Below are 72,089 nucleotides of genomic sequence, written 5' to 3' on the forward strand. Positions count from 1 at the left end.
AGTAAAAATGAATAAAATTAAAACTAAAGTAGCAAAAAAAGAAAAAATAAATAAAAGGATAGGTGATACAAGGTAATAGATTATACCTTCAGTGAGGCAACTAAAGCCAGTAAACACCTAGATGCTGACTGGGTGCAGTTTGAGTACCAAGCCCAAGGGCTCGTTTTCACCGTACTGTAGTGGTTATCTACCTACTAATTACAAGAAATTAGGCAGAAAGAAGCTACTTAATCTTCTAGCCCCATGCAGTGGTTGGTCAGGTCAAGTGTACAAGATCTATAAATTATTCTAAACCTATCCTTTCTCTAAGATACTCTAATCCTAAACTATGAACACAATTATATTACTCTCTATTGATCTCTAATTCCTAGTTTAAGCTCTTAACAACAAAATAGCCACCAAGAAGTACAAAATGGGAAAGAAGAATAGTAACAGGTTTTCACAACATCTATGATCCCCAGCTATTTTATAATGTACATACAGCTTTGTAGATGAAAATTCTAACCATTTTATCAGCATGCTTGTTACATACTTAATGAAGCTAAAATCTGGCAAACTATCTGGCATTTTAATCAGAGTGTGGGTTATTATGATGATTTTTAACAGTAGATCTGCAGTTCAGGAATGACTATATGAATGTAATGAAATAAGAGCATTTTCAACAAACATGCCAGAATTTCCATATTCAGTTGAAAGATATTCTCTTTAAAGTAGTCAGTCACCTAGAGAAATTGTGTATTTCTAATAAAGCTGCTGCCGCTGCTTAAAACATTTCGGTAACATCTTTAAGCCTAACTTAGAGATCATTTATTAAAATTATCATTACTTTATCTTAAACAGAATTCTTATTCTAGGGTAGATTTGATTCTTACCTCCATTAAGTTTTGATGCAAAAGTCAGTTTATAAATAACAGTGGTCAGTAAATTAATTACCACTATTTCTAAGATACTATTGTATATGATTTTCAAGTATCACAAAATGGTAGGTATGGAGCTAAACTTAAATCCAAAAATGTGTTGTTTTAGTAACATTTCAAAATGAGGAAACTTCATACAAGAAACCTGGAGTCTTGGGTTCTCTTGGGATATAAAACTATGACTTAGTAGCACTAGGCAAGTGTTTCCTCATAGTAACTCTTATGGAAGCCAAACAGAGGCTGATCCCTTTAGAAGAGGAAATGTATTTTCACTTTAAGTCCCTGCTTACACAACATATAAAAATACAGTGACATCAGAGGGACTTGACTCACTGTGTTGAAGCCAGTTATCATACTTGGTAAAACTAAGTTGGCATTTTGGGTGGCCAAATACTTCAACTTACCTCATTGTTAGAAGATTACCTATCCTTGCCTTGTTGAACTCTGGAGTAGCCTTAGGGTTTGTTTGGACCAATAAAATGTAGATGGAAATGAAATATATCACTTTAGGGCAGAAGCTTATGAACTAGCATGCAGTTCACACAGCTGGACATTTAGCTACGAGGCAATATTCCAAGCAGAGGTTTCTCCATTAGCCTTGACCCTGAAGAAAAGACAACGAAGAGCAAAATCACAGTCCATAACAAATGGGCAGCATGAGTGAGAAATAAATCTTTGTTGTAACCCACTGTGATTTGGGGACCATCTGTTACTGCTATATGACTTAGCCTATCCTGACAGACACCACATATTTACATTACCTCCTTGGCCTCTATAAGCAACTAAATTTGAGACCCATGCTTTTCCTGTAAGTTGCCCTCTAATTTTAGAATGTGAAAAATTGAAGCTCAACAGGGTTAAATAATTTGTTCAGAGCTATTAAGTCAATCTCTGTATCCAGGTCTGTCTGACTCCAAAGTCTACACACTTACTTTAATTCCTTACTCTCCTGCACCTTAATATATGATTGGAAGGTTATGCCATTACTTCTATCTTTCACAATACTGTAAATAAAAAAAATGGCTTTGAAATTCACCATTTCCTAAAATATCTAGTCAAAGTAGGTATCTTAACAAGTTGCTAAATACAATAACCTTTTTTTGAAAAATTTTTCTAGAAACCATATAAAATACTTTTGTTAATATATAATTCTATACTCTTTGGATTTATTTTGTAAACATATTCTGTCTGTACCACTTTAAAAGTCATTTTTAAATCATATTTATTTTTTTTGCATACAACTCATTTATTAATATCTAAAAAAACCAAATGCAAAGTAATAAACTTGGCTTCTTTTTCCCACAAAAATGGGGAATACATCTCTGTAAAGAAATCTTAAATTATTTTTACACACCAGTTTGTTGCTGGGATTATAGTTTCAGCAAAAAACAATTAATGGGGAAAAAGAAAAACAACTAATGGACAACCCCCCCCAAAAAAAAAAAAAAAAAAAAAGAACCCAAAACAAAACAACAGTAACTGATTAATATATAAAATTGTTTACAATATGGTAAGCAAGAAACAGTAACTGATCAGAGAACACCCTGCTCTAAAGTAATTAATTTTCACACAGATTTCTATTATAGTGCAGTTCACTCCCAACAACTCTGAGCCCATAAGAGCACTTCTATACATACAAAGACATAACAAAATGATACAGTATTACTGCAACAACAAATTAAAGTTTGTCATAATATATGTAACTTAAATACCCCCCCGCCCCCAGTGATAAAGTGGCTTCTTATTCCTTAAACATAGAAATTCTGCTCTTCATTGTAGAAAGATGAAATCCTCTCATCAAAGGCACATTCTTATCTGCAAAAAAAAAAAAAATAAATAAATAAAACAAAACTTGAAATACTCATCCTGGAACAAATTTAAACATTTTAAAATATTCCCAAAGGTCTGGAGTGGCAGGAAGGTAATGAAAGTATTTGAGGGAATTATAATGAATGGCACTGATAAAACACATGATTATTTTGCCTATATTAATTACATCAGATTCTATCTTTCAAAATATGATTCTAACATTTTCAAAGAGATTTGCGTGGGTAATTAAAAATTATTTCAGTCATACTAAAGTGATACCCTCATATAATATTCTTAATCGACTTAAGTAAACCATATAGTTATTTGTTTCTATAGTTTCTGTAAATACAATTCTTAACTGATCCTATTTCTAAACCCTCAGAAATGAGGATTCAATGGAAGCTGCGGGCCTGGAAGTATACTCTGAAACAAACAAACAAACAAAATGTGTTTGTTTTTTTAATTTATTTATTTGAGAGAGAGAGCAAGCACACATGCACCTACACACACCAGTGGGAGGGGCAGAGGGAGAGGGAGAAAGAATCCCAAGCAGACTCTGAACTGAGAGCAGGGGCTCCATCTCACAACCCGGAGATCATGACTTCAGCCGAAACCAAGAGTCTGACGCTTAACTGACTAAGCCACCCTGGTGCCCCCCAACAAAAATATTTTTAATATTTATAATACAGTTTCAAAATGTATCCATAAAGAGGTTTTCCAGAGGTTTGCCTATTTTCTTACTTTACTTACTAGTTTATGGTAATATGAGGTTATATTTTTATCACATACATCTTTATTGACCTTAATTCTAATTATACATCAGGCTGTACTGTTAATCTAAACCATAGCTTCCAAGAAACTTCTGCTAGTAAGAACCATTACAACAAAAAGTAGAGTAAAAGAACAGCCAAAGTTGTGCAGATCTTACTAACTAAATAAATCTTTCTTTATAATCACCATTAACATTTAGAACTTCATTGGAGATATGAATAATACTCTCTTCTAATTTTTTGTTTTATCTGAATCTTTAGTAAACAGTCTAAAGCTAATGAAAGTCTAATATATTTTAATTTGAGGATAAATTTAAGTTTTTTAACAAAAATATTGGAAGGTTATTAAAAAACAATGTAACCTAGTCCTCATTTTTACACAACTCTTGTCCTTTGCATGACTGAAACTCTTGATCGTTTCGATAATGAATTTGTGGAGTATGAAAAAAATTAGATTAATAAAACTTGCAGTTCCATTTAGCAGAGTAAGAACATAAAATGATAGGTACCTAATTCTCAACTGTAGCATTAAATAGACTTTTGAACTCAGACCACTTTTGAGAACCTAGGCAACATTTAACAATGTTTATAAGATGTTTTGGAATCAAGAAGTACCTAGTACATGAAGAATCTCTTAATGTACAGTTTCAGGAATGCATTTTAAGATTCATAATCAACCCCAAAACAGGTGAACATGTATACCTGTCTATTATTTTTCATATACCAAACATTTTATTGAACCTCTTTTTATTTTCCAGACTGTACAACCTGCTTTCCTACTTAGAATATTGCATTCCTTGAGTTGGGATTTCCTCAGAATGCCATCCCAGATGTTTCATCCTGCCTAACACTTATAATGTGCTATGCAGAACCACCATTCCCTAATTTCTTTGGCATGACTAAAGTACAGATTACCAACACTGAAGATGTTCTTTCTCTACATGCCCCATACGAAACAATTTTAACCTATCAAGAATCAAACCCATCATCTTCTAGCCTTAAACCTGGTCTTCCTCTGAACCCTCTTAACTCAAACAATGGTAATGCAACCTATCTAGTCACCATTCCACTGGGGGAGGGGTGGGTACCGAGGTCCTCTCTGCATTCTATTGAGTACTACTATCTTGTCAGAGTTTTTCATTTTCTTCCCCTCCTAAACTAGCTTTTCCTTCTGCTTTGATGCCTCTCAAGTGAACAACTGAAACAGCTTCAAAATATTAGACCTTAATTTCTTCCCAACTCTAATTTTTTCATAAGGTCACCAGGTTCCTTTTACTAGAACATATATCTCATGGAATCACTCCACTCCAAAGCAGTTGATGATTTACGACCATTTTCACAAATGGTAAAATTCATATCCTTAATATATATATTTTTAACATGGCCTTCTAGATCTGGCCCCAAATCTGACTGGTTTTCCATGACCCTAGGACATAGCCTGTGTTCTAAAGAGGCTCACAACATACCACATGCACACACTCTCATACGGGGCATCCCTTGATGCATGCTTTCACTTCAAATACAACTTTCCTTTATCATAAGGCTCTTATTTGAATGACTTACTAGTTTTAAAAGTAACTACAACTCAAATATCACCTCTTCAGTGAACTCTCCTATTTTCTACCCCAAACTCAGTTTCTCAGAGTTCTCACAGCAATTTGAAAAATGTGGAGCCTTAACATAGCATGAGGAAAATAACCAAGGGTTATCTGTACCAGGAGAGGCAAAATTGTATAAGGCAGACTGGAGACTCAAAGAAGCTGGGGTACAGAGCCAGGGGTACATAGCATAATCCATGTGGACTTGTTAACAAGAGCCTCTTTTGGCAGAAGTGGCAGGACCAGAGGCTCAAGCCCCAAAACCAAGCAACAGAGTAAGGCTACCTTCTCGTACGGATAGACTACATTTCATAGTTTCTAAAACACACTTTTCATATATTAACATCTCTGACCTTGAGATGCATCTTCCAGTTGATGGCAGGCATCTTAGAATTGCCATCAGACAGGTGGTAGTTACTACATAGTAGCCACTGCCTATATGTGCACAAAGTTGATCAAGCTCTTGGTACTGTTATCACTTCAACAGAATTATATGCGTGTTGGTATTACAAGGAATGAGTTTAATGTTTGCAATGCCTTTAAAAAGATAATATCATGAAGCATCCCTGAAGCAAAAGTTACTGTATATGTATAAAGAAAAGAAAGTAGTAGGCTATAGTTTATTATCGGTGAAGCAAATGTTTATTACTGGAACAATGGTGTGAATTCCATATTTTTCCAAGAAACAACCATGTCTTTAAAAATGAGAAGAGGTCCCAATGTCCCAGGTAGACAAAACTCTGCTAATTTCTGTTCTGAGAAACTATTACAAACCAAGAAATGCATGTGAAGGCAGAAGCAACTGCCAAATTCTTTAGAAGCAATGAAGAATGTAAAGGTATTGAGAAGCTGATATGCACAGTTCCTGCATTACATCAAAATATCATATTATTTCATAATAAAATTGACTATTTTTTCTTTCTTAGTATAACAGCTTAAAATTAATAATGTCTTAGATTAAATGGCACAAATCTCCACAGAACTTATATCACCTTAGAGTGAAGGGAGTAGGGGAAAGGTGTATTATGTTTAAATTTTGAATTGACAATTTTCAAGCTGGAAATACCTACTGAAATTAAGAAGTTCAAGTTTTTCACCATTTAGAATTTAAGATCTAAAAAACTCTAAGAATATCACATCCTTGCTCAACCACATTCTATGGTAGTGACATGCAGAACAAGTACACACAAATCTATTTCAAATATAGTCTCATGTAAAGACAGGCATAGGTAACCACAATACTTAATGTCTTGATTTATTTAAAATAGGGTATGCAACATATTGGGCTGTGCGTGCTACTAAGTTTAACACCTAAGTACATTTTTTTTTTAAAAAAATGACATTCATTCAATCACCAAACATATACTGAGCTATGATTTGCCAGGAAAACTGCTTGATACTGGGGAAGATGGTGATGACAAAAAAGAAAAACGAAGAAAAACAATAAACATAATTCCCTGCTCTTATTATAGAGCCACAAATACAGCATGGAAATCACTTAGAGGACAAAAAACCTTGGCCTAGAAAGGAAGTCTGAATTCTAGTACCATCCTGATCAATTATTTACTGGATAAGTCCTTCTTCGTAAGAATGGGATAAAACAGTTTCTAAGAGATTAAGCATGTCTTTTTATGGAAGTCTTCAGGAACGAAAACAGAAACCATTAGAGCCCAAGCTGAAAAAGCATTTAGAGACACAGTCCAGTCACACTATTTGTCAGGTGACTTGGTAAGGAAGAAGAGCCAAGATTCGGGAGACTGAAGTAAGGAGATTCAGTTATCAATGCCAGAATTCTGCTCAAGAAGCACTTGAGTCTATATAATCATATTCTGCTGCTCCTTATTTTACCACAATAGTTCTCAGTCATGACGATTTAGTCGCTGAAGTCTAAAGATTAGATCAGATGTCAAATGTTCTATTGTTCCACCATTTACAGAACTCCCACTGTACAAAAAAATAAATAAATAAAAGCTAATCTGTTTATGATGTTAAATTCCTATTCTCACTGCTCTGTAAAACTGCTACTCATGAACAATAATTCCTTAGAACTCATACCTTTATTCAGTGACCTCCAAACCCAAATATTTCTCTCTTACCAGCTGCCAAATTTAACCTTCAGAAAACATTCTGAATAGTCAGGGTGACATATGATAAGCTGTCTATTCAACACTTATTACCTCCTTTTTGTTTGCTAATAAAAATCTTTTTGTTTGGTTTTGTTTCTGCTAGCGAGGCGGGTAAAGACTGTTGGGAAGAAGAGGATAGTTCTGAGAAATTTTGATTTCCTGATAGAGACTGATGTGAGGTGGTTCTTGCCTCCCAGACTCTTGTTGCCTGAAACACAGATGCAATGGCTGAAATTACAGCAGCCATATAAGCAAGATAAGACAAGCATGAGGAAAGGTTGGAGAAAACTGCATAAATGTAGACCCTATGATCAAACAGCCATTGAATCAATACCAGGAGCCAACTACTACAGACTTCTTATGATATAAGAAAAACTCCTGAATTCAGAAAAAAACTTCTGTAATTCTATATTCTTTATTAAAATAGATAAAAGTAAAAACGTAGTAAAAAAATAGTCAATCTTAGAGAAGCAGAGAGTAGATTAGTGGTTGCTGAGGTTTGAGAGGAGAGTGAAATGGGGAGTTGCTATTCAATGGGCATAAAGTTTGAGTTATGCAAGATGAGTAAGTTCTAGAGATTTGTCCGACAGCATTGCACTTATGGTTAATAATATTGTATTGTGCATCTAAAAATTTAAGAAGATAGATCTGATGTTAAGTATTCTTAATACAATAAAAAAAAATCACCATGCTTTTCTGTGAGGTAAATTGAATGTGAAGTTTTTAATAAATTTTATGGAAACCTCAGTTTGAGTACTTTTCAAACCTCAAGAAAGTTCTGCCTCTTCATATTATACAACGATACACTGATTAAAAGAAAATACACTATTTTAAAGGATAACTTAAAAGCTTACTCAGAAGATCTTTATCAAAACAGCTACAAATCACATCAGGTTTGGAAACAAAACAAAACTGTACTAGTGGAGTCAAGAGTATTGCTACTCTTTATTCACTTAAATAAATTTGCAAATATTAGATTCCTAGAGTTATGGCTCTTTATTTTTTTCTCTCCCAAGTTCTTTTAAAGATACAGTATCTAAGGATTTTAAAGAATGGATACAGTACCTGTGGATTTTAAAGAATACTATATGAGAACACTGGGAAAGTTTAATGGCATAATTGTGTTTATAACTTTTCTGTCCATAAAGTTGAGATGTTTGTCCCTGTATTGTCTTTAACCCTATTCACACATATCAACCTCATGGGTAGTTATGCTTTGCCTCCCATATCCATCTATCTCACCTTAGAGAAACTGCAATCCAAACAATCACAGAATATAAATCCTGAACAAAAGCAGTAAACATTTCATTAAATGGATCAACTGCTATATAAACAGAAATTTGTGATTTAACTGTTTTATAAGTTTTCATTTAATAGAATTAATTTAAACCAGATCAGTCAAACACTTTTGCTCCAGGTCTTTTCTGTCCAATATAACAGCCACTAGCCACATCTGGCAATTTATAGTAAAATTCAATAAAATTAAAACTTCAGTTCCTCAGTCACACTGGTCACATTTCAAATGCCCAAGAGCCACATATGGCTAGTAGCTATCAAATTAGACAGGACAACTCTAGATCGTGCAGTGAGATGAGAAAATAGCATTTAGCAAATAAAATTTGAGGTTACACAACATTTGTTAAAATAATACACAAATGATTCATGTTCTTAACTAATCACACTGTGATGTCTAATTATTAATGGAGCAAGGCAAATTTTCTTCTAAGGCTCAATGTCCACATAAAAGTAAAACATACCAAAAAAAGAACAACATGAGGGTTCTTTTTTATTACCTTTTATTACTTATTACTTCTATCATTCCAGTAATGACAAATACAGGATAATACACTTTAAGCACAAAAAGTACAGATGATTCTACTAGTAACACACCAGTAGACATCCTAAAATACCAATTTTTATCTAACATAAACATTAGTAATTGACACATTCCTACATTTATTTACTTTGAATAACCTTAGTATTTATTCTGATATGTTAAGTTTCACATTGAAAGTAGTGTTTTAGAAATTGGAACTATTTTCAAATTGGAAACTGTTTGAATAAGATCTTTTTAATGAGTGTTTCTGGTTAAATATTTATATCAAATCTGCTTTCTAATTCTGACATGCTGATGTTAATAACCAGAAAATATTTTGTGGTCAAGTAACATTGAGCACAAATGTAATGAAGACATACAATATTAAATTTAATGAAGCAGAACAAAAGTAGCTAAAAAGCAAGTTTAGGGTTTTAAAAATTACATTCTTGACAAAAATTACTACAATAGCCTTGAAGTGATGCTGTAAGTGTCAGCTTTTAGAAGCTGCTACCAAGATTGTTAAAATGTCTTGTAGTGTACATCATCATAAAATACTAATAATTTTACGGTTCAGTAGAAATCAAACAGAATAGCAAAACAGTATTGTTCCCATTTGTGGTTTTGTGTCATAAAGCACTGTTTTAAACTGTTTTAGGGACTGGTTATGAGTATTTGTTTCTAATATTTTTCTTTGAGAAAATTAAGGTAATTTTTAGTCAGTATATGCTATCTAATTCCTCATCAGTTTTTCTATCCAAGAGGGCTGAAACACCCAACAAAACAGTTAAAGAGTTGACGTTTGTCTTTTAGTTTTATAAAATCTTTGTGCAAAATGTTTCAGTAACCAAACATAAGACATTACCCCTAAAATACAAAATTAGGATGTCAATAGCAAATTTAAGAGAAATTTTATTAACCAAGTTGCTCAAGTTATTTTTTTTTCACATCCGTACATTTTCCCAATTTGATTGCATTAATCTCAGTGCTTAATCTCGTGGTAATGGTGGTTAACTTCTCAGTATTTATTCAAACACAAATGATAATTCTGAGCTAATCATGGTACTTCCATTTTTTTTCCCCAGGGTTTAATTTAGAAATGGCCATATGACCAATGATATGGAAAGCAAAAACAAACAAACAAAAAAACCCAGCTCTGTTTAAAGTTTCTGGGGAAATTCTCCTCATTCCTAAGGAAGGTACACAAGAGAGCAAGTCCCTATCTTCTACTGAACGTTACCATTCTAGGTATGATTATAGGAACTGCTGGCACCATCCTATTATCAGCCGAAAAATGAAGCCAACACATGGTGTGCAGAACCAAGGGGATCACAAAGAAAAGGAGACAGAGCTTTGACGTACTGTTTGGAGTCGGCCCTATCTGTGACATACTATTATATGAAATAATAAATTTCCTTGAAATTTAGATTAAACCATATATTGGCAGTTTCATATGGTTCCATCTAATACAAAGAAACAGTGAAAATAATTACCCCAAATCCTAACTACCAACAACAATCATTAAAATTCTGATGTATTAAAAACCACAATAAAAACATTCCTCTCAGAAAGAGCTGACTACAAAAGGATGGTTTTATGCTGTGATAAAATTATAAGCAAGGAAATTCATTTGCCTCTCTGGAAATAACTTGCTTCCTGTTATTCTGTGGATAGAATCTGGAAAATAAAGAGGAACTAATTTTAGAAAGCACTTAAACAATGAAGGCAGCATCAGTAAGAGCTAATCCCACAAGAATTACCAGCAATTATACTATAAACTAATATGATTCTGCATTGCAGTTGGCAAGGTAGGTATATCATAATATTTACATTCCTCATTTTCAGGGTCCTCATTTGCAAAATAAAGAGTAATAGCAAGAGCTGATATAGAAGACAGAATGAAGAGAATTTACAATTATTCTCTTTATAAAGGTATAAATCAAATAAATATTTTAAAAAAATGGAATTAAATTACAGCAGGAAGAGAAGCCCAAATTACTTCAACTCTCTGAGCCTCAGATTTCTTATCTTTAAAATAAGACCAAAAGGAACTACTTTACATGACTGTCTTGATGATTCCATAACATATGTAAGGAGCCTAGCACAGCGCCTGTATATTCTGCACTCAAGTAGATACTTACTAACAAGTGTCTATTATAATTGCTCCAGTGTAGTTCTGTTACCCCACTATGTCCAGGCTCTCCCCTGGGCTCAGTGATAAGACCCCTGATCTTATCCCTCTAAAGACATCTACCAATATCATCATCCATTCCCTTGGTTTTTTCTACCATTTCTATGGTAGGACTGCTGGGAAATCTTAGGTGGAAGTCCTCTTTCAGGGCCTAAAAATACCTTATAATACACTCTCCATTTAAAGTATTGATTTTCCCCCTTTATTAATGGGAGAAACAAATGGCATTAACCCTGATAATGTTACGTAAAACAGTCACAATAAGATCTATATGTATCTTTCCCACAGGATAAATTTGAAATGTTGACTAAATTGATGGCATAATGCATGTTTAATCTCTAATACTAACATTAGAAGATCAGAGAGAGTCTTGCCCAATGAATCAGCTTCAAATGAAGTAGCAGAGTTCAGACTGTATATCTTATCACAGACAATAATCTCTAAGCTGCAGATGGTAAAAGAAATATAAACACACCTCTATGAAACTGTTGTCAGTAGCAGAAAATGACTGTTTTCTACAATGAGACTGTCACAGAAAAGAAATGTATATACCTTCCCCTAAGAAAGAGTCAGAAAAAAGGGTCTGCAAATGCAGACTATGAAAAAAATCAAAGCAGAAGTCTAGAATCAGTGGAGGTGTTATTTAAATGATGTTTAATACTGGGTGAAGAAGAATAAAAAGGAGAACACAGAAAAACTGTTTGCTTCTCAGTGTACTGAAATATCCATATTATTGTTCATTTTAAAAGAGACAAAAGTAGGTCTGCCCTAGAGAAGAACATTACCCCTGATTTTGGCAAGGTCAAAAACCAGTAAAGGGGAATCTCAACTCTTGCCAAAATATCTTTGTTTTGTATTTCTGGCCTGTGTATATATACTAGATTGTTAACTGAAATGGGGATGGGCATTTTGCCCAATTTTGTTCACCACCATATCCCCATAGCTTAGTAGAGTATTTGCGGACAAATGACAGGCAGTTTATCACTGTTTTTAATGAAAAAAATGAATCCATGCAATTTGCTATGTCCACTGGGATATCTCATAGTCACCTCTCAATTTCATGGTTGAAACTAATTTCACACCTTTTGACCTATAATCCCAGTTCTAGAAATTTACCCTGAAAATGCACCTGCAACAATACAAAAATACATATGCACAAGGTTATTCATTGAAATATAATTTGAAAACTACCTACATGTCAAAGCGTAGGCAATGGACTGAATAAACGAAGGTACCTACACACCATGGGATACTATGCAGCTGTTAAAAATGAAAAATATCTCTGAACTTATACAGCATGACTTACAGGAGATATTACAAAGTGCAACAAAAAATATAAAAGAACATATATTGTATGCTACCTCTTGTGTAAGAAAGAAAAGTATTAAGAAATACATATTTCTGCCAACTTTTATCCAAAGAACCACAGGGAAGATAAACCAGATAAATAATGAAAGTGATTACCTACAAAGGGTGAGGTGGTGAGAATGGAGAGGAAAGAATACAAGAGGGAATGATACTTCTTTGAGTGTATGTGTGTGTATAATATTAAAAAAAAATGTGTATACTTTTTAATTTTGGAAGCATGTTAGTATTTTTCATATGAAAAATGATAATGACAATGGGAAGGGGAGGAAAAAATCTAAAACAGAAAGCAAGTTCAAATGACTTCAATTACATTTCAAATAATTATGATAAACACACTGAAGAGGGAGGAGGAATCAAGGCCAAATCACTTACATATCTAATAATATAATCTCAGTCTTGGGCAAGATGGTGTTGTGAAGAGAAAACTAACAAATCCTAAACCTTCTTAGAAGGCTTGTTTATTTTAGTGCCATAGGCAAAGCGATTCTGAAACTGTATTAGTTTTATTACAGAATTGAGTAAATAAGTAAATGCTGATGTTGGGATCCAGAAGATTGTTGGAAGTCATTCTCATGACAGAACAAAGAGAATGCAACTATGGAAAAGGAAGAAGGCAAGAAAGAACACAGTGGCAATAGACCAGCAAGGTAGAATGGGAGGTATGAAGAAATACTATGTAAAGTATGCATACATATGTGAATATGCATGTACATGGGCATGCGTGTGTGTGTGCACGTACACATACATTTCATAGACCTGTCTGCTGAAGGGGCCAAGAAGTAAGGACACACCTTAGTAATAAAGAGCTCACTTAGTGCCCACTCAAAGAAACCAAGGCTCTTTGGAGAAATGGCTAATTCCATCACTAGGGCAGGGTAGGTAAAAATGAGCCTTGAACATCTTGCTAGGCCAGAATGTGAGGAATTGCTTTAAAAAAAAAAAAAAAAAAAAAAAAATGGAAGCAAGTAACAAGGGCACAGAAGCCAGCTTGAAGAGGCTCTCTCTGGCAAGGACAGCAATGAAAAAGGAGAAAAATCATGACTCCATACTGTCAATAGTTAGATAAATGAATACAGAAGGAATGAGGGGGAGCTCTTGCTTATACTACAATATCAATGCTGATTGGTAAATATGAAGGAAATGTTGAAGCTGGAAAATCATTATTTTGAAACTATCACAGTGAAGATTAGATCAGGCAAGAATCAAGACTAATGACTGCTAAACTTAGGGGAAAATTTTGATAAAAGCAGAATATTTTCATGATTTTAAAATGCCTTACTAGTTGCAATGGGGAAAAAAATAGTAACATACTAAAGAAACTGGGCAAAACTTTAAGCAGGTGAATCAAAATTACTACTGCTAAGAAAGAAGGGCACTGTGTGTCTCCAGATAGGATACCCTGAGAAAGACATATCATGATCTGTACAGTATTTCAGGGAAGAATGCATAACCTGAATCTAATTATAAGGAAACATGAGAACATTAGGTAAATATAAAATGAGGAATATGCATTCTTCTGTATCTATATTATAAGATAGGAAAAAAGCACACAAGAGAACAAATGAAGTAAAATGTCAGTAAATCTAGATTTAAGAATAATAGGATATTCTCTGTACTATTTTTATTCTTATAACTTTTCTGAAGCTCTGAAATTATTCCCAAACAAAAGGCAAATTTTTTCTAAAGTAATGCATAAATATGTGATCTTTGAGAAAAAAAAAATCAACATAGGAGGATATAGAAGGACAAGTGAAAATGAAAACTAACTGTCAACCTCCCAATCTCACCTTTCACAACTAGAAGTTAAGCTTCACAAAGTCAGGATGTTTTTCTTTTTCTTTTCTGTTTTGTGGCTGTAGTGTATCCCAAGTGGCCAGATCAATGCCAGACATTAAACAGTTGCTATATAAATAGCTGCTCCATCATTCATTTCTTGGATGAGTGAATGAATGAATGAATAATAGGTAAGCACTGTTTATTTGCTGTTCTTACTTTAACTAAACATGTCTATATTAAAGTTCTAAGTCTTTTTTTTTTTTTTTAAGTATATGGGGTCATACTACTAAAAATCTGAAGATGATGCCATTATCATTGATATCATTGATAATTATCATTACCCCGAAACATGCTCCTCCATTATTATAACCATTTCTCCCTCCTTTACCCTCCAAACAAAATTCCTAAATTTTGTTCATAATACCGTTCAAAGTCTCTTTAATAATTTACTCCTTTCTATTTCTCTTGCTATCACTCTGGTGTTGGCCACCCCATGTACTTGTACCATCTAACTGGTCTTCCTGGTTGCCTTACTCCTTATCTTGCTTTTCTCCAATCTATGTAATTTTCAAAACACAACTTTGATTACGTTTCCTCGTCTTAAAATTTTCCAAGTGGCTTTTCATAATCTGTTGAGTGACTTCTCACTGACTGCCATGGATCATGATCTGCCTTTTGATTCTTTGTCCTGCCTTACCCATCACTCTTATTTTTGCATTCAAAGCTCAAAAATTATTCATTCCCTCATTCATTTATTCTCACAGATATTAATATAGCATCTATTTAACTTCTTTTAGTTCCTTGAATACTCTACCCTCTCTTTTGCTTCTGGTACTTTGTGCCTGCTGTTCTCTCTCCAACCCCCACCCCTATATCCACTTTTAATTTTGTTAATTTCTACTCATTTTTTCAGGTCTCAATTAACATAGCATGTCCAAGAGGTGTTTCTGGACCATTAGTTTTTGGTTATTTGTTCTATGTCCCCACTACAAGTTCTCATATCACCCTATGCTTATTCTGTTTATTAAGTAACTCTGATTAATGTCTAGCTCCCTAATAGAACACATAATTCATGAAGAGTGGGGCATAAGAGAGGGATAAGTATTGGAGAAAGGTCTGTGATGAGGTGGGCTGCAAAATAAAAGATAACTACAGGTAATTTTATCTCATGGAAATCATTCCCTTCTTTATGTGCCTCCTACATTCCCTGGTCTGTCCCTCTCATCCTTCATCTCTTCTAGGCCAACTTTCCCACTAATACAAGAAGTATTATTCCACAACACAAATCTGATTATCTCATTAGATACACTCCACACAAACAACACCAATGGTTCTCCAATAACAGCAGGGTAATACCAAACTCTTTAGCAGATTGTAAAACTCTATGTATTTCCCTCAAAAACAAACCAACCAACCAACAAACAAAAAACCTTGCAGATCCCTATGTTCTGCCAGAGCTGATCCTCCCAACCTTGCATGTATAAAAAGCCAAGATTTCTGTACTCATGGTATTTGTTGCAACTGATTGTGGACTCTAGTTTTCCTTTAGCCAAATAGTCTCCCCTCTATTTCAACATGTCTTTCCCTACTAAGTGGAATCTTTATTACCTCCTTTCCTTATCCCATTTGCTTTGAAACTAAGTCTATAACCATGTAATTTTGCTTATACAAATCTCTTAGGAAGGGTCTTAACACTCAGCAAGAACAGATCTGAAAATAGGTATCATAGCTATACTAGCAGACCATCAGTCCCACAATTTTGAGTGAAAGCATGATTTACAAATAGAGGAGCACAGACTAAAATCAAAATATCTTCAGAATGCAAAAAGAAAATCAATTTTACTAATATTTCTCTCTCTCACACATAAAAACTTACTACGTATTACTTGTCAGTATGTAGCAGTTAAAAGGACAAAGCTCTGCAAGGATCTATAATACAGATTTCTTTTTGGAATGGTATTCTATTATTTATACCTATTTTAGCAAAGCGATATGCATGTGAGCTATTGGTTGGGTAGCACAAAGAACTTCATTAAATAGAACTGAATAAAATCTGTTAGGATAAAAACTGCTAAATGAAATACTGTATTTTTTCTATTTTATTTACTTATCAAGGACTTGCCTCCCTAATTCATGGAATGAAACTGCCCAACACTTAACTTACCTTCGAGGATGATTGGCATCAAACAAAGTGTTATCATCATCCTCATCATCTTGTTCTAAAGGTGTCAACTCCATGTTTTCTATGTTAGTGTCCAAAACTCCGTATCTCCTAGTCTTTCGGTTTCTTCTTCTCATCCTATTAAATAGAACATATTAATAAATAAAAATTATTTGAATATGGCATAGATGATCCTTACTTTATATTTTTTTTTTTTTTTTTAAAGATTTTATTTATTTATTTGACAGAGAGAGACACAGCAAGAGAGGGAACGCAAGCAGGGGGAGTGGGAGAGGGAGAAGCAGGCTTCCCGCCGAGCGGGGAGCCCGATGCGGGGCTCGATCCCAGGACCCTGGGATCATGACCTGAGCCGGAGGCAGACGCTTAACGACTGAGCCACCCAGGCGCCCCGATCCTTACTTTATATTTACTTAAACTAAAAATAAATTATCCCTCTGTTGCTGACATCAGAGGCACTCAATATCAGAATGACTACATTTCAGAAATGTAAACGATTTACTATGTAGGATTATTTATGAAACAAAATCTATCCTACTTGTTGTGTACCATTTCTTCCATCTGACCTACTCCCTTCTCTATCAGCTTATGGTATGGACAAATAAATCTTTAAGGAACCATACGTTCACTGAAGCCTTCTATTCCAGCCTTTTCCCTACCTTACCCATGCCTTCTTACCACTGTGCAGGATTAGGTACTTTCTGTCCCACTAAGAAACTATTATGTTTATACATGTTCAAATTCTGCACTAAGTAGCTCACAAACTTGGCTACATGTCAGAATCACCCTCGGTATATTAGTCCTTATCTCCACATAATTAAATCAGAGTTTCCAAGGAGAAGGAACTAAGCAGAATCACAATCATCTAGGAATTTATTAGAAATGCAAATCCTCATGCCCACTCAGACCTAGTAAATGACAAACGCTGAACTTGGGGCCCAGAAACCCGTGTTTTAACAAACACTTCTTGTCAGTATGATGCATTGCTAAAGTTTCAGAACCACTGCTCTAGAGAAATGAAAATATTTTAGGGTGCTAAACATTAATCATTATTTGAATACATAACAAAGTCTCTCTGACTTAGAATTATACTCTATGCTTTTCTCTCAAATAACTTTTTTTCTTCAAATTATTTACCTCAATTTGCATTTATATTTCCTTATGTATATGGTTATTTGAGTGTTTATTTGCCTCTCTCCCCCTAAGTTCCATGAGGGCAGCTATGCATGTCTTGTTCACCACTGTATTACTACTTCGTAGCAGTGTCTGATTAAGATGCTCTTAAAATATTTATTCAGGCTCTGAGTGAAATCATATTCTAGCTCAGTGCTCCAAATCTGACCCTACAATTAATGCCTAAGTTACCTCCAATGAAATAACCTCAAATCCACACACAAGAAAATGTATTTTACACAAATGTCTATGGGAGATTAAGAACAAAATAGAAGATATTTCAGTAAGTAACAACATAAAAGTTTACTTAAATGTTTCTGTGTCACTTTATTCGATGTAACAAGTGTGATAATAAATATCACGACTACAGGGCCAACTGTAAAGAGCTAAAGTTTCTACATATGTGACTGTGGGGATCCCCCTGGGAGATAAACTGTCCTACACATATATACATATAATACACAGATACATATAAACACATGCTCAAGAGATATTTGAGTTTTAGTAAGCATCAGGCATTGTGCTAGCTTCTGAGTGTAAAGTACCTGGTCTCAGTGGTGAAAATTTAGAAAATTATACTAAGCATAGATAAAAACCAAGTAAGCTTCCACTAGTCACTGCCTATAGATCTATCTATATACCTACCCAAAGGCGCTGAACAGGAAACAAGAGGTTAAAGTATAGTATTTAAAACTACAAATGTAACCAATGTAAGAGTTAATACTAATGTTAAGACTTAAAAAAAAAAAAAATGGCACTAAGAAGTATAAGCTAGTCTTTATGTAGTGAGAACTTAAATGTTTAGGTTGTTACATTAACAAGTACATATATGTGTGCATGTTTGTGCACATTCACACATACACCCTATGCAGATCAGAAATCTAAACTTTTTCTGCAAAGGATCAAATAGTAAATATTACAGACTCTAAAGATCACATATGGTCTCTTGCCACATATTCACCTTAATTTTTTGTTTTTAGTTTGATTTTTTACAACCCTTCAAAAATGTAAAAAAAAAAAAAAAAAATCTTGGTTCATAGGTCTTAAAAAAATAGGTCAGTGAACAAGATCTGGCTGATGGGCCATAGTGTACCAACCTGTGATTTAGACTTCTGAAAGTAATTCACAGAAAAACTAAGAACATAAAAATACTGACCCTGGAAGTAGGAATAAAAAAGTCCAGGGGGATTATAGTTCACCATTAGTCCTTTTGAACCACATAACTGAATAACATCTTCAAGCATTCCTTTGGTTTAAAAAAGTGAATACACAAGAGTGAGTGAAGCCACTTGGCAGTCTAAGTTAAGGATATTCAGAGTTAGAATTTCTCCTCTTCCCTTTTGCCAGGCTTTCACTCAAGTTTTTACACCATATATGGCTTTCCAAACATTCTTGCATTTTCAGTGAACAAAGAAGAAATTAATGTCATGTGAATCATTTTTGGAAAAAATAAGATCCTTCCGGGTCATATACTATATATCAAGTAGTCAATATGCCAATAACCTAGTCATTGCCAGTCACAAGGTACCCTGGCAAGTCTTAAAAAAGAGAAGGATACAAACATAGACCTTAAGGACTTTTGCAATTTTATCTCAGCTGACATTCTTCTCCACTCCCAAGGTCTTCATCCTCTCTTGAATGAATTCCCAAACTTTCAGTGAGTGGCTAATCTGGCTAGCAATGCTATTTTCTCTATCTTTGTATAGTGTAAATGTTTGCATCAGTGTGAGCACTTTGTTATTTATTCTAGCTTGTACTCTCCTTTAATCATTTATATAAATGCTATCTTCCAAACGTGAATCCAAGCTCTTTAAAAACAAGAACCTACTTCATATATATAGAAGGTACATGGTTGGGCACCAAATAAGTGGGGGAATGCAGTTCAATTTAAATGAAGTTAGCATTTTAGTAAATGTTACTAATTCATAACTGTGTGTTGTTAAATAGAATTTAAAGTTGAAATGCAATTTCTAAAAAAAATAAAAAAGTATTCTCTAAGTCCAAAGATCTAGGCACTGATGGCTACATGATTGTGACAGCAACATGGGTATAAAAATATCAAATATATCCATATGCAGTGATTTTTCTCAGGAAAGGTCAAAAACATCAGTAAATCTTCAAAATTACTGAGCTGATTCAATGAACCATCTACTTAAAGTAATAAATATTAAACATAAAATACAATATGCATAATAAAAGTCTACTGAAATTTTAAGTAAAAAGGCTACTTTTATTTTTTAATATGCAATGTGCCTTATTTTTTAATAAGCAAAAGTGTAAGGGGGTTTTAAAATCACACAATTTTAACAGTTATAGTTCTCTTCTCACAAATGAATGTTTTAATTAAGTTCATGACACACAATCTTGTCTATGTGTGGTGACAATTACACATATAATTATAGATACGACACTTTTCTATTAGACATAGTAAATGCATATTGCAGTACGAAAACAAATTTTGTTGGCTCTTAAAAAAAAAAATAGCGACTTTATAAATGTGCAGAGGAAAATATGGAAGATTAAAAGGACAAAAGAAAATAGCTATATGATTGATTATATTGAATGATATTGACTCATCACATGGCATGCACAGGTAAATGATCTTGATCAGATCCATTCTAGATAATCAAGTTATCATTCAAATAGCTGTCTAAGGGCGCCTGGGTGGCTCAGTCGTTAAGCGTCTGCCTTCGGCTCAGGTCATGATCCCAGGGTCCTGGGATCGAGCTCCGCATCGGGCTCCCTGCTCTGCGGGAAGCCTGCTTCTTCCTCTACCAGTCCCCTTGCTTGTGTTTCCTCTCTGGCTATGTCTCTCTCTGTCAAATAAATAAATAAAATCTTAAAAAAAAAAAAAAAATTCAAATAGCTGTCTAATATAGTTGCAGATTCCTCGATGTTCCATTATACGCATGTTGGTAAGAATTATTTCTGTTTAAAAAGCATGTAAAAGCTACAGTACAAAAATAAAACTGAACTGCTAAAGTAAGCTTGATAAAATTTTATGTAAAAATGTATGAGGCCACATAAAATAAACACAACAGAATAAGACTCCATTTTGGGGCGCCTGGGTGGCTCAGTCGTTAGGCGTCTGCCTTCGGCTCGGGTCGCGATCCTGGGGTCCTGGGATCGAGCCCTGTATGGGGCTCCCTGTTCCGCGGGAAGCCTGCTTCTCCCTCTCCCACTCCCCCTGCTTGTGTTCCCTCTCTCGCCGTGTCTCTCTCTGTCAAATAAATAAATCTTTAAAAAAAAAAAAAGAATAAAACTCCATTTCATTCTACTACTCTATGAAAGAGAGAAAACCGATCAATGTAACTTGCTGTACCCATCTGGCTTTACTCTTTTTGTTTTCTTTTAAATGAAAGCCTGTAGGGTATTATTAAGTATGGAAAGATGTAAGTAATATTTCTTAATTTCCTTAATTCCTGAATTTCTTTTTTAGCACATTCAAAACTAAACTGAGGGATATATTATTTACTGGGTATTTTATATACATACACTCTCCTATCTGAAGACATAATGATAAAGCAGAGTAATTCTTAATAACAAAATGTACAACTATTGATAAAACATTTTTTAGTCTTGGCTATTTTTGGCAAAAAAGTAAAATAGTGACCAAGAATGACTTTGAAACTAATTACTTTACTTACAACATAATACAAATAAAAATTAGTGAGCCACAATTTTAGTTGTCTATGATTTATCAAGAAATCCAACTCAATGAATACATATATATAAAAATACTTTTATCTGACATCTCTCTCATCTTCATCCCCCATTGCCAAAACCCAATCCATCAGTTGTCATTTCAAGTTCTTCAAGAAGCAGACACCGGTAAGAGATAAGATTATGTCATGGGTTGAACTATGTCTCCCCCAAATTCATATGTTGAAATCCTAACTCCTAGCTCCATTTGAAGATAGAGTCTTAACACAGTCAACCAAGTTAATATAAAGTCATCAGAATGGGTTCTAATCCAGTATGATGTCGGAAAAAAAAAAAAAGAAAAAGAAAATAAAATTTTCAGACAGACACACATATAGAAAGAATACCAAGTGGAGAAGAAGATCATCATCTTCAAGCCAAGGAGAGAAATCTGGAACAGAACTTTCCGTGTAGTAGTCTGCTCAGGCTGCCATAACAAAATGTCATAAAATTGATTGCTTAAACAACAGAAATTTATTTGTCACTATTTTGGAAGCTATAAAGTCCAAGATCAAAGTACCAGGTTTCATTCTGAGGCTTCTCTTGGCTTGTAGGCAGCTGCCATTTCACTGTGTGCTCATATGACCTCTTCTTTGTGTGTGCAGGGAGAGAGTTGTGGTATCTCTTCCTTTTCTTATAAGAGGAATCAGCCCTATTGGATGAGGGCACTGCCCTTATGACCTCATTTGACTTTTACCATTTCTTACAAGTCCTATCTTCAAATACATTCACATATGAATGGGGGGGGGGACATAAACATTCAATCCAGAACATTCCCTCATAGCCTTCAGAAGGAACCAAGTCTGCTAGTATCTTGATTTCAGTTGTCTAGCCTCTAAAACTGTGAAGTGAAAAATTTTTGTTGTTTAAGTCACCCAGTTTGTAGTACTTTGTTACGGCAGGAAACCCTGGCAAACTAATAGATCATAGGGGATTTATTAGGGGGAAGGTCTCCAAAGGATTGAGGGAGGGAAAAGGAGAAGAGGAGATCCTACAAAGGTTAATGCAGGCTTAAGACCTGTGAAAGAGAGTGGAAAGAAAGGATGGTTGGGTAGGAAGAGCAGTAGACTACAAGGCAGTCCTAAGAAAGTTTTGACTAGGCCAATGGGATGTCTTCACGCAAAGAACGGTTGCCCATTAGAGGAGGGGGTCCTCTGTTAATCAGGATGGCCAGGTTTGGCCACACTCAGTCACTGGCTGGAAAAGGCTTAAGAATTATGGCCCTGGCATGGATGCAATGATGGATCCAAATCTGTGACAGCTGGAGGCTGTCAACTATGTTTCCTACAGCAGGGTCTCTTAAAGGGAAGTCTAATCAATGTACCTCCATGGCCGTCACAATCACAAAGTCCTATGGATTTTACTTCCTGAGAATCACTGAAATTCATTTAAAGTGTTCACCACTGCTATCATCAATCGCCTTGACTACTGATATAGCTTAATACCCGTGTTCCTCTATCTGCTCTGGTCACCCATTAACCTCCCCACCATCCTCTAAAATCTCCAGTGGTTTCCTATTGCTCAGCAGTAACAATTGTATACTATGGCTTATAAAATTCAACATAGGATGGCATACTTACCTTGTTAGCCTCACCTTGCTGTTTACTCTACATTCTGCTTTACCTTCTGCACTCCAGCCACAAAACCTTCTAACTCGTATTCCCTTAGAATGGCCATGTGTTCTCTGTCACTGGCCTCATACTTCCCCCCCCACACCACACTATTGCTGTGTTAATGCCTATTCTTCTTTCAGCTCCAGTTTCCTTAGAGAAGCTTTCCCTAATCAACCAGGCTAGGTTATAAGTAAACACCTAGTACTGGCTTCCATAGCACCCCTGTACATCTCCTTTAAAGTACTTATTAATGATATACTTGTATACTTTTTGTGTAAACTGTCTTCCCTACTAGACTTAGTTTCATGGGAGCAGGTGTTTTTGCTCACCACTATACCCCCAGTACACAGGGAATGGCATAAAGCAGATGCCTACTATCTGTAAATGAACTAACTAAAATATATGGATTGACAATATATATTGCATTTTCTACGTATAACAAAACCTACAATTTTTATGTTAATCATCACTCCTGGGAAAAGAGAAGCCTGAAAAGAACATCATCTCCAAAAATATACCACAGCAAAACCTACAGGAGCTAGCCAATCTTTACTTTTTTAAATTTTTTAAAATTTAAATTCAATTAGCCAACACATAGTACATCACTAGTTTCAGATGCAGTGTTCAACAATTCATCACAATTTTTAAATCATAATATGGGTAACATCCTTCTGGCTCAGGACAGAAAAAAAAAAAAAAAAGGACTAGAATAATTAAACATATTAAACATGCACTCACTCCAGGACTTCTTAGATACTCATTTAGTATGTTTTAGGTCAAGCCCAGGTGATTCTCATACACTACCCAAATCCCCAAATTAGAACCACCAATACTCAGCTTGCATCCTGTACTGAGTAGTTTCATTTTTATCTTTTGGGTATACAATTATCACGTTTTAACATGTAGTTATACTTCATCTACACTCTAAATAATTGAAGTTTATCCGTTCAAAAGCCAAAGTGACTTTATTTATTTATTTATTTATTTTTTGGTCTTCTTTTAAATTCTCAGCATTTGTGGAACTATATCCAATGCTAAAGATATCCCTGTCTTACTATACAGAATAAATGAGTTAATTCTACTCTTTTTGATGTCTCAAGATTATTATGGTTATTCCACTTTGATGTAAAACAGTACAGGAGCTGTTGACCCCATGTTGAAGTTCTGTGACTACTGTGCTTTTTTAAAATTCCTTTGGCTTGTTTTTAATTATTCTTGGGTCTTCTCTATTGGCCTATCAGCTACCAAGCTCTGTCATTATATGACGTTGACCAAGTGCAGCACTAAACAGAAGACTCCCCCAACAAGGTACCCTGCCACTCTTCACCTCCAGTAAAATGTTCACTGCTAACACCCAAAAGTTAAAAAAAAAAAAAAAAAAAAAAAAGAAATGCATGTTCATCTATGTTTAGGATACTGCAATGTTGTTTACTCTGATAGATCCTTTTTTCTCATCCAGTTCCCTACAATTCAGTACCTACCATCAGTTCCTGTGATAGTTATGTACCAAATTGTACTTGTCTCCTATTTGATGGTATACTGGTAGACAGCCATAGGTGAAGTAAATCCTAAATAAGTATTATATAGCTTAGCTAGGAAGTGTCCTGTAGGAAAGTGCAAAGCACACAGCTCCCTTGTTCACCTCTCACCTTGGTCTTTTCATGGATTTCCTAGTGTTCTTTTTCAGGCACTAAAGCTTGGGATATGAGGCTTGATAATTCTTCTGACCTACACTTCTAAGAATTCAGCATGGAATTATCTCCCAACCAACTTTATTTTTTTTTTATTTTTTATTTTTTAGGTTTTATTTATTTATTAGAGAGAGAGAGAGGGAGAGAGCACAAGCAGGGGGAGAGGTAAGCAGAGGGAGAGGGAAGAGCAGGCTCCCAGCTGAGCAGGGAACCCAATGCGGGGCTCGATCCCAGGACGTTGGGATCATGACCTGACCCGAAGTCAGAAGCTTAACCGACTGAGCTACCCAGAGGAGCCCCTCCCAACCAACTTTAAAGTCCTATTTAAAAATCAGCATTTCCAAAGTTCATTCTACCTCACCTCTTACTCTATGATCAACCATCCCCCTCCCCAGCAGATTTCTCTTACAATCTCCCCAGCTCCTACCCTATCTCTAAACTTGTCAGACCTACCCTCTCACCGATAACAGCTATTTTCAGAAGTCAAATGCTATATACACAGAATATGGTGTGAAGAGGTGTCAAAAAAATACAGTAAAAACTCCAAAATATATTACAAATGCAACTCTAGACATACGAAATTACTAATAATGTTAATAGTTACCTAGTGTGCACATATGTCAGGCACTGAGCCAAGCAGCTTACAAGCATTACCTGATATAATCCTCACAACAATCCTGTAAGTACCTTCATTTTATATATAGAAAGACAGGGCTTAGAAAAAATTAAACTTAAGATAGTACATGGTAGAGCTAGGATTCAACACAGGCACTAGACTCCTAAGTCTGGGATCTTAAACATTAAGCAAGACTGTCTTCCTAATGAATCAAAGTAATTTTAACCGAGGTCACAAAATCAGCTACCAAAACAGTCTTCTGATCCCCAATACAATGATCTTACATTACACCAAAATGAATATATTATTTTAGTGAACTGCATTTTCTAGTTCATCCTTTCATAATAAAAAGTAATAACCTGGTAGCTACTTGCATTAACAAGTACATTTATATTCTGGTTAAGCCATCTCTTAGTTTTGATCACAGCAGCAGAATTTGCTTTTTGCTTATCCAAAAGGAAATCTTATTCTGCTTTAACAGTATCATGATTTTGTTTAGAGAGCAACTGGGGCCAGCCCTAAGAGATACATAATGATTGTAATAATTGGTGTAAACCAATCATGAAAATATAATTTTCCTTTTGCCAGTCATTGTCTAGGGCTGAGCAGATAAAGCAGTTCAGACAAATAAGAGAATGGGATGACTCTAGCAGTGTGGTTTCTGGGAAAGAGTTTTCTCGCTGATCAAAAAAAAAAAAACATAGGAAGAGAAGGCCTCTTTTCAGGCCCCCTCTCTTTCCTCTTTGAGACACTACTGTGTGGGAACAGAAAAGCTGAGGTTAAAGCGATCTTATGGAGGGACAAGGATGGAAAAAAAACAGAATTCTTGATAATCTTACAAAATCACTGAATCAACTCTGAGTCTGCCCATATTCATAAGTAAATAACAACAACAAAATATGCCCTTATGTTAAAGTCACTTTTAATAGGATATTGTATTACATGTAGGTAAAAACTTCTTAACTGATCAGGGCACTTAGCATCTTAACTTCTCTGAGTTAGGTTGCCAATCTTCCATCACTCAAATGTGTATTTGCTTCTAACTTTCTTCTTTTTAAGAATTTTTTAGGCAGGTTCTATTAACAATCCCTCCATTCTGAACAATCACCTCTTTTTTTTTCTTTGCAGTTTTCAATAAAAAATACAGTGCCACAAAAAAGTCAACTAAAACTTTTCAGTTTCATTCAACACTTGTTTTTTTCAGTAACCCAGTAGTCTCATCTCCATCTAGATCATAACCTTTTCATTTTTTTCTCTCCTCAGATATTCAGCTGTCCAAATTCATGAACACAACTGTTTTTAAACTGGACTCCTCAGAGTCCTAGGTTTTTCAGTGGAAGTGTAGCTGGTTTCTACCATTAAAAAAGATGGGACTCTAACATTAAAATAATGCACAAGGCCTGCTATCACGGGACCTGTCAGGCGGCCCTACCCTCTCTAAGAAAAATTACTTTGCCTACAAGCTCTTTTGAGTGGGTAGCAGCAGTTAATGGTGTATTCTACTGTGCAAAATCCCCTACTCTCAACCACAACTAATATGACCCTTTGATGGGCACTTTTTCTAAGGGTTGTCAATCTCTAGACTGGATTGTGACTGATGATGTGGCCTAGTCGATAAAGATAACCCAATCAGAATATCTACCATAGGAAATCAATGTAGAAGAAAACACATGCACATAGGTGCAAACAAGAACATGAGACAATTTGAAGCTGTGATGGAGATTAATAAACTCATGGAGAGACTGCAAGGCATACATAGTAAGGGGAATAATGGGTCACAGTAGCCCTAAATTACTAAATTACTTAATTTTTATTAAGTAAAAACTAGAAGCCAGAAGCTATTAAGTAGAAAAAGATAGACACAGTGAATGAGTAAGCCAGTCAAAAGCAAGATGAAAAAAGAGAAGGCAATTAAAGTTAAATTTTGTTAACTTTATATAGCTGCATTACTTTTTCAAGAGTTAGGATAGTTTCCCAATGGGTATCAATGTACATTCATTATAATGTGTACAATTTGTAAGAAATAGTACAGACTAAGGTAACTGCAAAAGCATTATTTAATTGCTTATTATTTTCAGTATCATTAAGAATTTGTTTTCTTATTCTGTAAAATGCAAATTCATCCAAATGAAAAAGTGAAAATATGATCAATTAATCACTTTAAGAACTCACTGAACAATATAGAAGGAATGCCAAATTTGAATCAAATTCAAACTGGATTCTTCAGCAGTTTGGACACTTTCCAGCTATATGACCTTTGATGTGCTGTTACCACTTCACAAGGCAGACGTTACTAGTGCTCACCTAATCTGGAACATACACATACTCTCTCTCTCTTACTTCCCAGCTCTTCATACAATTAGGCTCCTTTCTAGGCTGAAGCAGTCAAAAGCCCCTGTACATTCTTTAGTCTCTCTTACCAAGCTCTGACAACTGTAGATGGCTTAGGCTGAAATGGCAAAATCCTAAAATCAAAGTCAGCCAAACTGCTGAGTTGCCACAACGGGTGCAACCATCCTGGAGGACAACCCACGCCTACAGCTGAATTCTCATAAAGAAGAAATAAACTTTTACTGCATTAAGCCTCTGAGACTGAGATTGTTTATTACCTCAGCATAACCTATATTGCCCTGATTAAAATATTCAGAATCTCATATCCATTCCAGTAACTATAAAATCATCTACCTCAGAGGTGAGAATAAGGTAACATAATGTTTTTAAAAAAACTTTATAAAAGTTCTGTATAAATCTATATAAATTGAAGGTGTGTGTCTAATATGCCTAATGAAAAGAAAAAGTGTATAAATGATAACATAAAGTTATAAATATTCAAAATGTAGTATGTTGCTAACATGAATTGACATTTACAGACTTGGGTTATAAAAGAAAGTTAAAACTAAAACTATCACATTAACTGGAGGAATAGAAGCCTATGTGGATAGTACACATGTACACATCTGTATGTAAATTAACTAGTACAGAAAGTTTATTTTTTATCTTTTCAATCTTTTGTCACATTACTGAGAAAATCAGTGAATAAATAAAATTGCAATATAAACTGGAGACAAGCCACAGTAGATTTTACTATTTTTACTTTAGAAAAATGTAACAGTTTGGCTACACAGAAGGAATAACATTATGTGCCAACCAAAATTACCTAAGAAGACTGTATCTTCATGTTATTCTGAGAATTGCCAAGTCTCTGCCTATTTCTTATTATAGGGAAAAAAATAGTATTAAAGAAAATAACAGTAAAGATCTCTGAAAAATAACTAGGAAAAACCTAAATGATTTCTTAAGAAAATAACTTTAAGATTCCAAATTTATGATTGAAGTATTTTTCATGCTGTTTTATATCATACTGAGCAATGCAACTTATCAATATGTACCTTCCAACCCAATTTTAAATTTTTATTTTACTTCTCATATTTGAGAAAAGACAGAGCGTAATTTGAAAAATATAGATTTCAGAATTTCTTTACCAAAAATAAAATTAAAGGCAAATGTTGTAACATAAAAGATATATACCAACATGGGCAATGGTGATCATGACAAAACAACTCAAACTTTGAAGAGTAGGAGACGCAGAGGTCACATTCAAGGTATTCAGCTGTTTAACAACTGCAAGACATAAGAATCAACTAATCAGGATAGACACTGGCTCTAACAAATGGCCCAAGTATACTGGTGAAGTGTATTGGTATATACCATCTGAATATTAGTACTAAAGTTTCATAATTCACATTTGTTGATTATTTTATTGTCAGGAAAACTCTGTAATAACTAACCAGATGCATCTCAATCCAGTTTCTCCTGTTTGTCCCAAATCCAATCTTTTTAGTTACCAGCAAATGCATCTCCCAGTGATACTTTTTACAATTCATCCTGATGACTGCAGTTATCCTAGAAAACTGTAATGCATATCATCTTGGGTAAAAATGTGCAAATAATTTATGTATTTTAAACAGTCCCAGCTGACTTTTCTGCACAGCCACAGATCATGAGTCCACAGCTCTTCAAATATAGAAAGTAGGTGAAGTTAAAATGAGTGGATTATTACAGAGTTGATGTTAATACCCGTTGCACACCTACCTCACATTTCTAATCTTCATTTCCATGCTTTGCTTTAGTTTTTCCATACATTCTTCCTATTTCCTTCTGCTATTTATTTAGGAAAATTTGAATATCTATTTTAGAAAAAAGTCTAAGGAATAAATAGTGTACAGAGGGCAGACAAGTGAACCAACTATTACCACAGAGGATTTTTGATACAGCTGACGTTTTATTTTCATCTTCAAAGACAACTAGGAGTTTGGTAAAAGCATGCAAGCCCTCTGCTTGAAAAACGCACTGCCATAAAAATATGGCACACTTGAGACTGGAACAAAATAAACATGGAAAATGATGAAAAAAAAGTTAGATCAAGGAGGACCTTAAATGTTAAAGCTAAGGAATATGAACTTTATCCTATCAAATGCCAAAGAATAACACTGCCCAATAGAACTTCTGCAATGATGGAAATATTCTATACTGTGTAGTCCAATATGGCAGCCAGCCAGTAGACTCGTGATTACCAAGCTCTTAAAATGTGGCTAGTGCACCTAACAAGTTGAATTTAATTTTAATTTACTGGAGTTTTTAAAAAGTCACATGTAGCTAGTTGGCTACCATATTATACAGCCATAAACCACATGTGTAAGCATAGAGAATGATCAGATTTACATTTCAGAAGGAAGACTAGCTGTTTAGTCAGGAAGGTAAGTTGAAAGAGAGAAACACTTAGAAGTGAAGAAACAACTTAGAATGCTAACACAGTAGCCAAATGATGTGAGCCTAAAGGAATGTTATATCAATGGAGCCGGCCAAGTGGTAATGTAGTCAAGAGCTATTTAGAAAATGAAACTGTATGAGTGGATGCAGAGGGTAAACAAAAGGGAGACTTGGGGTGGCTCAGGTTTCCAGTTCAAGACACTGTGTATATGGTGATACCATTTACCTTTACAGAAGAGTGCAGGGAAAGTTTGGGGACAAAAATGATGGTTTCAAGTTTGAACTTTATGAGTTTGAATCATATACCCAGTAAAAGTTGGCTGGCCATACACGATGAAAACTCAGAAGGCAATCAATAGTTCAGAGGTGGTAATTAAAGAAGTGAATTTTGGGTGAATCACTCAGAACACATGGGCAGTCAAACTGCAGAGTTAAGGAAAGGACCCAGAGAATACCCAAATATAGAAGAGGTGAAAGTCATTCTCCTCCACAAACATTTAATAAATGTTTTGTCTTTCTAAAAGTGGGGCAGGGGCTTTTAGGAACCAAAGATGAATAAGATGCAGACTCTTTTCTCCAGTAAGTCAGAGGTATAAAAGAACTCTAATAGTAGGAAGAAGAGTCCATGGAGAAAGAAGTTCATGGATAACATGGAGAATAAATACTGAAAGTTAAGAAAATCAGAAGCTGAAGGAAGAGACAAAATATTGATTGATATAGGAAAGATAAGAAAGTGTCCATGAAACTGATGTGATAAGGTTACTAATTATCTCCTGCAAGGGCACTTTTAGAATGGTAGAAGTAGAGGGGAGCCTGGGTGGCTCAGTCAGTTAAGCATCTACCTTCAGCTCAGGTCATGATCCCGGGGTCCTGGGATTAAGCCCAGCATTGTTTCTCTTTCTCCCTCTGCCCATACCCCCACCACTCATGCTCTCTCTCTCTCTCTCTCATTCTCTTTCTCTCTCAAATAAAAATAAATAAATAAAAATTTTTAAAAAAAGACTAAGAATGGTAGAAGTAGAAACCAGACTTCAACAACCCAGAGGAGCAAATGAAAGGTGTGGAAATAAGAGCATTTCAGTGGAGAATACCTCTTCCCTCTCACCCATGCTATTCCCACTACATGGGCTTTATTTAGATTCTTTCTTTCCATGTCTTCTCAAGGGCCTTCCTTACCTTTCATTTCAATATTTCTTTTTCTATTGGCTCTTTTCCTACTATTAATACCTGAATATACTTCAATATTATATTCTTAAATGAACATCACCACCCCCTCCTATTCAATACTTCTCCCTGACGGCATAGCCAAAATTGTTAAGAGTGACCAAAACATATCCAAAGAGAAAAGGCTGACTGAAAATTAGATTCAGCTACAGGGAAAGTTCTTAGAGATCACTCATGTTGATTAGGAATAAAGATTCCAGCCTTCTATACAAATTATAAAGTTTTTGCTGTATTAACTGACTGTCCAAATAGCCTTGTCTGTGGGAACGAGACTCCCAAGCAGCCTACCCCAACTAGCTTAATCTCTTGCCACCATATTCCTCAAAGTTCAATTTCTTATCACAAAAAGCAGTGATACTCTTCCACTAGATGTTAAGCTCCTTGAGGAAAAATAAGACATCTTATTTATCCTTTAAGTTCCCATACCCAGACTGTTAAGTCACTCAAACTTATCCAATACCCAGAACAGTTTATTAAGAGACATAATAGTCACTCAAACTTATCATGAAATGGTTTGACTGAATTTAAAGGTAGCCAACACAATAACTTCTCCAACCACTTCTTTGCATAGTCCACATTTGGCACCATTTTACAAACATTCCCCAACCACTGTGCCATAAATGCAAATGATTTACTGATGTGACAAAACAAAAATCCCCTCTGCCCTTGGGTTGCTAACAGGGCCCAAGGTAGACAGAGATCAGGGTAAATAGTCTCAAGCATTCACTCCACATGGATATCAATTTCTAAGTGTGGCATGACATGAAAAAGGTTAGGAAGGGTTACCCTGGGCCCAATACCCCCAACAAATTAACCATTTATCTCCCAAAACTCCACACCTGATGAACACTGCTTAAGTAGAGAAAATCCTATTATCACATGTAGAAAAACAAAGTGGAGAGATAGCTTTTAAAAGCACTCCCTGAAGCCAAGATTATTACAGAAGAGACAAGACCAGTGGAAGAGATCAGAAAATAGTAATGAAAGAAGAAAAATAATAGTCATTATCACTACTAAAATTCATTGAGTAGTTACTATGTGCCAGGAACTGTGTTAAGTACTTTGTATAGATTCTTGAAACAATCCTTTCTGGTAAATCCTATCATTTTCTCTATTTTACAAAACCTGGGCTGAATCTTAGGTCTGCCATTTAACTCACCCAAGGATATACAGCAAGTATACTCTCATGGAAAGCTACGATTAGAACTCAGGGAATCTGACTTCTCATCAGGCTACACTGAAATGGGATCAGGACAGCATAATGAAACAGAGGTCAAGGCAGCAAAAATAACTCAAGAATTAAGTGATAAGTAACAAATGCAGCCAAACTGTTCAGAATAATGACTCCTCTGGTAGAACAAAGAACACTTGATAGTTTGAAGGTGATTAGTGACTACGGACAGATGGTCAAATTGCAGTATGCTTTTTTAGCCAGTCATAGGAACTTGTACTTTAAACTGCTGGATTAAAAAATATCTAGCAAGATGGGTATGAATAATTTATATTCCTCCTTGAAACCCAGAGCAAAGATGGATCAGGGAGGTAAACATCTCTTGTTTTTGGTAACTGTATTCTTTTCCTGTTTGCACTCATATTCCTTTATTGGTAGTATCTCTATCACAATTAACACAGTCTGGTAAGGTAATAATTAGGATTGCAACCATCTCTGCCAAGAAGTAGGCCAAATTTATTTCTCCTTCCATGGAATTCAATTCCTGAACTGAGGGACAAAGAGACTGAAAACCACTGCATTATCTATATAGTTGAAATAAACTTCTGTTTTGGTTTCTTACCTCCTAAACTGCTTTAGTTCCTACTTATTACAAAAACCTAATTCTTCAGTTACTCTTTGACTTTTTGAGATTAAAAAAATACCCTTTAGTTTAAGTTAGCAGGACTGTTTTCATGTATTTAACCGAAATAGCAAGTGATACAAACGGTAACCTAATCCTTTAATATTAGAAGGAAGCAGAAAGGAAAAGTATACATGAGATGGACAGGGATGTTATTTCTTTTTGAAAAACCTAATAACTATTTTCCCTACCTAAACATTTATTTTCCCTGTATGGTAAACCTACTTCATTTACCAGATATCTGGGTACAAACACTGCACTTAGTCCTGGGTATAAAATAAGTAAATAGCCTCTGTTCTCATAGAGTTTCTATGAGTCTCCCAGCAACTTTGTTTCACAATGATCTGGATGTACCACTGAAACATAATCACCTTGACAATTTGGCATTTGACCACAAAGCTAAATTAGAATTTATAATATTTTAAGAGTATGACTAAACGTTTGGGGAAGGTAAGTTTCATCTGTGCAAAGAATATCAATTCTTTAAGAACGTATACTTGTTAAATGTATTTCCAAGCTCTGAGTCTCTATATAAAACATTCAATATATCCTACCTAGCTGAACAAATGGCAAACCAGGACAATTTATACTTGTTGAGAAAAATCCACTTTCCAATGATGTATCAACACATAGACTCTAAGTTCCAAGAAGGCAGGGACTTTTCTCATCTTGAGCACTGCTGATTCTCACCACAGGGCCTACCACTAGCAAACTGTAATTGCTCAAGCATATTTACTGAATAAATGGCAGTGAGTAAATACATAAATGTTACATAGTCAAAGTATTCCCTATCTTTGCCTAAAGTGAGTGATTTTCTATTGATGTCTTATGATTTTATAAGTAGTGCCGAAACCATATGTCCTCTGGGAGTATAAAAAAATAAATTCTGTAACTGAGATTCTTGTTAAGTAACCAGATGGGAAAGATATCATTACCAATCCCACATTCATAATTCAATAATGAATTGGCCCAGGAGGAACTGAGGTAGAAATATGTATGATCCAAAAAAAAAAAAAAAGAACTATGTATGATCAGATTAATAGAAGTTGCTGTAAAATATCACTACTCCCTGACTGTGTCTAGGAAATAAAGAAAACCTTTGGAGGAGGAAAGGGAAGTAGGGGGTTGAGGTAGAATGCTAAATTATTTCAGGTTAGCATAGATACACTATCAATAAATGTTAAGGTTAACTCACTTTTTAAAAATAAAATTTGAGATTTTTAATATTCACAAAAACCATTATGTTTTAAACAGAAAGGTACTGTACATATAATATTCACCTGATTTTTGTCCTAAAATAAGCTAGCCATCCTTATATGCAGTATCACTTTAAATTCGTGACTTTAATAACATGAAGCAGTATGGTAACTAGGCATGTTGAAAAAGTTCAGACAGGGCTGGGTTTCAATGCAGTCCCGCATGGCCTATTTATGTGCCCTTGGACAAATTATTTAACCTCAATTTCTTTACCTGTACAAGAATAGTGTTATTTATTTTCAAGGTTTTTGGAAGGTATTAAAATGGAAAATGCCCATGAAGTATGTGGCATTGCATCTGGTACATAAATAACTAACAAATGTTAGATATCTGATGATAAGTAAAATTTCAAAAATAATGTTTCAGTTACAAAGTAAGGTTCTTTTAAAGAAAACCAATTTAGTGTCTTAACTTATAGGTATAGGAACCATTAAATTAATATTGTGTATTTGCTAGAAACTAAGTTTTAATAGGACCTGGCTTTTATTATTTTTCCAGAGCATCCTGTACATTCTTTATTATCTACATGATTGTTTGATTAGTGTCTCTCTGCTCCTCTAGTCTGTAAGTGCCATGGAGGCAGAAACACCTATTTTGCTCACATTAGATCCCCAGTACCCAGTTCTGAGCAACTAAATAAATACTGACTGCCTGAATGAAGGCTATTATACTAAATTTCATGCTCATCTCCACTACACAAAATAGCTTTCTTTCCCCATTTTACATCAGGAGATATTAAACTAGAAAAGTTAAGTGACTTGCTAAAGATCAGAGAGGAAAAGTGTCAGGACTGGAATCTAAGCCTTAGTCTCCTAATACACCATATTGAATACAAAATGAAAAAACATCAGTGCCATGGCATGAAAAAAGAAATAATTCCTTGTTTTAAAGGCAAGGGCTATTCTTCACAAAGTTATACCAAAATTGCTTGCTAAAAAAATAATGACCCTGCAATTTTTTTTTCTTGCTTTCTTGATTTTACTGTGAGAAGAATGTCCTACAGAGAGAAAGGAAATCTAAGTATTAATTGAGATCCTCATTCCTCCTTGTTCTATCAATAAGAAGCAATTGCCATTAAATTTCCAAATCTTTACCACCTACTTATAACAATATATATATAAAAAAGAATGCTCATTTATTAGACAACTACTTATTCAGTGCCTATCATATGTTGTACATAATGTTCAGCACTTAGGATATAGTACAGAGTAAGACAGACAAGGAGCCTCTTCTCATAGAGACTATATATTTTAACCTTAGGAAGCCTACTCTTTTCCTTGTATATATTTTTCAATTTCTATGGAGACAATCTAATTGTTTTTTGGAATATTTTCAGCCTCAAAGTGAATTATTATTATTTCCAGTCACATACTCATTATAACTAAATTAGATTAAAACAAAACAACTTATAAGTTTCATGGAGTTCAAGTATTTTACAAATAAAATATTCTCAGTGTTACCACCTAAGAGTTAAGGAAATGATTTTTGCCCATTCTTTCCCCCCAGCACAAATAAACTATAATGTTGGTGTGCTGTTACATGTACTTTCAAAGTGGGGAGCCAAAATGGGCATTCACCAAAATAAATAGTTTTTATCCCATAATCTTTAAGCAAATATATGAGTTCTGAACACTGCCCAAACACTGTTAGCATCAATCAAGCCTGGGGCATCAGGTAGCCAACTAAATTTAGAATTTGAACTGAATGTTCATATATCAGATGATGGTTAAAAAATGAATAAATGAATATATTAGATGCTGGTTAACTGATTAGGTGCAGTTTTTCTTAGCTATAGTTCAGAATTTGGCTAACATAAAATATGTTAGTGAACCATCCAATGGAATCATACTGAAGACTGTACCCTTCCAAGATTTACAGAACTGAAGATAGAAAATCAATGGCAATAAACATTTATATATAAGATTATAAATTACATAGAAGAAAAATGAAAAGATAAGGATCATCCCAAAAAAGTTATCATCAGACCCATAATTTCCAAGCATAAGAAACATAATACTCAGGGTACTCTGGGTCTTTATAGGAACTATACAGATAGTATTAAATAACAGTGAGAAAAATAATTTCTGCTTCAATTTTCTTCTAATCTTTATATCAAGAAGAAAGTCTCATATGGTGGCTATATTTTTAACACCTCATGAACATGTTCTCACTTCTCCTTTAACAGAATGTAGATCTGGATTTGCCGGCTTTGTGAACCAATAGTATCTAGATCAGATAATGCTGTTTACACTAGTGGTTCTCAAATGTTTTGGTCTTGGGATTCCTTTACACTCTTAAAAATTATTCAGTACTCCAAAGAACTTATGTTTTCTGTGGATTATACATATCAATATTTAATATATGAAACCTAAGACACATTATAATATTTATCATTTAAAATAATAAGTCCATTACATGTTAACATAACTTTTTTATGAAAAACTATACTGTATGGCGACTAACATAACATAATAAAATAAAATTTAAAAAAAAGAAAAATACATTTGTCAAAAAGAAAACAAAAAAAGGTGAAAAATGGCACTGATAGAGACTTTTTCAAATCCCTTTAATGTCTGGCTTAAACAAATAGAACTAGATAGAAAAAGGAAAACAGCCAGGTGTTCATATTTTCTCCTGCATTCAATCATTTGCAATATATATAAAGAAAATCCAGGTTCCCATACATATGAACCTGGAAGAGGGAGGAGCATTTTAATAGTCTTCTCAAATACTAGTGTTAATTTTTTTTTAATACTACACCAAAACTCCACAAGAGGTAAAAACTACTTAGACAGTGCTCCCTCAGCTCTTTTCTTGGCTGAATCTTTCAAATAGTGACGTCTTGGCTCTATATGTCAGCTCTTCAGAAAGATAGTCACCATCTAACCCACTTAATAATCTTACTATAGATTTTCAACCTTATAATCTTATTATAGATTTCTTCCAAGTCAATCTTATTACATGGAATATTTAAATATCATAACTGATGCCATAAAACGATTTCACTTCAGTAATAAAAAAAAAAAATGTATCAAATGAAGGTGACAGATAACAATAATAAATGTCATTAAGTTGATTATATAATTCCTTTTCTACTTTATATGGCATTAAGTAGAATAATAAGTGATTGATTAATCATCTACTTGTATTCATAACCTGGTACTTAAACAACATAATGACCTGGTCTACTTAATCCAAAGGTTGAGTATATGTCAGACCTAGACCTCTTGTTAAGGGGGAAAAAGAGGGAAAAATATTCAAACAAACAGTGGAATTTATTTTTTTTTTTATTTTTTTTTATTTTTTTAAAGATTTTATTTATTCATTTGAGAGAGAATGAGATAGAGAGAGAGCATGAGAGGGGGGAGGGTCAGAGGGAGAAGCAGACTCCCTGCCGAGCAGGGAGCCCGATGCGGGACTCGATCCCGGGACTCCAGGATCATGACCTGAGCTGAAGGCAGTCGCTTAACCAACTGAGCCACCCAGGCGCCCCAAACAAACAGTGGAATTTATAATCATAGATATTAGACCCCATGGAACACAAGATAAATCACTTTATTCCTCTGAGTCATTTTCCTCACAGTTAAGGTGAAAGGTGTCATTTAAGTCACCATATATGTTCCAAATTTGAAATTTAAAGAATTCTATAATCTAGCATTCTATAGTAAGAATAGGCTCAAATGACTTATTTGGTAAATTTAAACTTTTGAATGACATAGAACTATTATTTATAGATGAATTTATTTTAGAAAGGCTTTTTTGGTAAGTGAAATATCAAATTTACCCATTTACAAATTCAAAATTTTGTAAATTTGAAGTCAGATATGTTTAGTTTCATTAGGTATTAAATATTTGCTCCAATATTAAAATTGAATATATTTGACATTTTTTCTTTTGCTGCATAGGTTTTCCATCTTATTATGCAATTGTTAACATTTTGCATTGAAATACTTTGTGCCATGCAAAATGAGTGCTAAATCTTTCCGATTAATGGGGTACATGGCATAGATTGAACCATACAAAACTGTTACTTTTCCAGGTCAAAAACAGTGGAATGTGGGAAACTTCATATATTATAATCTAATTATTTATGTGGCAGATTAAAGACCAATATGAGAAACTGCTCATAAGGAATAACTTTTCTTCTAAATTGTATAAATTTTAAAAAAATTTTTAATTTTATAAATTTTTAATTTTATAAAATATCCATAAGGTCTTTCTGCACTACTATTAATCCAAATAATACTAATTTCCTAGTAAGTGAGAGTATTTTACAAAGAACTCTAGGTCTCACAGATGCTACTAATAGGAATCCTGTCCTTAGGAGGCTTGCATTCTGATAGGCAAAATGACAAAGTACACAACAATATATAGAGTAGAAAGAGAGAAGTATTAGAAGATAGTGTGGTCAATACAAGATTGCTTCGTCTTCAAGGAAAGTGTGCCTTTTGCGCAAGGTAAAGAGATTTGGAGGTGAGGTATTAATTTATAATTTATAAATGAAAGAGAGTTACTACTTGGTGGTTTAACTTCTTCCAATGGTACCACAGGCTTTTAAAGACAAACATCACAATCGCACTCAGGCAGGCATCTCTGATAATGGGGACAAGCAGGTGCAACGCCAGGTCACAGAAATCTGCCTTGCTAGATCACCAGGCAGCCTCCCAGGCCTGCAGGGGAAGCTCATGGAGGCTTCGCCTCACCTGACTGTCCTGACGACGAAGTACACCAGCACCGCGCCGCTCACCACCATCAACACGGTCAGAGCCCGCTGGGTCATAGGCTTGTCGCCGGGGTTGGGGCTCACAGCAAGGCTCCCACCCACTGAGTCTTCTTCCCCCGCCTTCCCTCCGGAGTCTTCCGCTGAAAGCCCCGCCCGGGGGCTACTGCCATTGCCGCCCTCAGCGCCCCGCGGCCCTGCGGCTTCTGCCGGAGCGCCGCCCAGGAACTGGGCGACAGTGGGGCCGGGAGGCAGGGGCGGCCGGGTCCGCGGCCCGCGGTCCGGAGGCCCAGGGTCCGGTGCGGCCTCGGCCGCCTGCAGCAGCAAAGTCAAAGGCCCTCCCAAACCTGGCAGCAATAGCAGCAGCAGGAGGGCGGAGGCCAAGAGGTGGCTGAGACAGCAACTGCAGTGCGGGACCTTCATCGTCCCCGGACCGCCCTCTCACCACGCGGGAGCCGCCGGGCCCGCCGCCCTGGCTCCAGGAGGAACCATGGGCGCAGTGGAGAACGAAGAAGTGACCAAATCCTGAACTGAGGCCCAGCCCTAGCAGGTGGCAGGAGCAGCAGCAGCGGCAGCGGCAGCTGCCAGGACAACCGGAAGTTCGTACATCTCAGCAGCCGGTGATACTACGGACGCTTTAGGTTGCTAACAAGTAGGGGCAGGCGCGTTCAATGACGTCAGGCGCGCACGGTCTTCTGCGCACGCGCCCTGCCAGAAAGCACGGACAAGCTCTGCGCTTTGGTCAGAAGTAGGAAGTAAGAAAGTAAGCAAAGGAAGGTTGTGTAAAGTAACAGCAACTATGCTTAGGGAACCCTGAGAGATTGGAAGCTCATAATTGAGTTCCTTGGTGCAAAACTGCCGAAACACAGCTAATCATTGGTCAAGACGGGCTTGACTTTCCCTCAGCTCAGGTATAAATTATGGACCTCTTTCTGACTGCCTCTAAGACTACCTCCCTTTCCTTAGAGCATTTACTTTAGACACTTGTGATTGTAAATTCATTCTCTGTCCTTCTGAGATAGAAATACTTTTAAAAGTTCGTGCCAGTTTTACAGCCAAGGGCTGTCTTTTTAAAAGAACATCTATTTGAAATGTAATCAAAGAAGACAGCCACCCTTCTCTCTCCCAGTCTCTGTGGAAGGGTAGGAGAGCCTGACTCAGGCTCGCACCTTGTGCCAAATTGTAAAACTACCTTCTGTCACGAAACTAAGGTAAAAAGGAAGCATTTCCTTTGGGGAGGCCAGTTAGTAAACACAGGTGGTTTATGATGCACCCTACCCCAGCTTTTAAAATCTCCAGCAGTTTCCAAGGACGTAAGCTGGAATAGGGTTGTGGCCTATTGCCATAATTTTGAATAAAACCTTCCTTATCTATTTAATTTTGACATCAGTAACGTGGAATTTTGGGTTGAGCGGATTATTAACAAACAACGCCTGACCAGAACCTGAAGTTAACATTTGTTCTTTTTTTTTTTTCCCCCAAAGATTTTATTTATTTATTAAAGAGAGAGAGAGTGCGAGAGCATGAGCAGGGGGAGGGGCAGAGGGAGAAGCAGTTTCCCCGCTTAGGAGAGAACCCCATGGGGGGCTTGATCCCAGGACCCTGGAATCATGACCTGAGCCTAAGACAGACACTTAACCAACTGAGCCACCCAGGCGCCCATCATTTGTTCTTTTTTTTAAAAAAAACTTATTCATTCAACAAGTTGATTAGAATTTCTACTCCTTGCTTAGCAGTGTGCTAAAATATGAGTATCTGACAGTAGACAAATAAGATGTGATCCTTGCTCTTATAGCACTTAAGTTCAAATAGAGACAGCACAAAAAGTAATTGTACTCATTCTGAACTCTGAAGTGTGTGTTATAAATGACAAGTACAAGGTCTATAGTAAAACTTTGGTAAAGGGCTATTTTAGTTAGCATGGATGGGATAATATCTTTTAGCTACTTTATGCTTTAGCTTGAAGTAACAGAGTAATGCAATTGCTCCTGCCTGGTAAGATTGCAGGGACTAGGCATCTTAATGCTGGGTTGCAGTGCAAAGAGCATTAGTGACACACCGTAATTTTAGCTTCCAACCTGGCCTTCATCAGTAATAAAATGGCTGTTTGGATTTTCTATCTCCCTATTCACAACTTTCTTCAGAGCCATATATGGAAGAGGGTTGGTATTTAATGCTCCCTTCCACCTTTCAAAAAGTCCAATATACAACAAATTAAAAAACAAAACAAAACAAATGCATCATCCTTCCTTCCTTACAATATGTCATTTTACCAGTGTGTACTTCATCTTCATTGATGGCATTATTCTTCTCTCATATGCTTAAGCGTGAAATCTTGGAGTCATCCTTCACCATCGGTTTACCATCTGCATCAATCCTTGCCAGTAACTGGGACATACAAAGTGCTAAATAATTGAAGTAGCAAAGTCAAACTAATGCTTCCAAATGATTAGAGTATATTATGTTCTAATTTTTCTCCAAATGTGACTCTCAGCCACCTGAATCAGAATCAGAAATGGAATATGTTTAAACTGTAGGTTCTAGGTCACTATTCCAGAAATCCTGAGCTAGAATTCTTGGGAATGGGGACAAAGACTATCTACACATTTTTACTAAGGTCTCAGAGTGATTTTCATTTGCACTAAAGTTTAAAGATTTATTTCCTTTCCCTTGCCACCTGCCTCCAGATGCTGTCAAATTATCCACTTAGTCCTAACATCTTTTTCATTAATTAACGATTTTCTCCTGTGCTTCTGACAAAGAATCATTTTTTATCTTATAGGGTTGTCCTGTAGCCTGCTTGGGTCCCAGCCCTTTCTACCTTCAATTAAACTTTATATATTACTGTGAGGGTAAACTTTCTTTTTTTTTTCCTTTTTTTAAATTTTATTTTATTATGTTATGTTAATAACCATGCATTACATCATTAGTTTTTGAAGTAGTGTTCCATGATTCATTGTTTGCGTATAACACCCAGTGCTCCATTCAATACGTGCCCTTTTTAATACCCATCACCAGGTTAACCCATTCCCACACCCCCCTCCCCTCTAGAACCCTCAGTTTGTTTTCTCAGAGTCTATAGTCTCTCATGGTTCATCTCCCCCTCCGATTCCCCCACTTCATTTTTCCCTTCCAACTATCTTCTTTTTTTTTTTAACATATAATGTATTATTTGTTTTGGAGGTACAGGTCTGTGATTCAACAGTCTTGCACAATTCACAGCACTCACCATAGCACATACCCTCCCCAATGTCTATCACCCAGCCACCCCATCCCTCCCACCCCCCACCACTCCAGCAACACTCAGTTTCTTTCCTGAGATTAAGACTTCCTTATATCAGTGAGATCATATGATACATGTCTTTCTCTGATTGACTTATTTCGCTGAGCATAATACCCTCCAGTTCCATCCACATCGTTGCAAATGGCAAGATTTCATTCCTTTTGATGGCTGCATAATATTCCATTGTATATATATACCACATCTTCTTTATTCATTCATCTGTCAAAGGACATCTTGGCTCTTTCCATAGTTTGGCTATTGTGGACATTGCTGCTATAAACATTGGGGTGCACATATCCCTTTGGATCCCTACATTTGTATCTTTGGGGTAAATACCCAGTAGTGCAATTGCTGGGTCATAGGGTAGCTCTCTTTTCAACTTTTTGAAGAACCTCCATACTGTTTTCCAGAGTAACTGCACCAGCTTGCATTCCCACTAACAGTGTAGGAGGGTTCCCCTTTCTCTGCATCCCCGCCAACATCTGTCATTTCCTGACTTGTTAATTTTAGCCATTCTGACTGGTGTAGGTGGTATCTCATTGAAGTTTTGATTTGGATTTCCCTGATGCCGAGCGATGTTGAGCACATTTTCATGTGCTTGTTGGCCATCTGTATGTCTTCTTTGGAGAAATGTCTGTTCATGTCTTCTGCCCACTTCTTGATTGGATTATTTGTTCTTTGGGTGTTGAGTTTGATAAGTTCTTTATAGATTTTGGATACTAGCCCTTTATCTGATATGTCATTTGCAAATATCTTCTCCCCTTCTGTCGGTTGTCTTTTGGTTTTGTTGACTGTTTCTTTTGCTGTGCAAAAGCTTTTTATCTTGATGAAGTCCCAATAGTTCATTTTTGCCCTTGCTTCCCTTGCCTTTGGCGATGTTTCTAGGAAGAAGTTGCTGCAGCTGAGGTCGAAGAGGTTGCTTTCAAGCTCAGATTTCTCCTAAAAAAAAGAACAAAAAACAAAAACAAAAAAACAAACAAACAAAAAAAACTAACACCAAGTAGATTTTCCAGAGATTCTGAGTCCTCAGCAACAGTGATCTTAAGCATGCAAAGCATCTACAAATTATTGTGTTCTTGGAAGAACACTATTATTTGCAAAGTGTAATGGAAAAAAAATATTTTCAATTTCATCACAGGAACTAGGAGCAGGAATCCTGGGAGAAAATACTGTATTTTGCTTGTGTAATATAAAATGACAATTTGGGCCACACATGTCTATTTAAAAAAACATTATCATACTAGGTATAATTAGTGTTTCTGAATTGGTTCTGTTAATAATAATACCTCATGTTCATTTACTTGTTTTCATTTGGCTTGCAAACAAAATTGTGCCAACCAATAGAGATTTAAAAACACATAGGGAAGAAAAAATCTTATAACAAGGAATTTATATAAATTTACTTAAATTAATCTGCATACTGGGAAAAGGCCACCATTATTCTGATTTATTAAGGAACACCTCAGCTGACATACAACAGTCTTCTGTGAAAATATAGTTAAAAACCACTGGCCTGCCGGGAAAAATCTAAATCCTTCAGTTTGGTATAAATACTAATTAAGCATCTATTATGTACTAGATTTCATATTATCATATGTTAAACTATTATCTGTTTAATCCTCACACAAAAAAAAACACATTATTATGCCTGTTTTATAATTAAGGAAACTGAGACACAGGATAATCAGTCGTGAAAATCTGCTGAATGAAAATAGAGCTGGGCAGTGAATGCAGGCAGTCTAGCAGTAGAGGTGGACTTTTCCTCCTACATTTCTATCTTCTCCTAATTAGGAGTTTCCAATATTTGAGTCTAGCTTATTGTCTCAACCAGCTTTGCTGGAATCAGTGCTGCATAACCAATACCAAAAGATCTCAATGGCATATAGCAAATAAGCATTTATTTCTCACATCTTTGGTAAAGCTGAGATTGACTGACAGAAGCTGACTCTGTATAGGCTTGGTTCTAGGCCACAGATTTAGTTCATTTTTACTCCAGGCACCTCTCATTCTTCTGGGATCTCATAGCTTTCTGGGTCATGTTCTTCTCAAGTCTAAGATCAGAACTTCATGAAACAGAGTGGGTGAGTGGAAAGGCTATGGAAGCCATGTGTGTCTTTTTTTTTTTTTTTTTTTTTAGCAGCTCGTTACACAAAATTCTACCTGATGCCCTTGACGTGCATATCATTGGAGGGAAATGTTACATGGCCACTTCTGGTTTGCAGGAATCTGGGAATTTTAATATTTAGTTGGATGTATTCTAGTCTCTAGCTAAATTCTATTTGTTACAAAGAAAAAGAGGAAGTTTATATTGATAGGCATTTCATTTTTAGTTCACTCTAATAGCAAACAAGGTTTAGTAAGTGTTTCCTGGTGTCAAAATCCCCTTGCTTGTCCATTAAGGGTGAGGGAAGGTAGGAGGATGGTTCAACTATCATAGTCATTCATAGTCATATCTGGCAGAAAGAATGTCTTACATTTTAAGGGGCAGAAACTTCCATATCAGGGGACTGTCTATATCCTGAAATCCTAAAAGAAATAGAGTTAAATAGTCCAGAAAAAGAGAATATGAAGTGATTATGTAACCAGGAGGCCAAGAGAATTTACTGTAAGCTAGAATATGGAAGCAGAATTGGAATGTCAGATAGACAGCTAAAGGGCAACAGTTCAAGAATAAGAGGATGGTGCTATTGGGGTAGGCACTGCATAACAAGGAGGAACATGAACAAATGTCAGAATTAAATATCTAAAAGAAAATGGCCACACAAATGGGCTATGGTTCCTGAGAGGAAAGAAATAGGTGATTGCACAGTTGCTCGGAACCTCTGCTTAGGGAAAATTTCCCACCTCCAGTGCAGTGACCTGAAATTCAGTCAGCATATGGAAGTCTCTCTCTCTCATCTAAGGAGGCAGAGATGAGAGTTCTGGATGGTTGAAGTGGTTGGAATCTGTGGGGCAGGAGATTAAGGAAAGGAGTCTATAGAGGTCATGCAATTCATATGGGGGTTTCCTATAAGTCCTTGACTGAGAACTGGGCTAGACAACCATAGACATGGCTACTCAAGTCTTATAAGAGAGTGACTGCTACAGAGGTGAGAGCAGAATAGAGATATTAAGATATTAAGGAGTGCTGGGGACTTTGGAATTTTGACCCAGACATACTGAATAGACCTTAACACCTCCTAACAACATGGAAATCAGGCCAAACAACAGCTGTGTGAAAAAGGCCACACCCAGAGAAAGGCCCACTCTAGACCCACTTTAAAAAGCTTAAAGCCAATCCCTAATAAGATTCTTAGAGGAGACAGAGTTTGGAGATTGAACCTCTCCAGTTTGGAGGGACTTGGAACACAGAAATTATAGTCTCTGGAACAGAGATATAAAGATTGAAGAAAAATGAACAGAACCTCATGACCTCATGGGACAATATTACGCAGTTTAATATATATACATTGGAGCTCCAAAAGTAAAATCAGAATATAGCGAGGCAATAAAATATTTTTAAAAAATGACAACTGAAAAACATTCACTCATAGTGCCAGGAAGATCAGAGAGCAGTAAGCAAGGTAAATAAGAAAACCACATTTAGGCATATCAGAGTCATATAGACAGTCACAAATATCAGCATCCAAAATAGAAAATCTTGAAAAGAGATCTAGAAAAAAAAAATGCATTACATACCAAAAGAGAAAAAAAAGATAGAAATGGAGGCATGCATTTCGGTAGAAACAATGGAGACCAGAAGACAATGCAATGGCATCTTCAGGGTGCTAAAAGTAATTTTTAAAAAAGCTATTAATTTTGGGGCGCCTGGGTGGCTCAGTCGTTAAGCATCTGCCTTCGGCTCAGGTCATGATCTCAGGGTCCTGGGATCAAGCTGCATCAGGCTCCCTGCTCAGTGGGGAGACTGCTTCTCCCTCTCTGGCTTCTCCCTCTCCTGCTTCCCCTGCTTGTGTTCCCTCTCTTGCTCTCTCTCTCTCTGTCAAATAAATAAATAAAATCTTTTAAAAAAATTTAAAAAAAGCTATTAATTTTGAATTATATAGTGGTAAAATTACCTTCCAAAAACTATGATGAAATAAAGATATTTTCAAGCAAATGAAATACAAATGCTGTTGTATAACATTGGGTTAAAATTTTACAAATATTAAGTTAAATAATTACCCTTTAATAAGCAAAATGCATTTTTAAAATTTATTCATCCATAGGACTAAATAACACAAAACTTATTCCATGTAATAGAATCTACACTAGTTAACCTCAACTGCGTTACTGGTTTTTATTGGACACAAATTGGCATATCTAACTTCTCTGCCAGGCTTTGTAAAGAAAAAACAATAAAAACAATAAATGAGCTTATATATGGTAAGGGTAGAAAATCACCAATGTTATAAAAATAATAAGTTACTGCAAGAATTCATGATCTTAATTTTACTTGATTGTATCTGAATTCCATATGTCTAACGTAAATTTATCCTTAAACAATTCCCTCAAACAGGTAAAACAAGAGTGTCTAATTGTGCAGAACTCTTCTGTATTATGTATTGACAAATCAGGGTCTTTTTATATCATTTTACACAAAACTACTCTTACCAAAATGGGGCAGTGTTATATGAGTGAGATTTTAGTATTTCTAAAATTCTCTGCTCTTAAAGAGTTTTAAATTGAGAGATAAAATTGAAATAAGATTCATACAAGAATGCTTATGAGATTCAGTGCAGCTTCAAGTTAAGCTAGAGTTTCAAAATATTTGAATCTGAGAAAACTACTACGATTTTTGTTCTTTTTGTTGATTTTTGTTTTGTTTTGTTTTGTTTTTGTAGCACAGATTGGGTTGAAAGCTCTTTGTACAACCTAGTGATGAAAAGTCATTCTGAGGAATACTGTATTATTGAAGAGTGGTAATGAGGTCTGGGAAATTTAATCTCATTCTGGAAAATAATTTTGCAGATTTATACTTTGAAGTGACAAAGAGGTAAGTGTCTGCAAACTGCAGATTCTTAGCCTGTTCAAATTAAAGCAGGTATTAGACATTCTTCTCTGGTCACTAGAGAGTAGTGTTTTGTTAAAAGTAAAGGTGGTATGTCTAGTAGATACATTAGGAGAATTTCAGAATTAGATTTTAGACCACTCTGTTGAAATCAGAATGCCTATGAAGAAAATTGCTTATCACAAAAGGATATAAGAAATGGTGAAAAAGTATATTATTAACTGATTTGCATCTTTAAATATTCATTTAAAAGCTGAGTTATTAAGGGATAAGCAGATATATTAGTTTAAGAAATATACATAGTGTGCACACGTTTCCTGTTTCTCTGATAAGCTAAAAAATCCTTTTCATGCTAACGAGGAGAGAAATTCTAGAGCAGACATTGGGACATTAGTCTTCTTGGGTCTCAAAAGCTTGGGAAAAACCATTGAGCCCCAAGCAACCCCACTTCGTCTTTGCATTCATGAATCTGTCATACTCAAAGTACTCATTCTCCCAAACCTCCATCCTCCAACATGTTCAGGAAAAGGAAGAATTTGATTTTAGAAATAACACCACTGAAACCTGGGAGGAGACACCAGGGAGGGAAATGAATTGTTAATGGCCAACCTGAGAGAATAAGAGATTTTAGTCTAGACCTTCCTCTCACTTCAATATTTATTGTATCAATCCTGATGTACTCTTCCCCTTTGCATACTCTCCAAAGAGAATACACCATCTTTAATTTTTTTCCCTGGGCTTCTTCCTCCCTCGGAATCTAATTTAAAACATTTTTCCTCTAGTGTATTTTCCCTAATTAGCCTTTAGTCAACTTACATCTCTTGCTCAACTTTTATCATTTTAACTCTTCATATTGTAAATAGGAGCATACACTATCTGTGTCCTATGTTAATGTTCTGAGGTCATCCACACCTCTTCTGAAAGTTCATTATGTGGTGTTTAAAGTCAAACATACTATTAAGTTTCTACCATTGAGATGGCTCTACAGAAGAGCATAGATTTGGTGAAAGCATCTAATTAAGATAAAGTTCTTTTTTCCCCTATTTTTTTCTTTTTTACTTATAGGGTAGAGAATCTTGATAACTCTGTGATGGTGGTATGGGAGATTCAAACACCCTAATTATACAGTTCTGTAATGCTTCCAATCTAATAGATCTAAATAATATTTTATTTTGTATTTTTCTAAATAATATTTTAAACTGTGCAAGATGATCAACTCATATATTTAGGAGCAGCTGACTTTGAACTCCAAACAAGTGTATTTCAGAAAAATATTTAATTGAATCTAAAAGATAGATTTGCAGTAAGAAAGAAAGAAAGAATGAATGAAAGAAAGAATTGCATTGGAATTTCATGCTCTGAGATTGACATTCTTGGTTTTCCAAAACTGATATAACAGGGTGTTGAATAGGTCTTTCCTGTACCTGGAAATTGGTAAATAGGAACAAAAACTGGGGACAAGGAGGCTTAAATACTCTGTGTTCTAACAAAATCTGGGGACACATGGAGACCAAAATACTCCTTGCAGTTTATTTAAAGGACAATATCTCTTTTGTCCTACTAGGGACTCAAAGATGTTCTTAAGGAGAAAAGTGGGAGAAAAAGAGACTTGATAGAGGCTAGTTGAAGGCAAAGAACAGAAAAAAATAAAAACATTTCAAGTTTCTAGCCCACTAAGTTTAGATTCAGTAAAATGGTTGTGTTAGCTCTGTAGTCTTCATTATCATTTTTGGACAGCCTCCTTGAAAGACAGGATTGTCAGCAGCATAATGCCATGCATGTACTTACAAGCTAGGCTTCCATGTAAGGCTGACTTAAGTCAGAATTCCCTTTGGAAAGTGAAGTTTTATAGGTTGTAGCTTTGAAGCTTCTGTTTTACAAAGCTTAAAAAAAGTAAGTAAATCATTAGGTGAGGTCACAGTAGTCACATCTAGAATATTTAATATTCATTAGCATTTTTTTAGCTTTTAGCTCTGAAAAACAATATGCAGTGCTAAAGGACATCACACAAGTCTATATTATATGATCTGAACTTAACCAACTGCATAAGTCAATTTATGGCTTAACATTATTAGAGAGTTATGATGTAACAGGACAAATAACAATTATCCTACATCTTCAAGATCATTTAATAAACTCTCAGTATATGTTGTTTCATGCATACTCCTCACAAAACATTCTCCAAAGTGATTATTTTGTTTGATTTATTTAATCAGACAATAAATCAAAATCCAATAGCTTAATCTCTGCTATGATTATTATATCATGTTTAAAATTATCTTTCATTGTGGTTTATGAGGAAATGATGTGTCCATGTGTATATTTTCAAGTACTAAGAAAATTAAGAAAATATAGAAAAACTTTAAGATCACTACAAAGGTTAATAAATTAATTTTATTTATAGTTTCCAAATTTTCAGGTCAGAACAGTAAATTCCAATGTGAGTTTCTCAGCATTCTAGGATTTTTCTACTTAATTCCATAAGTGCCCTAAAGTTTCAAGCCATTTTCTTAAACAAAAAATTTAATTCAATAAACTTAAAATTATTTTTACTTAATGTTCATGCTGTATTTACTGTCTTAAATAATTTTATTTAGAAAGTGATAAAGTAATTATCAGCAACATATTAATTTATAAAATTTTTATAAGTTAGGGGTAAGTATAAATATTCAACGGTAGGACAGTTGTTCTCTTAAAGAGTGGAGTCCATAGCATCAGCATCACCTGGAGACTTGTTAGAAATGAAGGTTCTCAGGTGACAGTTTAAGCTATTGAATCAGGAACTTTGGGTTGATCCCAGCAATCTGTAATTTTACAAGCCCACTACATGATCTGGAAGCATGCTATAGTTTAAGAACCACTACAGTAGGCTACTAGGAAAAGATTAAAACAGATTGATAAGATGAGTTATTTTATGTAAATTGAATCTTCTGATTGTAAAATTAGTTTCAATCTTGTCTATACATTAGAATCATGTAGGGAACTTAAAAAAATTCTGATGTCAGGGCCAAAAAAACCAAGTAAATGAGATTCTCTGGGACTGGGACTAAAGCATATTTTGTAAAGCATCCAAGGTTATTATAAAGTACAGTCCATTTTAAGAACCACTGCATTTATATAGTGATCTCCTGGAAGAATAGTGCCCTGTAAGAGCTATAATGATATTTGCTAACCATTAGGGCACATTTTGATGGGATAGCAAACGGAGGGGCTTGAATGCAGAGATAGCGCAGGCACCCTCTGCCTTGGGCGTTCCATATCATTCAAAGGATCTAGACTGGCCCAAGTTAATTCATCCCTAGAATTTTCTCCAACTCTCACAGTTTACGGGAAAAAATTAACCAGAAATCTGAAGAACACATCTATAAAAGTTAACACTGCAGCCTAAACAAACCAGAATTAATAAAGAAACTATTTCAATAATTTAAGTGTAATAAATATCCTTAGGAAACAGATAATATTGGTAGCATAAAGGAGAAACAAAAAATTATTAGGAAGAATGAAGCAGAAATACTAAGTATAAAAAAAGTGGACTCTTGCCTCATTCTATTCTCTCTTCTTATCAATGCCTAATTCCCTTTTAATATTATGAAATGAGAGTTTTAGTTCTGCCTTGTTTTAGAGTTTTCCTTTCTTCCTTCCTTCTTTGCATTCCCAATTTTGATGCTTGCTTTGTAGACATTAATGGATTAAATTAGTTATTCACCCTTGCTTCTTAGGTATCTGTCCAAGGCAGAAAAAATAAGAAAATGAAAGACAGTATCTAAATAGGCAGCATCCCTGCCCTTTAATCCTAGGTGGCAGTAGCACCCCTTCCCCCTGCAGTGACAACCACTAGACATTGTCACATGTCCCCCTCGGGGACACAAACACTCCTAGTTGAGAACCACTGGTAAACACTGTTCTGGCTTCTCTTACCACTGATTAATTTTGCCTATTGTTGAATTTCACATAAATGAGATTAGATGGTATGCATTTTTTCTGTCTTTGTTTAATCTATCACTGTCCTGGAGTATAGATCTATATCTGCGCTGCTAGAGTAGATGTTGTTTTAACCATGGTTGTGAGATTGAGCTGTGTTGTTGCAGGTAGCTGTAATTTTTTTTATTGATGCACCATTTTATTGTTTATAATTTAATTCATTCTCTCGCTGATGAACATTTGAATGGTTTCTAAATTTGACTATTATGAATAAAACCAGTAGGACCGTTTTTGTACATGTCGCTCTGTGGATATGTGCTCATTTCTGTTGATGTTGGTGCTCATTACATCTAAGAACTTCTGTTATGAAAAGACACCACTGAGAGAGTGAAAAAGCAAGTTTTACTCTGAAAGAAAATATTTCAATACATTCATTAAGGAATTCCTATCTAAATATATATAGAGAGAGATCCTATAAATCTATAAGGAAAAGATAACCCAGAAAAATGAGCAAAACTTGAATAGGCTCTTGACAAAAGAAAGTATCCAATATGACCAATAGGCATATGAAAAAGACCTCACCCCCATAGTTATAAAGATATGCATGTTGAAATAATAATGGGGTAACCCTATATAGCCACCAAAATAGCTAAGCTTAAAGAGATTGACATTTACAAAGTTTTGGAAAGGATATGAAACAAGCTGATTTTTCACAAAACTTATGCTTTAAAACACTCTCACTATGATAAATATATGTAAATTCTCTGATGAACATGTGGAGGGTTTCTAATATGTTCTCATTAGAAGCACTGCAGTGTAAGCATTCTTGTACTTTCATCTTTGCACTTTGTGTGAAAATTGGTTCTAGATTTCTAAACAGCCTGTTCCACTATGACTTGTGGGATCTCTTTATGTATCATGGATATAAACTCTTTCATATATGTTGAAAATATTTGTTCCTTGTGTCACTTCTTTTAGTTTTGTTTATAGTTCTGGTAATATACAGAAGTTTACAATTTTAATGTCAAATCTATCTTCTACAGCATCTTGTTCATATCATGGTTAGAAAAGTCTTAGGCACATGGGGCGCCTGGGTGGCTCAGTTGGTTAAGTGACTGCCTTCGGCTCAGGTCATGATCCTGGAGTCCCGGGATCGAGACCCACATCGGGCTCCTTGCTCAGCGGGGAGTCTGCTTCTCCCTCTGACCCTACCCCCTCTCATGTTCTCTCTCTCATTCTCTCTCTCGCTTGCTCTCAAATAAATAAATAAAATTAAAAAAAAAAAAAAAGAAAAGTCTTAGGCACATTACAAAATATTTTTTTCTAATACTATCTGTTTTACATAATATTTTAAAATGCCCAGTCATTTATAGTTTAATTTTCATTATGGCATAAGACTAGAATTATCCCCCTATTATTTATTCCCTGTCGAAGTGAAATTTTTCTCCTTTTCATATACAAATTCCCCTTATATGTTTGTGTTTTTTTCTTAACTCCTCACTTGCTTCTTTTGACCTCTTTGTCCATTATTGTATCAATACCACATTTAAAAATTATTTCAGCTTTATTTTAATTTTCTTCTTTTTCAGAAATCTACTGGGTATTCTTGAACATTTACTCATTCAGATAAGCTGTCGAATAAATTTGTTGTTCCCTCCCCCAAAAATCCCTCTGAGAATTTTATTGAGTTTGGCATTTACTGTTGATTCATTTTGTTTTTATGATATGGAATCTTTTCATCTAAAAGTATAGTATATATTTCCCTTAACTTTTATATATTTAAGCAAAGATTTGCAGTTTATTTTATAGGTTTACACATTTCTTGTTTGGTTTATGCCTATGTGTTTTATAGTTTTCACTATTATTGTAAATTTGAATTATTTTTTCACTTTCAAAAAGATTTAGTATATGAAAGATATATCAGTATTTGCCTGGAACTTCACTAAACTCTCCTAGAACATCTAATAGTGTTTTTTTCTTAGTATAATTTTATTTTTCTCATTAAGTATTATATTCTTGGAAATAATGAAAAATTGCCTCATTATTTTTAAAGTTTAAACATTTATTTCAGTTGATATATTGCTCCAATTATGACCTCTAATACAATGTTAAATTCTGGAATTTTAGTGATGTTAGTGGACATCCTTATCCTCCCCCCCATCTCACTTAAATGGTATTGGTTCTTGTGTTTTCCTCGTAAATGCACAGAATGTGCATTTGTTTTCTGGATATAGTTGTTTTGTTTTGTTTTAAGATTTTATTTATTTATTTGACAGAGAGAGAGAGTGAGAGCACAAGCAGGGGAAGTGGTAGAGAGAGAAGCAGGCTCCCTGCTGAGCTGAGCTGGAAGCCTAACTTGGGGCTAGATATCAGGACCCTGGGATCACAACCTGAGCCAAAGGAGAAGGCAGAAGCCTAACCAACTGAGCCACCCAGGCACCCCTCTGGTTATAGTTTTATCATGATAAGTAAGTTTCCTTCAAATGCAAAATTGCTAGATAGTAAATCTTAACTAGTAGGGGCACTTCTTTCTGCCCTTTGACCCAATGCATACATCCTCTGAAATAGGATGATATAGGGAGACAGGAATCTCTCTATTCATATAAACTCCACTCCTGTTTGCCTCTCATTGTTGGAAGACTTCTAAGATGACTTTTTATTCTATGTTTAAATGTATGTATTTTTAAACTAATGGGGTTCCTAAATGCAAAGTGAATATTTAATCTGTTGTAATCTGGTGTATATACAGGGTAGTATTTGATGTGGGAAACAAAGGCAGAAGAAAAATTATTAAATTTCCTTACTCCCTACAGCCCACTGACAAGTCCTTGAAACAGGCAGAGTGACCTTCCTCTAGGGACTCACCTGCCTCAGTGTTAATACTTTGCTAACGGCAAAAGGCAATCCTAGCCTGAACTCCCCCTCCACCAGGATCCTGTAAGTCTACTTTAACATATAAGAATTCCTTTGGAAACTTCCTTTGTCTCTAAATCCTCTAAGATACATAAGATACGTGTTGGCAATCATCCCCCAAGCATATGGCCCACTGGTATACATCTGAAGGGTCTCATGACTAAGGTTTTATTAGATGGTAATAAATGACCTTTTCCCAACAATAGCTAGCCCGCTCAAGGTCCTGGAAACCTTGCTTCCAAAATTCCTTAGAGACTTATACGCTATCCCTAACCACCTCCCAACTTGAAAGTATATAATGGGCCACTCCTCATGACCCTGGTGCAGCTCTTTCTGCCCACAGGTCTGTCCTGGTGCTTTAATAAAACTACCTTTTTGCACCATTCTTTCTTGGCCTTCGGCTTCGAACCCTAATAACATCTTTCCTACATCAGTATTGACTTGTTTTACAAACACAGAACAACATATTATGTTATTATGAGTATTTTAAGGGACTTTTAGGGAGTACTTTAAAATATTAAACAGATTTTCACCTTAGGTTTCGGGACCTAATTCTCTTGTAAAGTACAAATCCATTGCACCTTTATAAATGAAATGAGTATGATTTTCTGTTCATCAGTGTTAGGTGTCAGGGTATAATTAGATTTCTAAAATAAATTGGAAAGCAAATTTTTTAAAAATCTGTGCTCTTAAATATTTTAAATAGCATAGAATAAGAAACAAGGTAGATCATTAACTTGCTTTTCCATTTATTTTATAGAATTTGGTTTATTAGGTTTCTTACATTTTTCCATCAGCTCTGATAGCTTCTGCTACCATATATTTCTTATAAAAATATTACTAAATTTAACAATATCCTTTTGTTCCATTATAATTTTTAATTTTATTTTTATCTGTCATATTTGTATTCTAACTGATAATGTTTATTTTTTATTTCTCTCTTTGACTTTTTTTATCAGGCTCTCTAGAAGTTTGTTCTGTTGGTCATTTCAAAATTCCGACTCTTAGTCTTACTAATCATGCTAACTTTTTTTTAATGTGATAAGAATACTTAGCATGATATAAGATGATAAATCTTAACAAATTTTAAGCGTACATAAATTATCATTGAATATACAGCAGACCTCTAGAGCTTATTCATCTTACTTAACTGAAACTTTATACCTTTTGACTAATTGTTCCATATTTCCTAATCCCCCCGAGCTCCTGGTAACCACCACTCTAGTATTTGATTTTATGCATCTGACTGTTTTAGATAGCTCATCTAAGTAGAATCATGCAGTATTTATCTTTCTGTGTCTGGCTTATTTCACTTAGCTTTATGTCCTCCAGGTTCATCTGTGTTGTCACAGATTACAGTAGTGTCTTTTTTTAAGGCCAAATAGTATTCCATTGCATGCAAATACCACATTTTTTTAAAGTTATTCACCCATCCATGAACATTTACGGTTTCCCCATCTTTGCTATTGTGAGTAGTGCTGCAACGTAGGAGTGCTAATATCTCTTTAAGATCCTGACTTCAATTTTTTGGATATGTATTCAGAAGTGATATTGCTAGATCATATGGTAGATCTATTTTTTTTTTAATTTTCAAAGAACCTCCTACTGTTTTCCATAGTAGCTGCACCATTTTGCATTCCTACCAACAGTGTATAAGGCTTCCAAGTTCTCCACATCCTCACCAACATTTGTCTTTTTTTTTTTTTTTTTTTGTAATAGCTATTTTAACAAGTGTAAGGTGATATCTCAGTGTGGTTTTGATTTGCATTTCTTTGATTATTAATGAAAATGAACCTTTTGGTCATTTGTATATCTTCTTTGAAAAAATGTCTCTTCAAATCTTTAGCCCATTTTCTATTCAGGTTACTGAATTGTAACTTTTTGGTTACTGAATTGTAGGAGTTTATATATTTTGGAGATTAACCCCTTATCAAATATATAATTTTAAAATATTTTCCCCAAAAAATATTTTTCAATCTTGATTATTTACTTTGCAGAAGTTTTTAAGTTCAATGTAATTAAAATCTCAAAGCAATTTTTTGCAGAATTAGAAAAAAAATAGTTCTACATTTCATATGGAACCACAAAAGATCTCAAATAGCTAAATTGATCTTGAAAAAGAACAAAGATAGAAGCATCATATTTCCTGATTTCAAAATATATTGTTACACTAATCAAAACAGTATAGTACTGACATAAAGACAGACATACAGACTAATACAACAGAATAAAGAACCTAGAAATAAATCCACACATATATTGTCACTTGACCTTTGACAGGAGTGTCAAAAATACACAAGGAAAGAAGGGTAGTCTCTTCAACAAATGGTGCTGGAAAAACTGAATATCCACATGTAAAAGGATGAAATTGGACGCTTTTTTACACAATACCACAAAAATCAACTCAAAATAGATTAAATACTTAAATATAAAACATGAAATTGTAAAAACTCCTAGAAGAAAACAGAAGGGAAAAGCTTCATGACATTGGTCTTGGCAGTGGTTTCATGGATATGACATCAAAAGGACAGGCAACAAAAATGAAAATAGACAACTGGGACTACATACTAACTTTTTTGAGGGTTTTACTTTGAAGAAGGGAAGGAAAAATAAAATAGGATAAAAATAGAGATGGAGACAAACCATTAAGAGACTCTTAACTATAGAGAACAAACTAAGGGTTGCTGGAGGGAGGTGGGTGGGGCAGATGAGATGATGGGGTGATGCGCAGTAAGGAGGGTACTTGATATAATGAGCACTTGGTATTATATGCAACTAATGAAGCTAAATTCTACCCCAAAATTAATAATATACTATATGTTAACTAACTTGAATTTACATAAAACCAAAACCAAAAGATGTTAATTGAAAAAAAAATCCACTTTAATTTCTATCTAAATTTATTTGATATATTTTACTACCTTTTATCTACCTTAAGTGCATAATTCGCTTTCCATATCTTCTTTCTAATAATAAAAGTTAAGATCCATATTTTTTACTGTGTACAGCTTTGGCTGAATCCTATAGGTATTCCATGTATGTAATGTTTTCATCAGTATTAATTTCAAACAGACTTTTTAAAATTTAGTTTCCCCTTTTAGGAAAAATGACTTAGAAGATTGATTTTTTTTTTTAATTTCCTATTTTATATTAATTTTAAAAATAGATGTGATTGCACTAAAGTTAGGAAATGCTGCCTTTATAGTAACTATTTGGAAATTTTACTGAGATTTTCTTTGTGGAAAAAACATAACTGATTTTATAAGTAATATTTGTAAATTTAAAAAGATCATACAGGTTATGGTATAAAAGTCTAGGAATATTGAGGATGATATTCAAATCTCTTGTATTATTTCTCTGACTCCTCAAGCTATTCAACTCTGGAGTAAATAACTTATTGTCTCCTAACATTAACCTGTTTTGGAAAGGAGGAAGGTGACAATCTTTGTTTCTAATACTCTTGCTTTATATATTTTGCTTCTACATTAAAGGAATGAGTGTTTATAAATGCTTATAATTTTATGGCTTTTCTCATTACAAAAGATTTACATTTGTCCCATTAATACAATATAAGACATTTTTCCTGAGTACTGTCATTTAATATAAAATTGCCATCTTAGGGGCACCTGGGTGGCTCAGTCGTTAAGCGTCTGCCTTCGGCTCAGGTCATGATCCCAGGGTCCTGGGATCGAGCCCCGCATCAGGCTCCCTGCTCCTCGGGAAGCCTGCTTCTCCCTCTCCCACTCCCCCTGCTTGTGTTCCCTCTCTGGCTGCCTTTCTGTCTGTCAAATAAATAAAACCTTTAAAAAAAATAAAATAATAAAATAAAATAAAATTGCCATCTTAAAATATTTTTATTTGCCTTTATCATATATTTTTGTCTATGTATTATTTATTTGCTTAGTTTTAGTTTTTCTAGTGTAAACTACCTATAGTTGCATTTTACTTTCCTTTTTTCTTTAATAATATGGGAAGGGGTTTTAATCTTAATTTACACTTACTATAATAAGTTCTTATTTATCTTATTTTTCTTGGTTGATTTTACATTCTATATTATTAGGTTCCTTATGGGTTCTTTTTATTTTCATGAATTTTGCTAAAATATGACTTTTATTCATTCCATTTTTCCCTTGCATGGTTGGAATGTGTTTGTGTCAAGTTTGTATTTTTGTAGGGGTGTCCTTAATTTTAACATTTATAGTGGGGTGCGTGGGTGGCTTAGTTGGTTAAGTGTCAAACTCTTGATTTTGGCTCAGGTCATGATCTCAGTGTCCTGAGCTTGAGCCCCACACTGGGCTCTGCACTGAGCATGGAGCCTGCTTAGGATTCTCTCTCTCCCTCTCCCTTTGACCCTCCCCCGATCATGTTCTCTCTCTCTCAAAAAAAAAAAAAAAAAAAATACAGCTGTAGATTTTAAGAAATGTGATGCTTTTCTGATCTCCTTTAGGTATAATCTGTTTTTCTATTTTTCTATTTCAAAAATGGATAAAGATCAATTCCATGTTATAACTGTTCTGAAATGTTTCTATGTAATCGTGAGATTTCTGCATATATCATTGTCACATTGTAGTTTATTAAAAAGTTGTTAGGATTATTCTCACTTTTATACTCTTCCTAGGATCTCAAGACTTCATATATGAATGTTGAAACTTCCTCTTATTATCCCACTGTCGCTGTGAAAGAACGATTTCAGTCTGAGCTTTTATGTCCAAGAAATTCTAGATGATGGAGTCTCTAGGGGAAAAAGATGGGATCTGTGAAAATGAATAGCTGACTCTTGCCCTGAAAACTTGTCAGTTTATTTTAGAAGATACATATATAGCCAACTGATTCAAATCCAAATATATCAGTAATGAATAGAGATGAACTGGTGTCAGGGAAGAAAATAAGGACAGAAGGAAGAACTTAGCAAAAGAATAAGAGAAGATGTGACATGGCTGGCATGTTCACACACCAAACAACGATGGAGTGAATCTAAATCCAAAAGGGCACGGAGTGAGTGGTGAGGGATCTAACTAGCAGTGATAATGGGTATACGAATGAGAGGGTTGGGGGTATGAATTTTATCCTATATGCAATTAGAATAACTGAAAGCTTTTGTTCAAGGGAATGATATGAAAATCTTAAGTTTAAGAATAACTCAGGTAATGAGTGGAAAATGACTTAGAACTGAGAGAAAAGGCTGAACAAGGGTAGGGAAGAAAAAGAGAATTTATATAAAGACATTTTTGATGCCAGCTTATCAAAATTCATATATAAATTGTATGTGGGTATTACTGTGGTCAGAATTATCTCTTAGATTTCAGGTATGAATTATTGTTGGATGCTGCAACCATTAACTGAGCTTTAAACAAGACAGAAAAGCAGGTTTCATTCTATATAAAATTTATTTTGAGAAGCAGTAGAATTTAGCAGTCAAATTCAAATGGAATAGTGAATTTCAAATCACTGCACTTGCTCTTACTGGTTTTTGACACTGTACACATTACTTAATCTTTCTTAGTTTCGTTCATGATAAAACACGTAGAGTAATTCCTTTGAAGGGCTTATTATAGAAATTAAAACAGATATTATATATGAAATATATTACTATTTCTATCATAACATTAATATGATAATGATTAATATTACTATTTTTGTACATAATATACTTGAGATTTCTATTGGAAAACTATATAGATGTTCAGAGTTTAATAGGTCAACTAAAATGAGCCTTGCATTCAGGAGAAAGTTTAGTACTGGAGAAATAATTTTATATAGTGGATATCATGGAAGGAACTGTATAAAACCGTAACAGGAACAAAGAAAGCAGATGAAAAACTAATGCTAAGTCACCAGATAAATAATTTTAAGTATTAAGAGAATATCTAGGAAGACAGATATCACAAAGAAATCAAGGCAGGTGAAAAGTGAAGTCTATTTCACAATCCAGGAGTCAATTTCAGGTAGTTTCAGTGGAGTGGTAGAGGAAGAAAATACAGTGCAGTGAATTCAGGACTCGCTGAGAGGCAGAAGAGTGAAGAAAGTGGGTGTAGCTTACTCTTGAGAGTCTATGTCAAAAAAAGAGAAAGAAGTGGAAGCTGAAAAACATTGATATCTTGTCCATTTTCTGGAAGGAGTGGAAAGGACTGAACATGTTTGCAGGCTAGGGATTCAGGGTGAGTAGTAAAGTACAGCAAAACCAGTGAGGAGAATGGGAAAAGAAGTCATTAAGAAGGTGTTGACTTACATCATTCGTATAAATGATCATATACTTATATGCTGAAGCAGAAAAAAGAAAAAAAAGGTCTGTATTCAAATAAGAATTCAAATCTCAGTACACAGCTCTGTATCTTATATTTTCTACAGTTTCTATTAGTGTGTCCTGTTATAAGATGTATATATCATTTCTAGGGCCCTCATAAGTATGGCAAAAATCACACGATACTCTGATTTTTTAGATTTTGTTTTAGCTTCTTCCCTCTTACCATTTCTTATGCCTCATCCCTCTTATATCTGACTATCCATGTTGCCAAAATATGCACATTTCACAAGGCAATGTATTTCCATTTTCTGCTACAGGCACATATTCTGTAGAATGTTACATTGCCAATGCAAACTTTGGGGAAAAAATGAAGAGTCAGTAACTCTGATAAGCCATAGAAACAGGTTAGGAAACAGTAGATGTAATCTGTTTTCTGCCACTCCATACTGACAAGATGGACTAAGTTAGCAATTACTGACAATTACTAACTAAGTTTGTCAAATGCAACATCTAAAAAAGAAAAAAAAAATCAATGTTTTCTTTGGTTTATTTATTCAATGGCCAAATAGTTACCATATAGTATGAATTTAATTTTTGCAGTTCTGTTACCAAGTTGAAAACAAATCCCAGTGATTGAACATAGTTATTCACTAAGTACAGGGATGTTTGTGGAATCTTCTTCCTTACTTAATTCTAGATAAGCAAAATGATTTTACCTTATAGTGTATCAGGAGAGATCTAAACTCTGATTTTATTGTTGGACATTTTTATTATGATTTTGTCCTTGGTAACCTCTACATTTTTAATACTATTAGAAAAGCTAATTTGGAGCATATAAAACTGCATTTACCAGTATTGAGCTATAATGATGTAAAAAGTTTCAATTCAGTAGTCATGTCATATTTGGTCAATTGCCAGCAATTGCCATTAGTGAGAAGTGAAGCACCTACAAGAAGTACCAAATCTGTAAGAGAAACAAATCAAAGAGAGATGAAATGATCTGTAATGAGCAGAGATAAATCAATAAGGGAAAAAAAAGAGCCTCTCTCTTAAAGTAATGAAGAAAAGACAGGCTGATGTTTGAACTACATTTGTTCCATGTAAGTAGTCACTTTGAGCAGTAAAGCTTAGCACAAAAATACTTGTTGCTTGTTCAATTCCCCTTGATTGTGAGTCTATTCTAAAACTGTATACATTGGTGTACCTAATAATACATTGAAAAATGTGTGTCTTATTAAAAAATCCTGTTTAAAGAGGCAAGCTTAAAGCAAGGTTACACTTTGTAAAACCTTCTCTATACAATAGTAAGCCACACACCTTATTGTCATTCTAGACTACATCACTTCTACTAGCCTAATTAAGATTGAATAAAGAACAGACTCTTAGCCTAGAGTGTAGGTTCACCTTGGGGCTAACTTAATTCGGTGTTCTGTCTTGAAGCATATAGAAAACTTTTCAGGAAAACATCAAAGAGGAATTCATAAGTTCTCAAAGAGCTAAACTATATTGTGGATCCCAGAAGGATAAATGGGAACTTTGATGAGAATGAAGAATGTAGGATCTCAAAGGTGCAATTGCTCTGCTATTCTGTTCAGTTCCTCCCATTAAGAAAACTGCTTCACCTTCTGATTAACAATAGGCTTTTCTAGTAAATTCATTGCTTTAACTAGAGAATGCACAAAAGCAGGGGTATTCAGGATTTTAGGGGAGCATTGAGTGCATCATTTCTCAAATACACTATGTCTCCCAAGGATTAGACAAAATCGGGAGTATATCCAGTACCTCTAAGGGAAAGGCAAGTGTCGTCTTTTCTAATAGAAATTTGGGGGAAGGTAAGAGAAGAGGTTTCATCCTCCCCTACTACCCAAATGATTTTATTAACCCAAATCTTTAGATTCCAAGTCAAGGGCTTTGTGTAGCCAGCCTTAAAGATGGCCCCTAATGCCTCCTGGTAATCACAGCATCGTGAATTATAGTAGAGTTGGTCTGTTTGGTGAATCAGATATTGCAGAAGGAATGGTAGTCACTTCTGAGTTTAAGTAATAAAAGATTATAGTTTCCAACTTTCTCCCTCTCTCACTCTCTTTTGCTCTCTCTCTCAGATCACTCCATCTGGGGGAAGCCCTGTAGAGGCCCACATGGTAAGGAACTGAAACCTCTTACTAATAGCCATGTGAGTGGGCTTGGAAACAGATTCTCCAATTTCATTCATAGAGATGTAGACCAGCCAATGACTTGGCTGCAACCTCATGAGATACACTGAGCCAGAGACACATGGCTAAGCTACTTCTGGATTTCTGACCCTCAGAAACTGTGTGACCTTATGACGTTTCTTGTCTTAAGCCACTAAATTTTGCAGTAATTTGTTATGCAGCAATAGTTAGGTACCATGGCTATTTTCATCTACACTGGAACAAAGCTTTTCCTTTATGTAATGATTTTTTTAAATAAATGATGACAAAGATTCTTTCATTTTATGATTGTCCCTCATAGAGTGGGAATGTACCCTTTCAGTAACTGTGATCCAGGAAATTTAAAAGAAAAAAAGGTTATATTCTGTTTTTCATAATTTTGGTGATCTTAATTTAGTTCATAGTGTCCAGGATACATGGCAGGCTCTAAAATTAGGGACAATCTCTACAAAAACTGTAAAGGTTTACATTCTGCTATTAAGTATTTTTATTGTCCTTCTTTCTCCAAGTAATTCTAGCTTCTTGTACTAGTCTCTCTTTTGCTGGGCTGTTAGATAAAATGAGTAACTATATGTAAAGTACTTCAAATAGTGCCTGGAATTTTGTAATTACTCTATACGTGCACATTCCTGTATTAGCTCATCATCCTGACAAACAGATATTATTAGGAAAATCTCAGCCTGTGATCCTCACTTCTCATCCAGAATTTGTTGTCCTAGAATGTATTCTTCTGCATTATGAACACCTTTGTGTTTTTGAGAATTACCTCAACATTACCTTAACACTCTAGATTTTAGGTCCATCCCTTTGCCAGGATCAATTTATTAGATAATATTCAAATTTAAATATAGCCTACCTTTTAAATAAGAGATCATCCCAAACATCTTATTATTAAAAGGAAATGCCAATAATCATTGGTCCTTTAATGAAAAAGGAATCACCAGATGATTTAAGCCCTATAGTGTCAGTTAACCCAAGATAGTAACAGAGAAATAGTAGGAAACCAAGTTTGAATGCAGACTCTGGCACATAAGCAAGGAGTCCAGAATACAGCTTTAATACAGACTTTGACATATATCCTTACTGTAAAAAATAGATTTTTGTTATTGTAAAAAATACTTTTACAATACTTTAACATAATAACTTAGTCAGAAAGTATTAAGGAAGTAAAGTTATAAGGAAACTAAGTATAAATCCCTATGCTGAACTTGGAAATAATCCCTCTAGTTCTTGGCCTGTACATATTTCATCCAATGTAAGATACCATCAATTATAAGATGTTCCATTATGTTATGAACCACTAAAAGAGAAAATAAATATGCTGCCAATTCAAACTATAGTAAAATGCTTGTCTATGACATATTACTTTTACCTTTATGTATTGAAAGGTCTTTTTTGGCAATTTAGCAAATATCTCTAGTCACAGATCACAGTTGTACATACAGAAGGAAGAAAATATGAGCAAAACAAATTGGTTAAGATACTCCTAAATTGTCTTTACATGAAATACAAATTCTGTTGAATCATTGTTTGTCTCAGAGTGGTCCAACTACCTGCTTTTACCCATAATATCTGCTGGACTATAAGGGCATAGATGATGCAGTGTTTCTTAAAAGAGCGTTCTGGGGCACCTGAGTGGCTTAGTCGGTTAAGCTTCTGACTCTTGCTTTTGGCTCAGGTTATAATCTCAGGTTGGTGGGATTGAGGCCCGTGTTGGGCTCCACGCTCAGCTGGGAGTCTGCTTGAGAGTTTCTCTCCCTCTTCCTCTGCCCCTTCCTCCACTCACATGCTCTCCCTATCTCTAAATAAAATCTTTTTAAAAATTAAAAAAAAAAAAGAATATTCTATTGTCTTCTCTGAGCTCTTCTTTTAAGCTACTGACACTCATTCTGTAAGTTTTGATGCACATACAGGCAATCGCAGATAAGTCAGTTTTGCTATCTCATCAACAAAAATGATAAGATCCACTCCAATTTCAGAGATGTTAGGATAACAAAACAATGTGCGCATCAGTTAGAATCTAGTCAGAAAATAGATGCCAAGAAATTTGATAGAAATAATTTGATAGAGAACTACTTAGAGAATTTTTAGAGAGCTAAAAAGGCAAACAGATGTAGGTAAGACAACCAGAGATTAGCCACTGTGGGAAGCTGCTCTCACTTTTAAGGTGGACACTTAAAGGGATGAGGTGTTGTTATTTGAGCACTTTAGCCGGTTTGCCTGGAAAAAATTGGAATCCTGGAAGAGGAACTGGCTGGAGCTAGAGCCATAGAGGAGATGTCTAGCTGAGGATGCCTTCTACAACAGGGAGAGAAGAGAGATGCATTGCCTCTTCCCTTTGCCTTCCCCAGATGCTCACACGTACCTTCCATTAGTTGAAACTAAGGAAGTCAGCCGGCGAGAAGCCTAGAGAATAGTGTTTGCAGGGCCAACAGAGCAAGAGATGGATGAGAAATGGATCTGAGAACAAACATGGAAACACCAGCAAAATAGACATTTTAGAGTTGATTAAATATGGTATTTCTCTATCAGTATCCTTATCTGTATAATGATTGTGATCATATAATGCATGCTCTTTTATAACCCAGCTTTTTATATTCACACTGTATCTTGTATGTGTATGTCTATTGTTGAAACTCTGTCTTTTTTTGGTTATGTTGGGCACTGCATTACTTGGATAAATTTATTAAAGAGATTCATAAAAGAGTTTGTCTTTCTCTGTAGCTCTATAAACTTTTCACTTATTTTTACATATTCTTTTTTTTTTTTTTAAAGATTTTATTTATTTATTTGACAGAGAGACACAGCGAGAGAGGGAACACAAGCAGGGGGAGTGGGAGAGAGAGAAGCAGGCTTCCCGCGGAGCAGGGAGCCTGATGCGGGCCTCGATCCCAGGACCCTGGGATCATGACCTGAGCCGAAGGCAGACGCTTAACGACTGAGCCACCCAGGCGCCCCTATTTTTACATATTCTTTGCATAATATACATTTTTGTTGCCCTCCCCTTAAAAGTGAAAACCCCTCAGATGCTTTTATATTTCTTGCCTATTTCTAATAAAGATAATTTTTAGATCATTTTTAAATTTTGGTATCAATCAAACATTAGCACGCATATATATTTATTAAACTAGACTGGTTGGAATAATAAAATAGACATCCAAATTATAATTTTTCTAAGGAGGCTGTTTGTTACAGTGGAAAGCTCATGTTTGCATTTTAAAGTCATATGAATGTTGCACACCATTCTATAATTACACATGCTAACTAGTGATTAGTTATTTGAGTGAGTTATTTAAACTTTAAATTAGGTTTCTTTTTCTACCAAATGGGGATAATAATTCCCACCTTTTAATTTATTGTGAAACTATATAAAATATACCTGGCACACAGGTATTCCCATTCCTCTACCATCAATCTTAAACAATTCCATGCAATTTTCCCTTTCTATTTTGTATTCAACAAATGATAAGATTGGCAACTAATTTATTCCCAGTTCAGCCCTTGTTCCTTGCTACTAAAATTTAAGGATTTTCTTAGGAGCAAACAGGAAAAATGTAGTCTTAAAAAAAAATGTGACCCATAGCAGTTGACTTGTTGAAAACACCTGAACTATAAAGTCCTGTGTCATGTTATATGTATAAGATTCGATGATGCAGTCAAATCATTGCTTTATTTTGATTTTGATAAGGCAATGTTCTGGAACTGGGACTGGGAAGTGATTATTAATATGTATTTTTTTTAGTGCATGGATGTTATTTTTATTATTTTTTTAATTTAAATTTTAGGTAGTTAACATACAGTGCAATATTGGTTTCTGAAGTAGAATTCACTGACTGATCACTTACATACCACACCCAGTGCTTATCTTAAATGCCCTCCTTAGTAGCCATTATCCATCTACCCCATCTCCCATCCACCTCCCTCCATCAACCCTCAGTTTGTTCTCTATTGTTAAGAGTCTCTTAAGGCTTGTTTCCTTCTCTCCTTTTCTTTCTTTCCCCCCTTCCCATATGTTCATCTGTTTTCTTTCTTAAATTCCACATATGAGTGAGATCTTATGGTATTTATCTTTCTCTGACTGACTTACTTCACTTAGCATAATATACTCTAGCTCCATTCATGTCATTGCAAATGGCAAGATTTCATTCTTTTTGATGGCTGAGTAATATTCCATTGTATATATAATTTTATATAATATGTATAATTTTATGTAATACCACTTTTCTTTATCCATTCATCAGTCAATGGACATTTGGTATCTCTCCATAGGTTGGCTATTGTTGACAATGCTGCTATAAACATCGAGGTTCATGTATCCCTTCGAATCTGTATTTTTGTATCCTTTGGGTAAATACCTACTAGTGCGATTGCTAGATCATAGGGTAGCTCTATTTTCAACATTTTGAGGAAACTCCATACTGTTCTCCAGAGTGGCTGCACCAGTTTGCATTCCCATCAACAATGCAAGAGGGTTCCCCTTTCTCTGCATCCTCGCCAACACCTGTTGTTTCTTGTGTGGTTAATTTTAGCCATCCTGACAGGTGTGAGATGGTTTCTCATTGTGGTTTTGATTTGTATTTCCCTGATGATAAGTGATGTTGAACATCTTTTCATATGTTTGTTAGCCATCTGGATGTCTTTTTTGGAAAAGTGTGTATTCATGTCTTCTGCCCATTTCTTAACTGGGTTATTTGTTTTTTGGGTGTTGAGTTTGATAAGTTCTTTGTAGATTTCGGATACTAATCCTTTATTAGACAAGACAAGGATGTCCACTCTCACCATTACTATTTAACATAGTACTGAAAGGCTTAGCCTCAGCAATCAGACAATAAAAAGAAATAAAAGGCATCTAAATTGGCAAGGAAGAAGTCAATCTTCCACTATTTACAGATGACATGATACTTTATGTAGAAAATCCAAAAGACTCCACCCAAAATTTGCTATAACTCATATATGAATTCATCAAAGTCACAGAATATAAAATCAATGTGCAGAAATCTGTTGCATTTCTATACACCAACAATGAAGCAGCAGAGAGAGAAATCAAGGAATCGATCCCATTTGCAATTGCACCGAAAACAATCAGATACCTAGGAATAAATCTAAAGAAGGAAAAGATCTGTACTCTGAAAACTATAGAACACTTATGAAAGAAATTGAAGAGGATGCAAAGAAATGGAAAAACATCCCATGCTCATGGATTGGAAGAACAAACGTTAAAATGTCTATACTACCCAAAGCAATTACACATTTAATGCAATCCCTATCAAAATACTACCAGTATTTTTCACAGAGCTAGAACAAACTATCCTAAAATTTGTATGGAACCACAAAAGACCGCAAATAGCTAAAGCAACCCAGAGAAAGAAAAGCAAAGCTGGAGGCATCACAATTGTGGATTTCAAGCTATATTACAAAGTGGTAGTCATCAAGACAGTATGGTACTGGCAAAAAATAGACACATAGATCAATGGAACAGAATAGAGAACCCAGAAGTGGACCATCAGCTCTATGGTCAACTAATCCTTGACAAAGGAGGAAAGAATATCCAATGGGAAAAAGACAGTCTCTTCAACAAATGGTGTTGGGAAAATTGGACAACCACGTGCAAAAGAATAAAACTGGACCACTTTCTTATACCATACACAAAAATAAATTCAAAATGGATGAAAGATCTAAATGTGAGACAGGGAACCATCAAAATCCTAGAGGGAGAACGCAGGCAGCAACCTCTTTCACATGGGCTGTAGCAACTTCTTACTAGACACATCTCCTGAGGCTAGGGAAACAAAAGCAAAAATGAACTTTTGGGACTACATCAAGATAAAATCTTCTTTGCAGTGAAGGAAACAATGAAGAAAACTAAAAGGGAGCCTACAGAATGGGAGAAGATAATGCATGGATGTTAAACCAGCTACCCATTCTTATGTCCAGTTATTCTTCCATTCGTTTATCAATTTAACAAATACTGATTTACTGCCTTCAAGTTTCAGACACTATATTGGGTGCTGAGGGTATGATGGGAACCAAAACCAAAACCAAACCAAATGAGAGAGAGAGAGAGAGAGAGGGAGGGAGCAAACACAAGCTAGCATGACTGAATGAGAGCAAGGGAGGGAGTGAGAGTGCGAGCAAGCACAAGGGTGAGCTAGCAAAGAAGAAAAGAGAAAGAAGAAAGCAACACTCTCAAGACTCACAGTTTCCAGGGGTGAGGAGTACTGCTATTAAAGGATTCTAGAAAGGTACAGAAATTTAATTCATAATAAAAAGCTATACAAAAGTAAAAGGTAAAACTAGAAATCATAACGGCACCCTGGTTTAGTTTGTCAGTTGAAGGAAGGTTTTCTGAAAAAGAGACAGGAAGTATGGATCTGAAAGATGAGTAGTAGCAACAAGGGAAAGTAGAATAAGTTTGGTTGAAATTTATCCATTTTTTGAAGCAAGCTTATACTTTCAGTATATTATGGTCCTATTCATAGATATTCCATATAAAATGTTTAGTAAACTCTGTTCTTGACAATTTTTAGTCTGGACTTTTTATGTCTACTTCTTTATTTGAAGAGTAGGCTAGCTTAAAGTATAATGATTTCATTACTGAACTCTATATTATTCCTCACTGTGGAAATTTCTGTTGACAAGAATATTAAATAATGTGGAACTTTTGTCGACCTTACTTTGTCCTTTATCTCAGTGACTTAGGACTTACGGACATATATCCATACTATTTGGTTAAAAGTGACCAAAACTCAAAACAGTTTAATAAAAAAAAAGGAATTCAGGGACACCTGGGTGGCTCCATCAGTTAAGCATCTGCCTTCGGCTCAGGTCATTATCTCAGGGTCCTGGGATCGAGTCCCACATTGGGCTCCTTGCTCAGCGGGGATCCTGCTTCTTCCTGTGCCTGCAGCTCCCCCTGCTTGTGCGCTTTCTCTCTCTCTCTTTCTAACAAATAAATAAAATCTTAGAAAAAAATTTAAAAAAGGAATTCATTGGTCCATGTAAATCACAAGTCTGTTTTTATCAGAATAATCTCTAAATTTATCTCATACATAAATAATACCTAAGATGATAGCTATTTGGGATCGATGTAGATACCTCATTACTAAATTTTATACAGAACTCATATTTTAATACTTTAAAAAAAATAAGTTTGGTAAGAAAAATCTTGACTTGCCACTTTTACCATTTTTTTGAGCATGTCCTTTACAAATAAAATAGAACACATTCTCTTTGGTGCAAATGACAGGAATCCATTTTCTTAAATTTGGAGCCAACTGCATTGATTAAGTAATTAACGTCAGAAAGAATAAATTCACATCAGTTCTTCTAAAACCAAAGGCATATATTGCCTTTTGGTACATGTCTTCCAACAATTTACTGCTTTGTATCCAGCAATGACATGTATATTGGAGTATGTACTATGATCTTTTATTATTAAATATTTGTGTGTGCTTTGCTGAAGAATACACACACAGATACACACTTTTAAAAAAATCAGGAAGTATGACTAAAATGAGCTGCACATCTTTTCTAGAATAATATAATATTATTGCTATCATTTTTCCTACAGACCTTAAAGCTTTCACTATTTATGCTTTCCTTCAATGGTGTGATTTCCTAATAGCCCTGTGGAGACCCCAGGAACTGTTATATGTCCTCAGTGCAGAAAAAGAAAGACCTTCTATTATATTAGGTACATTGTGTGTATGTGTGTGTGTGTGTCATTTTTATTCTCTATCTTTATCTCTCTCTCTTTCATAAAGGTCTGTTGTTTCTCCTCCCTGCTTTTAACTATTAATTCCTCTCTGGCTTTGGTTTAAGAGATAGCACAGAATCCATGCACTAGAGCCTATCGGGGAGAATAACCTCAAACTCACTACTGCTCAATGTCTGAAAATCTTTGTGGAAATAAATACAAAGGATTTCCTGAAAATTAAGTAATCCATCCATTTTTTTTTTGATCAGGGTTTCCTAACCTTGGGTAAAGGAGTATTTAAGAGCTTCTTAAAATTATATATGAATTTTATATATATGAATTTTAGTGGACAGTCTATTATTTTCACCAGGTATTCACAATGGTTTGTAATTAAGAAATCATTAAGAATCATCTCACCTGACATTTTTAAATCTATAATTGGATTAAGCAGAAGACCAGAATGCTGTGTGCTATGTACCTGGACTTTGGTACTCCAGAAATGCATACATATTTAATTGTGCCTAAGTTGACTATGTTAAAATTACAGAAGCACACACACACACACACACACACACACACACACACACACACAGGTTAAAAACAATAGCAGAAACAAAACCTATCACTTTGCCTAGTGCAGATATTTACCTTTGGTTTCCATATGAACAATAAATGTGCTTCTTTGAGAAACTAGCCTATCTTCATATTTTGGAAGCAATGGGTCAAGTAACTGGTTGTGTTTTGTCTGGCTTTACTGTTACAGACAGTGAACTGCCAAATTAGAGGCTTGATGTTAGTTAGCTGTTGTTCTCTAGGGCATGCATTTTGTGTAACTTTTGAATCTATTCTTTTGTTTCTACCTTTATTTACCCTTGCCACAATTCTTCACTTCTTTTTCTCATGCATTTTGTTGTACTGTGTATTTTTTATAAGTTGCCCTAAATCATTTCCAAAAGCACCAAGAGTGCAAATATAAATGAATAAATAAATAATAATAGTGACTGAGACAACATATAAATTATTTTGTTTGTTTTATATATTTTTTCACATGGTCCATCGTTTTAAAATGCTTTCAGAAATGGTTTCTTTAACAGCATAGTTTTGTAGTTTTTTTGTTGTAAATATTTATTATTTAGGTTTAAAAGCACTAATGTATCCTTAATATAGTAGTAAGAAAAAAGCGGCCAACACTGAAAAATGAATCCAAAGTATTTTAACTTGAATGGTGAAGTGGGGAAGCTCTTTTTTTCCCTGTTAGGTTTGAAAACATATTTTAGGTATCACTGCTTTTGGTAAATGCACTATTTTGCAGTTGCTTATTCAGATACTCTAACAAAATTCAATATACTACTTAGAAATTGTCTACTATGTCTTCTACTTATAAATGTAATGATGAGTTTCTACCTTGGGAAGTATTTTAGTGCACACCAGTTTATTTTGCATGTGTGTGTACAACTAAGCTTTGTCTTTTAGTAAAATTGCAGTCATTTATATAATCCCTATTTTGATTTCTTTTAGTTTTAAACTTGCATTTGTAATAAGTTAATAATACATGTTGCTCCTTTGTTGCTATTTGGTATGAATGGGTTGCTGACTGTCTTAACTGTGTTGTGGTAGGATGTACTGATGAATGGGAAAAGAGTACAAAAAGGAATTGATTTTTCTTTTTATGTAATAAGTAGGA

At 35.0% G+C, this 72,089-nt stretch overlaps 1 protein-coding gene across 3 annotated transcripts; it reads right to left on the reverse strand.

The window, feature by feature from the left end:
* Positions 1 to 2,122: 2,122 nt before the first annotated feature.
* On the reverse strand, positions 2,123 to 39,817 carry FAM174A (family with sequence similarity 174 member A). 3 transcript variants are annotated; one of them, XM_036098732.2, is made up of 3 exons: positions 39,153 to 39,812; positions 16,536 to 16,670; positions 2,123 to 2,732 (listed from the first exon to the last, which is right to left on the reverse strand). In XM_036098732.2, the coding sequence occupies exons 1-3, from the start codon at positions 39,590 to 39,592 to the stop codon at positions 2,729 to 2,731; spliced, it is 579 nt and encodes a 192-aa protein (XP_035954625.1). In that variant the 5' UTR covers positions 39,593 to 39,812; the 3' UTR covers positions 2,123 to 2,728. The 3 variants fall into 3 exon arrangements, with proteins under 3 accessions (XP_035954625.1, XP_035954624.1, XP_035954626.1); XM_036098731.2 differs by lacking the exon at positions 2,123 to 2,732 and adding an exon at positions 9,000 to 10,713 and having other exon boundaries at positions 39,153 to 39,817; XM_036098733.2 differs by lacking the exon at positions 2,123 to 2,732 and having other exon boundaries at positions 16,532 to 16,670; positions 39,153 to 39,816.
* Positions 39,818 to 72,089: the final 32,272 nt, after the last annotated feature.

Source organism: Halichoerus grypus, chromosome 2, assembly GCF_964656455.1.
Source record: "Halichoerus grypus chromosome 2, mHalGry1.hap1.1, whole genome shotgun sequence".
NCBI classification, from domain to species: Eukaryota; Metazoa; Chordata; class Mammalia; order Carnivora; family Phocidae; genus Halichoerus; species Halichoerus grypus.

Coding starts and splice junctions, on each gene's coding strand:
- FAM174A (XM_036098731.2), bottom strand. CDS start 39,592: ATGAAGGTCCCGCACTGCAGTTGCTGTCTCAGCCACCTCTTGGCCTCC. Junction 16,671..39,152: donor TTCGTCGTCAGGACAGTCAG/GTGAGGCGAAGC, acceptor TCTATTTAATAG/GATGAGAAGAAGAAACCGAA. Junction 10,714..16,535: donor GATGCCAATCATCCTCGAAG/GTAAGTTAAGTG, acceptor TTTATTTTCCAG/ATTCTATCCACAGAATAACA.